Source organism: Eubalaena glacialis, chromosome 17, assembly GCF_028564815.1.
Source record: "Eubalaena glacialis isolate mEubGla1 chromosome 17, mEubGla1.1.hap2.+ XY, whole genome shotgun sequence".
Classification (NCBI taxonomy): Eukaryota; Metazoa; Chordata; class Mammalia; order Artiodactyla; family Balaenidae; genus Eubalaena; species Eubalaena glacialis.
This window is the reverse complement of record NC_083732.1, coordinates 37,108,532-37,180,105: the sequence shown is the minus strand read 5'-3', so window position 1 is coordinate 37,180,105 and position 71,574 is coordinate 37,108,532.

The window sequence follows — 71,574 nt, the reverse complement described above, 5'->3', positions numbered from 1 at the left end:
TGCTTTATTTTAAACTTAGTAGGCTTTTCAGAACACATACGACCCTCGCGTGGCCACCCTATTCCCTGTAAGAACACTGAGTACCGGCAGGCTCCACTGGCCTGCTAAGAAACTTTCAGTCCTGGAAGCCATTCCCAGTCACTCTGTGTATGCTGAGTGTAGGGCAACACACCTCACACTGCCTTGGGAAAGCTAGATTTCCTCAGCACTCCAACAGCTCCAGGAAATGTGTTCTTCTCACGTCCTACATGCCATGCAAATATGCCTCATTGCCCTAGACTGAGCTGCACTGAGAAAACAAATCTGCTTCGCATTCTTTCTACGAACTCATACCGGAAGACCCCATACCTACAGGAGAAAGTCAACTTGCGTTCCTGCTGTAACCAAAGCACAGTTCTTCCTCTTACGCTGCAGCGTGTTAGAAGAGGCTAAGGCCTGAGAGCGTACCTACAGCGTTCCTTGGGAGAGGCAGATCGCTACGTGCAGAACTCCAGGCAAAGAAAAATTTATTGAGGGAAGGTTGCAGTGGGTAGCTAGAGTGTATATTTACTTGTTAGAAATCACAGGAGGTAGCCTGTGTGTTCACTGGAAACGGCGGCCTGATGGCACACGCCTTGCCTTGCCATTTGGAAAGCTCCATTCGTGCTGCCTTGAAGTTACCTAAATAACACTCATGTTGATGGGCCTCTAGTCACTGTACGCAGGGCTTTGGGAAGAGAAGGTCTTTCCTCTAAATGAGCAGGGTGCTTCCATAGCCTGGGAGGGAGCTCCTCCTGACATGTTCTAGAGCTAAAGGGAAACTCGACGTGAGTACTATCCTCAAGCGAAGGCCTTGAATAACCTTGCTGAATCGGAAGCGTGGAGGAGTTTCCTTGAGGTATTAGTGGCGGTTCTGCTTTCTTTTAAAGTTAGTACGCTTTTCAAAACACATCGGACCCTCGCGTTGGCACCCTATTCCCTGCAAGAACACTGAGTACCGGCAGGCTCCACTGGCCTGCTAAGAAACTTCCGGCCCAGAAACCTTTCCCAGTCACTCTGTGTATGCTGAGCGTAGGGCAACACACTGCACTCTGCCTTGGCAGAGCTACATTTCCTCAGCACTCCAACAGCTCAAGGAAATGTGTTCTCTCACGTCCTATATGTCATGCATATATGCCTCATTGCCCTAGACTGAGCTGCAATTTGAAACCAAATCTGCTTCGCATTCTTTCTACAAACTGACACCTGAAGACGCCATACCGACAGGAGAAAGTCGGCTTGGGTTAATGCTGCAACTAAAGCACACTTCTTCCTCTTTCACTGCAGGATTATAAAAGAGGCTAAGGCCCGAGAGCGTACCTAGAGCTTTCCTTGGGAAAGGCAGATCGCTACATGCAGAACTCTGTGCGAAGAAAAACTTATCAAGGGGAGGGACCAGTGTGTCGCTAGAGTTTGTATGTATTTGTTAGAAATCACAAGGAGGTAGGCTACCGTTCACTGGAAACGGAAGTCTGATGGCAAAAGCCTTGCTTTCCCGTTTTGAAATCTCCATTCATACTGCCTTGAAGCTACCTAAATAACACTGCTGTTGAGGGGTCTCTAGTCACTGTAGGCAGGGCTCTGGGAGGAGATGGGGTTTTCTCTAAATACACAGGGTGCTTTCATAAGCTGGGTGGGAGCTCCTCCTGACATGCTCTAGAGCTAAAGGGCAACTTAACGTGAGTACTTTCCTCAAGGTAAGGCCTTGAATAGCCCTCCTGAAGTGGAATCGTGGAGCACCTTCCCTGAGACCTTAGTCGCCGTTTTGTTTATTTAACGTTAGTACGCTTTTCAGGACACCTAGGGCCCTCGCGTGTGCACCCTATTCCCTGCAAGAACACTGAGTACCGGCAGGCTCCATTGGCCTGCTAAGAAACATCCAGGCCCGGAAAACTTTCTCAGTCACTCTGTGTATGCTGAGTGTAGGGCAACACACTGCAGTCTTCCTTGGGAGAGCTAGATTTCCTCTGCACTCCAACAGCTCCAGAAAATCTGTTCTCTCACGTACTACATGTCATGCAAATCTGCCTCACTACCCTAGGCAGAGCTACACTGAGCAACCAAATCTGCCTTGCATTCCTTCTACAAACTCAGAGCTAAAGACCCCATACGTACAGGAGAAAGTCGGCTTGCGTTCCTGCTGTAACCAAAGCACAGTTCTTCCTCTTACCCTGCAGGGTTTTAGAAGCGGCTAAGTCCCGATTGCGTACCTAGAGCGTTCATTGGGAGAGGCATATCGCTACATGCAGAACACCTTACCAAGAGAAGTGGATTCAGGGAAGGGACCCGTGTGCAGCTAGCGTCTCTTTTTACTTGTTGGAAATCACAAGGAGGTAGGCTGTGTGTTCACTGGAACCGCGGGCCTGATGGCACAAGCCTTGCTTTCTCATTTTGAAAGATCCATTCATGCTGCCTTGAAGTTTCCTAAATAACACTCTTTTCGACGGGCCTCTAGTCACTGCAGGCAGGACTCTGGGAAGAGAAGGAGTTTTCTCTAAATAAGCAGGGTGCTTTCATAAGCTTGGTGGGAGCTCCTTATGACATGCTCTAGGGCTAAATGGAAACTCGACGTGAGTACTTTCCTCAAGTGAAGTCCTTGAATAGCCCTCCTGAAGTGGAAGTGTGGAGCAGTTTCCATGAAACCTTAGTCGCCGTTCTGTTTATTTTAACGTTAGTACGCGTTTCAGGACAACTAGGCCCCTCGCGTGGGCACCCTATTCCCTGCAAGAACACTGAGTACCGGCAGGCTCCACTTGCCTGCTAAGAAACATCCAGTTCCGGAAGCCATTCCCAGTCATTCTGTGTATGCCGAGTGTAAGGCAACACACTGAACTCTTCCTTGGGAGAGCGAGATTTCCTCAGCACTCCAACAGCTCCAGGAACTCTTTTCTTTCACGTCCTACATGCCATGCAAATCTTCCTCATTGCCCTTGACGGAGCTGCACTAAGAAACCAAATCTGCTTCGCATTCCTTCTACAAACTCAAACCTGAAGACGCCATACCGACAGGAGAAAGTCGGCTTGCGTTAATGCTGCAACGAAAGCACACTTCTTCCTTTTTCACTGCAGGATTTAAAAGAGGCTAAGGCCCGAGAGCGTACCTAGAGCTTTCCTTGGGAGAGGCAGATGGCTACATGCAGAACTCTGTGCGAAGAAAAATTTATTAAGGGGAGGGACCAGTGTGTAGCTAGAGGGTATATGTACTGGTTAGAAATCACAAGGAGGTAGGCTACGTGTTCACTGCAAACGGCGGTCTGATGGCACAAGCCTTGTTTTCCCATATTTAAATCTCCATTCATACTGCCTTGAAGCTACCTCAATAACACTGTTTTTGAGGGGTCTCTAGTCACTGTAGGCAGGGCTCTGGGAAGAGATGGAGTTTTCTCTAAATAAAGAGGGTTCTTTCATAAGCTGGGTGTGAGTTCCTCCTGACATGCTCTAGAGCTAAAGGGCAACTTGACGTGAGTACTTTCCTCAAGGTAAGGCCTTGAATAGCCCTCCTGAAGTGGAAGCGTGGAGCAGTTTCCATGAGACCTTAGTCGCCGTTCTCTTTATTTTAACGTTAGTACGTACGCTTTTCAGGACACCTAGGACCCCCGCATGGGCACCCTATTCCCTGCAAGAACACTGAGTACCGGCAGGCTCCATTGGCCTGCTAAGAAACATCCAGGCCCGGAAAACTTTCTCAGTCACTCTGTATGCTGAGTGTAGGGCAACACACTGCAGTCTTCCTTGGGAGAGCTAGATTTCCTCTGCACTCCAAGAGCTCCAGAAAATCTGTTCTCTCACGTACTACATGTCATGCAAATCTGCCTCATTGCCCTAGGCAGAGCTGCACTGAGAAACCAAATCTGCTTTGCATTCCTTCTACAAACTCATAGCTAAAAACCCCATACCTACAGAGAAAGTCGGCCTGCGTTCCTGCTGTAACCAAAGCACAGTTCTTCCTCTTACCCTGCAGGGCTTTAGAAGCGGCTAAGACCCGAGAGCGTACCTAGAACGTTCCTTGGGAGAGGCCTATCGCGACATGCAGAACACCTTACCAAGAAAAGTGGATTCAGGGAAGGGACCGTGTGAAGCTAGAGTCTCTTTTTACTTGTTAGAAATCACAAGGAGGTACGCTGTGTGTTCACTGGAAACGGGGGCCTGATGGCCCAAGCCTTGCTTTCTCATTTTGAAAGATCCATTCATGCTGCCTTGAAGTTCCCTAAATAACACTCTTTTCGACGGGCCTCTAGTCACTGCAGGCAGGACTCTGGGAAGAGAACGAGTTTTCTCTAAATAAGCAGGGTGCTTCCATAGGATGGGAGGGAGCTCTTCCTGACATGCTCTAGAGCTCAAGGGAAACTCGATGTGAGTAGTATTCTCAAGCTAAGGCCTTTAATATCCTTGCTGACGCCGGAGGGTGGAGGAGTTTTCTTGAGGCATTAGTTGCCGTTCTGCTTTATTTTAAACTTAGTAGGCTTTTCAGAACACATACGACCCTCGCGTGGCCACCCTATTCCCTGTAAGAACACTGAGTACCGGCAGGCTCCACTGGCCTGCTAAGAAACTTTCAGTCCTGGAAGCCATTCCCAGTCACTCTGTGTATGCTGAGTGTAGGGCAACACACCTCACACTGCCTTGGGAAAGCTAGATTTCCTCAGCACTCCAACAGCTCCAGGAAATGTGTTCTTCTCACGTCCTACATGCCATGCAAATATGCCTCATTGCCCTAGACTGAGCTGCACTGAGAAAACAAATCTGCTTCGCATTCTTTCTACGAACTCATACCTGAAGACCCCATACCTACAGGAGAAAGTCAACTTGCGTTCCTGCTGTAACCAAAGCACAGTTCTTCCTCTTACGCTGCAGCGTGTTAGAAGAGGCTAAGGCCTGAGAGCGTACCTACAGCGTTCCTTGGGAGAGGCAGATCGCTACGTGCAGAACTCCGGGCAAAGAAAAATTTATTGAGGGAAGGTTGCAGTGGGTAGCTAGAGTGTATATTTACTTGTTAGAAATCACAGGAGGTAGCCTGTGTGTTCACTGGAAACGGCGGCCTGATGGCACACGCCTTGCCTTGCCATTTGGAAAGCTCCATTCGTGCTGCCTTGAAGTTACCTAAATAACACTCATGTTGATGGGCCTCTAGTCACTGTACGCAGGGCTTTGGGAAGAGAAGGTCTTTCCTCTAAATGAGCAGGGTGCTTCCATAGCCTGGGAGGGAGCTCCTCCTGACATGTTCTAGAGCTAAAGGGAAACTCGACGTGAGTACTATCCTCAAGCGAAGGCCTTGAATAACCTTGCTGAATCGGAAGCGTGGAGGAGTTTCCTTGAGGTATTAGTGGCGGTTCTGCTTTCTTTTAAAGTTAGTACGCTTTTCAAAACACATCGGACCCTCGCGTTGGCACCCTATTCCCTGCAAGAACACTGAGTACCGGCAGGCTCCACTGGCCTGCTAAGAAACTTCCGGCCCAGAAACCTTTCCCAGTCACTCTGTGTATGCTGAGCGTAGGGCAACACACTGCACTCTGCCTTGGCAGAGCTACATTTCCTCAGCACTCCAACAGCTCAAGGAAATATGTTCTCTCACGTCCTATATGTCATGCATATATGCCTCATTGCCCTAGACTGAGCTGCAATTTGAAACCAAATCTGCTTCACATTCTTTCTACAAACTGACACCTGAAGACGCCATACCGACAGGAGAAAGTCGGCTTGGGTTAATGCTGCAACAAAAGCACACTTCTTCCTCTTTCACTGCAGGATTATAAAAGAGGCTAAGGCCCGAGAGCGTACCTAGAGCTTTCCTTGGGAAAGGCAGATCGCTACATGCAGAACTCTGTGCGAAGAAAAACTTATCAAGGGGAGGGACCAGTGTGTCGCTAGAGTGTGTATGTATTTGTTAGAAATCACAAGGAGGTAGGCTACAGTTCACTGGAAACGGAAGTCTGATGGCAAAAGCCTTGCTTTCCCGTTTTGAAATCTCCATTCATACTGCCTTGAAGCTACCTAAATAACACTGCTGTTGAGGGGTCTCTAGTCACTGTAGGCAGGGCTCTGGGAGGAGATGGGGTTTTCTCTAAATACACAGGGTGCTTTCATAAGCTGGGTGGGAGCTCCTCCTGACATGCTCTAGAGCTAAAGGGCAACCTAACGTGAGTACTTTCCTCAAGGTAAGGCCTTGAATAGCCCTCCTGAAGTGGAATCGTGGAGCACCTTCCCTGAGACCTTAGTCGCCGTTTTGTTTATTTAACGTTAGTACGCTTTTCAGGACACCTAGGGCCCTCGCGTGTGCACCCTATTCCCTGCAAGAACACTGAGTACCGGCAGGCTCCATTGGCCTGCTAAGAAACATCCAGGCCCGGAAAACTTTCTCAGTCACTCTGTGTATGCTGAGTGTAGGGCAACACACTGCAGTCTTCCTTGGGAGAGCTAGATTTCCTCTGCACTCCAACAGCTCCAGAAAATCTGTTCTCTCACGTACTACATGTCATGCAAATCTGCCTCACTACCCTAGACAGAGCTACACTGAGCAACCAAATCTGCCTTGCATTCCTTCTACAAACTCAGAGCTAAAGACCCCATACCTACAGGAGAAAGTCGGCTTGCGTTCCTGCTGTAACCAAAGCACAGTTCTTCCTCTTACCCTGCAGGGTTTTAGAAGCGGCTAAGTCCCGATTGCGTACCTAGAGCGTTCATTGGGAGAGGCATATCGCTACATGCAGAACACCTTACCAAGAGAAGTGGATTCAGGGAAGGGACCCGTGTGCAGCTAGCGTCTCTTTTTACTTGTTGGAAATCACAAGGAGGTAGGCTGTGTGTTCATTGGAACCGCGGGCCTGATGGCACAAGCCTTGCTTTCTCATTTTGAAAGATCCATTCATGCTGCCTTGAAGTTTCCTAAATAACACTCTTTTCGACGGGCCTCTAGTCACTGCAGGCAGGACTCTGGGAAGAGAAGGAGTTTTCTCTAAATAAGCAGGGTGCTTTCATAAGCTTGGTGGGAGCTCCTTATGACATGCTGTAGGGCTAAATGGAAACTCGACGTGAGTACTTTCCTCAAGTGAAGTCCTTGAATAGCCCTCCTGAAGTGGAAGTGTGGAGCAGTTTCCATGAAACCTTAGTCGCCGTTCTGTTTATTTTAACGTTAGTACGCGTTTCAGGACAACTAGGCCCCTCGCGTGGGCACCCTATTCCCTGCAAGAACACTGAGTACCGGCAGGCTCCACTGGCCTGCTAAGAAACATCCAGTTCCGGAAGCCATTCCCAGTCATTCTCTGTATGCCGAGTGTAAGGCAACACACTGAACTCTTCCTTGGGAGAGCGAGATTTCCTCAGCACTCCAACAGCTCCAGGAACTCTTTTCTTTCACGTCCTACATGCCATGCAAATCTTCCTCATTGCCCTTGATGGAGCTGCACTAAGAAACCAAATCTGCTTCGCATTCCTTCTACAATCTCAAACCTGAAGACGCCATACCGACAGGAGAAAGTCGGCTTGCGTTAATGCTGCAACGAAAGCACACTTCTTCCTTTTTCACTGAAGGATTTAAAAGAGGCTAAGGCCCGAGAGCGTACCTAGAGCTTTCCTTGGGAGAGGCAGATGGCTACATGCAGAACTCTGTGCGAAGAAAAATTTATTAAGGGGAGGGACCAGTGTGTAGCTAGAGGGTATATGTACTGGTTAGAAATCACAAGGAGGTAGGCTACGTGTTCACTGCAAACGGCGGTCTGATGGCACAAGCCTTGTTTTCCCATATTTAAATCTCCATTCATACTGCCTTGAAGCTACCTCAATAACACTGTTTTTGAGGGGTCTCTAGTCACTGTAGGCAGGGCTCTGGGAAGAGATGGAGTTTTCTCTAAATAAAGAGGGTTCTTTCATAAGCTGGGTGTGAGTTCCTCCTGACATGCTCTAGAGCTAAAGGGCAACTTGACGTGAGTACTTTCCTCAAGGTAAGGCCTTGAATAGCCCTCCTGAAGTGGAAGCGTGGAGCAGTTTCCATGAGACCTTAGTCGCCGTTCTCTTTATTTTAACGTTAGTACGTACGCTTTTCAGGACACCTAGGACCCCCGCATGGGCACCCTATTCCCTGCAAGAACACTGAGTACCGGCAGGCTCCATTGGCCTGCTAAGAAACATCCAGGCCCGGAAAACTTTCTCAGTCACTCTGTGTATGCTGAGTGTAGGGCAACACACTGCAGTCTTCCTTGGGAGAGCTAGATTTCCTCTGCACTCCAAGAGCTCCAGAAAATCTGTTCTCTCACGTACTACATGTCATGCAAATCTGCCTCATTGCCCTAGGCAGAGCTGCACTGAGAAACCAAATCTGCTTTGCATTCCTTCTACAAACTCATAGCTAAAAACCCCATACCTACAGAGAAAGTCGGCCTGCGTTCCTGCTGTAACCAAAGCACAGTTCTTCCTCTTACCCTGCAGGGCTTTAGAAGCGGCTAAGACCCGAGAGCGTACCTAGAACGTTCCTTGGGAGAGGCCTATCGCGACATGCAGAACACCTTACCAAGAAAAGTGGATTCAGGGAAGGGACCGTGTGAAGCTAGAGTCTCTTTTTACTTGTTAGAAATCACAAGGAGGTACGCTGTGTGTTCACTGGAAACGGGGGCCTGATGGCCCAAGCCTTGCTTTCTCATTTTGAAAGATCCATTCATGCTGCCTTGAAGTTCCCTAAATAACACTCTTTTCGACGGGCCTCTAGTCACTGCAGGCAGGACTCTGGGAAGAGAACGAGTTTTCTCTAAATAAGCAGGGTGCTTCCATAGGATGGGAGGGAGCTCTTCCTGACATGCTCTAGAGCTCAAGGGAAACTCGATGTGAGTAGTATTCTCAAGCTAAGGCCTTTAATATCCTTGCTGACGCCGGAGGGTGGAGGAGTTTTCTTGAGGCATTAGTTGCCGTTCTGCTTTATTTTAAACTTAGTAGGCTTTTCAGAACACATACGACCCTCGCGTGGCCACCCTATTCCCTGTAAGAACACTGAGTACCGGCAGGCTCCACTGGCCTGCTAAGAAACTTTCAGTCCTGGAAGCCATTCCCAGTCACTCTGTGTATGCTGAGTGTAGGGCAACACACCTCACACTGCCTTGGGAAAGCTAGATTTCCTCAGCACTCCAACAGCTCCAGGAAATGTGTTCTTCTCACGTCCTACATGCCATGCAAATATGCCTCATTGCCCTAGACTGAGCTGCACTGAGAAAACAAATCTGCTTCGCATTCTTTCTACGAACTCATACCTGAAGACCCCATACCTACAGGAGAAAGTCAACTTGCGTTCCTGCTGTAACCAAAGCACAGTTCTTCCTCTTACGCTGCAGCGTGTTAGAAGAGGCTAAGCCCCGAGAGCGTACCTACAGCGTTCCTTGGGAGAGGCAGATCGCTACGTGCAGAACTCCGGGCAAAGAAAAATTTATTGAGGGAAGGTTGCAGTGGGTAGCTAGAGTGTATATTTACTTTTTAGAAATCACAGGAGGTAGCCTGTGTGTTCACTGGAAACGGCGGCCTGATGGCACACGCCTTGCCTTGCCATTTGGAAAGCTCCATTCGTGCTGCCTTGAAGTTACCTAAATAACACTCATGTTGATGGGCCTCTAGTCACTGTACGCAGGGCTTTGGGAAGAGAAGGTCTCTCCTCTAAATGAGCAGGGTGCTTCCATAGCCTGGGAGGGAGCTCCTCCTGACATGTTCTAGAGCTAAAGGGAAACTCGACGTGAGTACTATCCTCAAGCGAAGGCCTTGAATAACCTTGCTGAATCGGAAGCGTGGAGGAGTTTCCTTGAGGTATTAGTGGCGGTTCTGCTTTCTTTTAAAGTTAGTACGCTTTTCAAAACACATCGGACCCTCGCGTTGGCACCCTATTCCCTGCAAGAACACTGAGTACCGGCAGGCTCCACTGGCCTGCTAAGAAACTTCCGGCCCAGAAACCTTTCCCAGTCACTCTGTGTATGCTGAGCGTAGGGCAACACACTGCACTCTGCCTTGGCAGAGCTACATTTCCTCAGCACTCCAACAGCTCAAGGAAATGTGTTCTCTCACGTCCTATATGTCATGCATATATGCCTCATTGCCCTAGACTGAGCTGCAATTTGAAACCAAATCTGCTTCACATTCTTTCTACAAACTGACACCTGAAGACGCCATACCGACAGGAGAAAGTCGGCTTGGGTTAATGCTGCAACTAAAGCACACTTCTTCCTCTTTCACTGCAGGATTATAAAAGAGGCTAAGGCCCGAGAGCGTACCTAGAGCTTTCCTTGGGAAAGGCAGATCGCTACATGCAGAACTCTGTGCGAAGAAAAACTTATCAAGGGGAGGGACCAGTGTGTCGCTAGAGTGTGTATGTATTTGTTAGAAATCACAAGGAGGTAGGCTACCGTTCACTGGAAACGGAAGTCTGATGGCAAAAGCCTTGCTTTCCCGTTTTGAAATCTCCATTCATACTGCCTTGAAGCTACCTAAATAACACTGCTGTTGAGGGGTCTCTAGTCACTGTAGGCAGGGCTCTGGGAGGAGATGGGGTTTTCTCTAAATACACAGGGTGCTTTCATAAGCTGGGTGGGAGCTCCTCCTGACATGCTCTAGAGCTAAAGGGCAACTTAACGTGAGTACTTTCCTCAAGGTAAGGCCTTGAATAGCCCTCCTGAAGTGGAATCGTGGAGCACCTTCCCTGAGACCTTAGTCGCCATTTTGTTTATTTAACGTTAGTACGCTTTTCAGGACACCTAGGACCCTCGCGTGTGCACCCTATTCCCTGCAAGAACACTGAGTACCGGCAGGCTCCATTGGCCTGCTAAGAAACATCCAGGCCCGGAAAACTTTCTCAGTCACTCTGTGTATGCTGAGTGTAGGGCAACACACTGCAGTCTTCCTTGGGAGAGCTAGATTTCCTCTGCACTCCAACAGCTCCAGAAAATCTGTTCTCTCACGTACTACATGTCATGCAAATCTGCCTCACTACCCTAGGCAGAGCTACACTGAGCAACCAAATCTGCCTTGCATTCCTTCTACAAACTCAGAGCTAAAGACCCCATACCTACAGGAGAAAGTCGGCTTGCGTTCCTGCTGTAACCAAAGCACAGTTCTTCCTCTTACCCTGCAGGGTTTTAGAAGCGGCTAAGTCCCGATTGCGTACCTAGAGCGTTCATTGGGAGAGGCATATCGCTACATGCAGAACACCTTACCAAGAGAAGTGGATTCAGGGAAGGGACCCGTGTGCAGCTAGCGTCTCTTTTTACTTGTTGGAAATCACAAGGAGGTAGGCTGTGTGTTCACTGGAACCGCGGGCCTGATGGCACAAGCCTTGCTTTCTCATTTTGAAAGATCCATTCATGCTGCCTTGAAGTTTCCTAAATAACACTCTTTTCGACGGGCCTCTAGTCACTGCAGGCAGGACTCTGGGAAGAGAAGGAGTTTTCTCTAAATAAGCAGGGTGCTTTCATAAGCTTGGTGGGAGCTCCTTATGACATGCTGTAGGGCTAAATGGAAACTCGACGTGAGTACTTTCCTCAAGTGAAGTCCTTGAATAGCCCTCCTGAAGTGGAAGTGTGGAGCAGTTTCCATGAAACCTTAGTCGCCGTTCTGTTTATTTTAACGTTAGTACGCGTTTCAGGACAACTAGGCCCCTCGCGTGGGCACCCTATTCCCTGCAAGAACACTGAGTACCGGCAGGCTCCACTGGCCTGCTAAGAAACATCCAGTTCCGGAAGCCATTCCCAGTCATTCTGTGTATGCCGAGTGTAAGGCAACACACTGAACTCTTCCTTGGGAGAGCGAGATTTCCTCAGCACTCCAACAGCTCCAGGAACTCTTTTCTTTCACGTCCTACATGCCATGCAAATCTTCCTCATTGCCCTTGACGGAGCTGCACTAAGAAACCAAATCTGCTTCGCATTCCTTCTACAAACTCAAACCTGAAGACGCCATACCGACAGGAGAAAGTCGGCTTGCGTTAATGCTGCAACGAAAGCACACTTCTTCCTTTTTCACTGCAGGATTTAAAAGAGGCTAAGGCCCGAGAGCGTACCTAGAGCTTTCCTTGGGAGAGGCAGATGGCTACATGCAGAACTCTGTGCGAAGAAAAATTTATTAAGGGGAGGGACCAGTGTGTAGCTAGAGGGTATATGTACTGGTTAGAAATCACAAGGAGGTAGGCTACGTGTTCACTGCAAACGGCGGTCTGATGGCACAAGCCTTGTTTTCCCATATTTAAATCTCCATTCATACTGCCTTGAAGCTACCTCAATAACACTGTTTTTGAGGGGTCTCTAGTCACTGTAGGCAGGGCTCTGGGAAGAGATGGAGTTTTCTCTAAATAAAGAGGGTTCTTTCATAAGCTGGCTGTGAGTTCCTCCTGACATGCTCTAGAGCTAAAGGGCAACTTGACGTGAGTACTTTCCTCAAGGTAAGGCCTTGAATAGCCCTCCTGAAGTGGAAGCGTGGAGCAGTTTCCATGAGACCTTAGTCGCCGTTCTCTTTATTTTAACGTTAGTACGTACGCTTTTCAGGACACCTAGGACCCCCGCATGGGCACCCTATTCCCTGCAAGAACACTGAGTACCGGCAGGCTCCATTGGCCTGCTAAGAAACATCCAGGCCCGGAAAACTTTCTCAGTCACTCTGTGTATGCTGAGTGTAGGGCAACACACTGCAGTCTTCCTTGGGAGAGCTAGATTTCCTCTGCACTCCAAGAGCTCCAGAAAATCTGTTCTCTCACGTACTACATGTCATGCAAATCTGCCTCATTGCCCTAGGCAGAGCTGCACTGAGAAACCAAATCTGCTTTGCATTCCTTCTACAAACTCATAGCTAAAAACCCCATACCTACAGAGAAAGTCGGCCTGCGTTCCTGCTGTAACCAAAGCACAGTTCTTCCTCTTACCCTGCAGGGCTTTAGAAGCGGCTAAGACCCGAGAGCGTACCTAGAACGTTCCTTGGGAGAGGCCTATCGCGACATGCAGAACACCTTACCAAGAAAAGTGGATTCAGGGAAGGGACCGTGTGAAGCTAGAGTCTCTTTTTACTTGTTAGAAATCACAAGGAGGTACGCTGTGTGTTCACTGGAAATGGGGGCCTGATGGCCCAAGCCTTGCTTTCTCATTTTGAAAGATCCATTCATGCTGCCTTGAAGTTCCCTAAATAACACTCTTTTCGACGGGCCTCTAGTCACTGCAGGCAGGACTCTGGGAAGAGAACGAGTTTTCTCTAAATAAGCAGGGTGCTTCCATAGGATGGGAGGGAGCTCTTCCTGACATGCTCTAGAGCTCAAGGGAAACTCGATGTGAGTAGTATTCTCAAGCTAAGGCCTTTAATATCCTTGCTGACGCCGGAGGGTGGAGGAGTTTTCTTGAGGCATTAGTTGCCGTTCTGCTTTATTTTAAACTTAGTAGGCTTTTCAGAACACATACGACCCTCGCGTGGCCACCCTATTCCCTGTAAGAACACTGAGTACCGGCAGGCTCCACTGGCCTGCTAAGAAACTTTCAGTTCTGGAAGCCATTCCCAGTCACTCTGTGTATGCTGAGTGTAGGGCAACACACCTCACACTGCCTTGGGAAAGCTAGATTTCCTCAGCACTCCAACAGCTCCAGGAAATGTGTTCTTCTCACGTCCTACATGCCATGCAAATATGCCTCATTGCCCTAGACTGAGCTGCACTGAGAAAACAAATCTGCTTCGCATTCTTTCTACGAATTCATACCGGAAGACCCCATATCTACAGGAGAAAGTCAACTTGCGTTCCTGCTGTAACCAAAGCACAGTTCTTCCTCTTACGCTGCAGCGTGTTAGAAGAGGCTAAGGCCCGAGAGCGTACCTACAGCGTTCCTTGGGAGAGGCAGATCGCTACGTGCAGAACTCCGGGCAAAGAAAAATTTATTGAGGGAAGGTTGCAGTGGGTAGCTAGAGTGTATATTTACTTGTTAGAAATCACAGGAGGTAGCCTGTGTGTTCACTGGAAACGGCGGCCTGATGGCACATGCCTTGCCTTGCCATTTGGAAAGCTCCATTCGTGCTGCCTTGAAGTTACCTAACTAACACTCATGTTGATGGGCCTCTACTCACTGTACGCAGGGCTTTGGGAAGAGAAGGTCTTTCCTCTAAATGAGCAGGGTGCTTCCATAGCCTGGGAGGGAGCTCCTCCTGACATGTTCTAGAGCTAAAGGGAAACTCGACGTGAGTACTATCCTCAAGCGAAGGCCTTGAATAACCTTGCTGAATCGGAAGCGTGGAGGAGTTTCCTTGAGGTATTAGTGGCGGTTCTGCTTTCTTTTAAAGTTAGTACGCTTTTCAAAACACATCAGACCCTCGCGTTGGCACCCTATTCCCTGCAAGAACACTGAGTACCGGCAGGCTCCACTGGCCTGCTAAGAAACTTCCGGCCCAGAAACCTTTCCCAGTCACTCTGTGTATGCTGAGCGTAGGGCAACACACTGCACTCTGCCTTGGCAGATCTACATTTCCTCAGCACTCCAACGGCTCAAGGAAATGTGTTCTCTCACGTCCTATATGTCATGCATATATGCCTCATTGCCCTAGACTGAGCTGCAATTTGAAACCAAATCTGCTTCGCATTCTTTCTACAAACTGACACCTGAAGACGCCATACCGACAGGAGAAAGTCGGCTTGGGTTAATGCTGCAACTAAAGCACACTTCTTCCTCTTTCACTGCAGGATTATAAAAGAGGCTAAGGCCCGAGAGCGTACCTAGAGCTTTCCTTGGGAAAGGCAGATCGCTACATGCAGAACTCTGTGCGAAGAAAAACTTATCAAGGGGAGGGACCAGTGTGTCGCTAGAGTGTGTATGTATTTATTAGAAATCACAAGGAGGTAGGCTACCGTTCACTGGAAACGGAAGTCTGATGGCAAAAGCCTTGCTTTCCCGTTTTGAAATCTCCATTCATACTGCCTTGAAGCTACCTAAATAACACTGCTGTTGAGGGGTCTCTAGTCACTGTAGGCAGGGCTCTGGGAGGAGATGGGGTTTTCTCTAAATACACAGGGTGCTTTCATAAGCTGGGTGGGAGCTCCTCCTGACATGCTCTAGAGCTAAAGGGCAACTTAACGTGAGTACTTTCCTCAAGGTAAGGCCTTGAATAGCCCTCCTGAAGTGGAATCGTGGAGCACCTTCCCTGAGACCTTAGTCGCCGTTTTGTTTATTTAACGTTAGTACGCTTTTCAGGACACCTAGGACCCTCGCGTGTGCACCCTATTCCCTGCAAGAACACTGAGTACCGGCAGGCCCCATTGGCCTGCTAAGAAACATCCAGGCCCGGAAAACTTTCTCAGTCACTCTGTGTATGCTGAGTGTAGGGCAACACACTGCAGTCTTCCTTGGGAGAGCTAGATTTCCTCTGCACTCCAACAGCTCCAGAAAATCTGTTCTCTCACGTACTACATGTCATGCAAATCTGCCTCACTACCCTAGGCAGAGCTACACTGAGCAACCAAATCTGCCTTGCATTCCTTCTACAAACTCAGAGCTAAAGACCCCATACCTACAGGAGAAAGTCGGCTTGCGTTCCTGCTGTAACCAAAGCACAGTTCTTCCTCTTACCCTGCAGGGTTTTAGAAGCGGCTAAGTCCCGATTGCGTACCTAGAGCGTTCATTGGGAGTGCATATCGCTACATGCAGAACACCTTACCAAGAGAAGTGGATTCAGGGAGGGACCCGTGTGCAGCTAGCGTCTCTTTTTACTTGTTGGAAATCACAAGGAGGTAGGCTGTGTGTTCACTGGAACCGCGAGCCTGATGGCACAAGCCTTGCTTTCTCATTTTGAAAGATCCATTCATGCTGCCTTGAAGTTCCCTAAATAACACTCTTTTCGACGGGCCTCTAGTCACTGCAGGCAGGACTCTGGGAAGAGAAGGAGTTTTCTCTAAATAAGCAGGGTGCTTTCATAAGCTTGGTGGGAGCTCCTTATGACATGCTCTAGGGCTAAATGGAAACTCGACGTGAGTACTTTCCTCAAGTGAAGTCCTTGAATAGCCCTCCTGAAGTGGAAGTGTGGAGCAGTTTCCATGAAACCTTAGTCGCCGTTCTGTTTATTTTAACGTTAGTACGCGTTTCAGGACAACTAGGCCCCTCGCGTGGGCACCCTATTCCCTGCAAGAACACTGAGTACCGGCAGGCTCCACTGGCCTGCTAAGAAACATCCAGTTCCGGAAGCCATTCCCAGTCATTCTGTGTATGCCGAGTGTAAGGCAACACACTGAACTCTTCCTTGGGAGAGCGAGATTTCCTCAGCACTCCAACAGCTCCAGGAACTCTTTTCTTTCACGTCCTACATGCCATGCAAATCTTCCTCATTGCCCTTGACGGAGCTGCACTAAGAAACCAAATCTGCTTCGCATTCCTTCTACAAACTCAAACCTGAAGACGCCATACCGACAGGAGAAAGTCGGCTTGCGTTAATGCTGCAACGAAAGCACACTTCTTCCTTTTTCACTGCAGGATTTAAAAGAGGCTAAGGCCCGAGAGCGTACCTAGAGCTTTCCTTGGGAGAGGCAGATGGCTACATGCAGAACTCTGTGCGAAGAAAAATTTATTAAGGGGAGGGACCAGTGTGTAGCTAGAGTGTATATGTACTGGTTAGAAATCACAAGGAGGTAGGCTACGTGTTCACTGCAAAGGGCGGTCTGATGGCACAAGCCTTGTTTTCCCATATTTAAATCTCCATTCATACTGCCTTGAAGCTACCTCAATAACACTGTTTTTGAGGGGTCTCTAGTCACTGTAGGCAGGGCTCTGGGAAGAGATGGAGTTTTCTCTAAATAAAGAGGGTTCTTTCATAAGCTGGGTGTGAGTTCCTCCTGACATGCTCTAGAGCTAAAGGGCAACTTGACGTGAGTACTTTCCTCAAGGTAAGGCCTTGAATAGCCCTCCTGAAGTGGAAGCGTGGAGCAGTTTCCATGAGACCTTAGTCGCCGTTCTCTTTATTTTAACGTTAGTACGTACGCTTTTCAGGACACCTAGGACCCCCGCAAGGGCACCCTATTCCCTGCAAGAACACTGAGTACCGGCAGGCTCCATTGGCCTGCTAAGAAACATCCAGGCCCGGAAAACTTTCTCAGTCACTCTGTGTATGCTGAGTGTAGGGCAACACACTGCAGTCTTCCTTGGGAGAGCTAGATTTCCTCTGCACTCCAAGAGCTCCAGAAAATCTGTTCTCTCACGTACTACATGTCATGCAAATCTGCCTCATTGCCCTAGGCAGAGCTGCACTGAGAAACCAAATCTGCTTTGCATTCCTTCTACAAACTCATAGCTAAAAACCCCATACCTACAGAGAAAGTCGGCCTGCGTTCCTGCTGTAACCAAAGCACAGTTCTTCCTCTTACCCTGCAGGGCTTTAGAAGCGGCTAAGACCCGAGAGCGTACCTAGAACGTTCCTTGGGAGAGGCCTATCGCGACATGCAGAACACCTTACCAAGAAAAGTGGATTCAGGGAAGGGACCGTGTGAAGCTAGAGTCTCTTTTTACTTGTTAGAAATCACAAGGAGGTACGCTGTGTGTTCACTGGAAACGGGGGCCTGATGGCCCAAGCCTTGCTTTCTCATTTTGAAAGATCCATTCATGCTGCCTTGAAGTTCCCTAAATAACACTCTTTTCGACGGGCCTCTAGTCACTGCAGGCAGGACTCTGGGAAGAGAACGAGTTTTCTCTAAATAAGCAGGGTGCTTCCATAGGATGGGAGGGAGCTCTTCCTGACATGCTCTAGAGCTCAAGGGAAACTCGATGTGAGTAGTATTCTCAAGCTAAGGCCTTTAATATCCTTGCTGACGCCGGAGGGTGGAGGAGTTTTCTTGAGGCATTAGTTGCCGTTCTGCTTTATTTTAAACTTAGTAGGCTTTTCAGAACACATACGACCCTCGCGTGGCCACCCTATTCCCTGTAAGAACACTGAGTACCGGCAGGCTCCACTGGCCTGCTAAGAAACTTTCAGTTCTGGAAGCCATTCCCAGTCACTCTGTGTATGCTGAGTGTAGGGCAACACACCTCACACTGCCTTGGGAAAGCTAGATTTCCTCAGCACTCCAACAGCTCCAGGAAATGTGTTCTTCTCACGTCCTACATGCCATGCAAATATGCCTCATTGCCCTAGACTGAGCTGCACTGAGAAAACAAATCTGCTTCGCATTCTTTCTACGAACTCATACCGGAAGACCCCATACCTACAGGAGAAAGTCAACTTGCGTTCCTGCTGTAACCAAAGCACAGTTCTTCCTCTTACGCTGCAGCGTGTTAGAAGAGGCTAAGGCCCGAGAGCGTACCTACAGCGTTCCTTGGGAGAGGCAGATCGCTACGTGCAGAACTCCGGGCAAAGAAAAATTTATTGAGGGAAGGTTGCAGTGGGTAGCTAGAGTGTATATTTACTTGTTAGAAATCACAGGAGGTAGCCTGTGTGTTCACTGGAAACGGCGGCCTGATGGCACACGCCTTGCCTTGCCATTTGGAAAGCTCCATTCGTGCTGCCTTGAAGTTACCTAAATAACACTCATGTTGATGGGCCTCTAGTCACTGTACGCAGGGCTTTGGGAAGAGAAGGTCTTTCCTCTAAATGAGCAGGGTGCTTCCATAGCCTGGGAGGGAGCTCCTCCTGACATGTTCTAGAGCTAAAGGGAAACTCGACGTGAGTACTATCCTCAAGCGAAGGCCTTGAATAACCTTGCTGAATCGGAAGCGTGGAGGAGTTTCCTTGAGGTATTAGTGGCGGTTCTGCTTTCTTTTAAAGTTAGTACGCTTTTCAAAACACATCGGACCCTCGCGTTGGCACCCTATTCCCTGCAAGAACACTGAGTACCGGCAGGCTCCACTGGCCTGCTAAGAAACTTCCGGCCCAGAAACCTTTCCCAGTCACTCTGTGTATGCTGAGCGTAGGGCAACACACTGCACTCTGCCTTGGCAGAGCTACATTTCCTCAGCACTCCAACAGCTCAAGGAAATGTGTTCTCTCACGTCCTATATGTCATGCATATATGCCTCATTGCCCTAGACTGAGCTGCAATTTGAAACCAAATCTGCTTCGCATTCTTTCTACAAACTGACACCTGAAGACGCCATACCGACAGGAGAAAGTCGGCTTGGGTTAATGCTGCAACTAAAGCACACTTCTTCCTCTTTCACTGCAGGATTATAAAAGAGGCTAAGGCCCGAGAGCGTACCTAGAGCTTTCCTTGGGAAAGGCAGATCGCTACATGCAGAACTCTGTGCGAAGAAAAACTTATCAAGGGGAGGGACCAGTGTGTCGCTAGAGTGTGTATGTATTTGTTAGAAATCACAAGGAGGTAGGCTACCGTTCACTGGAAACGGAAGTCTGATGGCAAAAGCCTTGCTTTCCCGTTTTGAAATCTCCATTCATACTGCCTTGAAGCTACCTAAATAACACTGCTGTTGAGGGGTCTCTAGTCACTGTAGGCAGGGCTCTGGGAGGAGATGGGGTTTTCTCTAAATACACAGGGTGCTTTCATAAGCTGGGTGGGAGCTCCTCCTGACATGCTCTAGAGCTAAAGGGCAACTTAACGTGAGTACTTTCCTCAAGGTAAGGCCTTGAATAGCCCTCCTGAAGTGGAATCGTGGAGCACCTTCCCTGAGACCTTAGTCGCCGTTTTGTTTATTTAACGTTAGTACGCTTTTCAGGACACCTAGGGCCCTCGCGTGTGCACCCTATTCCCTGCAAGAACACTGAGTACCGGCAGGCTCCATTGGCCTGCTAAGAAACATCCAGGCCCGGAAAACTTTCTCAGTCACTCTGTGTATGCTGAGTGTAGGGCAACACACTGCAGTCTTCCTTGGGAGAGCTAGATTTCCTCTGCACTCCAACAGCTCCAGAAAATCTGTTCTCTCACGTACTACATGTCATGCAAATCTGCCTCACTACCCTAGGCAGAGCTACACTGAGCAACCAAATCTGCCTTGCATTCCTTCTACAAACTCAGAGCTAAAAACCCCATACCTACAGAGAAAGTCGGCCTGCGTTCCTGCTGTAACCAAAGCACAGTTCTTCCTCTTACCCTGCAGGGCTTTAGAAGCGGCTAAGACCCGAGAGCGTACCTAGAACGTTCCTTGGGAGAGGCCTATCGCGACATGCAGAACACCTTACCAAGAAAAGTGGATTCAGGGAAGGGACCGTGTGAAGCTAGAGTCTCTTTTTACTTGTTAGAAATCACAAGGAGGTACGCTGTGTGTTCACTGGAAACGGGGGCCTGATGGCCCAAGCCTTGCTTTCTCATTTGGAAAGATCCATTCATGCTGCCTTGAAGTTCCCTAAATAACACTCTTTTCGACGGGCCTCTAGTCACTGCAGGCAGGACTCTGGGAAGAGAACGAGTTTTCTCTAAATAAGCAGGGTGCTTCCATAGGATGGGAGGGAGCTCTTCCTGACATGCTCTAGAGCTCAAGGGAAACTCGATGTGAGTAGTATTCTCAAGCTAAGGCCTTTAATATCCTTGCTGACGCCGGAGGGTGGAGGAGTTTTCTTGAGGCATTAGTTGCCGTTCTGCTTTATTTTAAACTTAGTAGGCTTTTCAGAACACATACGACCCTCGGGTGGCCACCCTATTCCCTGTAAGAACACTGAGTACCGGCAGGCTCCACTGGCCTGCTAAGAAACTTTCAGTTCTGGAAGCCATTCCCAGTCACTCTGTGTATGCTGAGTGTAGGGCAACACACCTCACACTGCCTTGGGAAAGCTAGATTTCCTCAGCACTCCAACAGCTCCAGGAAATGTGTTCTTCTCACGTCCTACATGCCATGCAAATATGCCTCATTGCCCTAGACTGAGCTGCACTGAGAAAACAAATCTGCTTCGCATTCTTTCTACGAACTCATACCGGAAGACCCCATACCTACAGGAGAAAGTCAACTTGCGTTCCTGCTGTAACCAAAGCACAGTTCTTCCTCTTACGCTGCAGCGTGTTAGAAGAGGCTAAGGCCCGAGAGCGTACCTACAGCGTTCCTTGGGAGAGGCAGATCGCTACGTGCAGAACTCCGGGCAAAGAAAAATTTATTGAGGGAAGGTTGCAGTGGGTAGCTAGAGTGTATATTTACTTGTTAGAAATCACAGGAGGTAGCCTGTGTGTTCACTGGAAACGGCGGCCTGATGGCACACGCCTTGCCTTGCCATTTGGAAAGCTCCATTCGTGCTGCCTTGAAGTTACCTAAATAACACTCATGTTGATGGGCCTCTAGTCACTGTACGCAGGGCTTTGGGAAGAGAAGGTCTTTCCTCTAAATGAGCAGGGTGCTTCCATAGCCTGGGAGGGAGCTCCTCCTGACATGTTCTAGAGCTAAAGGGAAACTCGACGTGAGTACTATCCTCAAGCGAAGGCCTTGAATAACCTTGCTGAATCGGAAGCGTGGAGGAGTTTCCTTGAGGTATTAGTGGCGGTTCTGCTTTCTTTTAAAGTTAGTACGCTTTTCAAAACACATCGGACCCTCGCGTTGGCACCCTATTCCCTGCAAGAACACTGAGTACCGGCAGGCTCCACTGGCCTGCTAAGAAACTTCCGGCCCAGAAACCTTTCCCAGTCACTCTGTGTATGCTGAGCGTAGGGCAACACACTGCACTCTGCCTTGGCAGAGCTACATTTCCTCAGCACTCCAACAGCTCAAGGAAATGTGTTCTCTCACGTCCTATATGTCATGCATATATGCCTCATTGCCCTAGACTGAGCTGCAATTTGAAACCAAATCTGCTTCGCATTCTTTCTACAAACTGACACCTGAAGACGCCATACCGACAGGAGAAAGTCGGCTTGGGTTAATGTTGCAACTAAAGCACACTTCTTCCTCTTTCACTGCAGGATTATAAAAGAGGCTAAGGCCCGAGAGCGTACCTAGAGCTTTCCTTGGGAAAGGCAGATCGCTCCATGCAGAACTCTGTGCGAAGAAAAACTTATCAAGGGGAGGGACCAGTGTGTCGCTAGAGTGTGTATGTATTTGTTAGAAATCACAAGGAGGTAGGCTACCGTTCACTGGAAACGGAAGTCTGATGGCAAAAGCCTTGCTTTCCCGTTTTGAAATCTCCATTCATACTGCCTTGAAGCTACCTAAATAACACTGCTGTTGAGGGGTCTCTAGTCACTGTAGGCAGGGCTCTGGGAGGAGATGGGGTTTTCTCTAAATACACAGGGTGCTTTCATAAGCTGGGTGGGAGCTCCTCCTGACATGCTCTAGAGCTAAAGGGCAACTTAACGTGAGTACTTTCCTCAAGGTAAGGCCTTGAATAGCCCTCCTGAAGTGGAATCGTGGAGCACCTTCCCTGAGACCTTAGTCGCCGTTTTGTTTATTTAACGTTAGTACGCTTTTCAGGACACCTAGGGCCCTCGCGTGTGCACCCTATTCCCTGCAAGAACACTGAGTACCGGCAGGCTCCATTGGCCTGCTAAGAAACATCCAGGCCCGGAAAACTTTCTCAGTCACTCTGTGTATGCTGAGTGTAGGGCAACACACTGCAGTCTTCCTTGGGAGAGCTAGATTTCCTCTGCACTCCAACAGCTCCAGAAAATCTGTTCTCTCACGTACTACATGTCATGCAAATCTGCCTCACTACCCTAGGCAGAGCTACACTGAGCAACCAAATCTGCCTTGCATTCCTTCTACAAACTCAGAGCTAAAGACCCCATACGTACAGGAGAAAGTCGGCTTGCGTTCCTGCTGTAACCAAAGCACAGTTCTTCCTCTTACCCTGCAGGGTTTTAGAAGCGGCTAAGTCCCGATTGCGTACCTAGAGCGTTCATTGGGAGAGGCATATCGCTACATGCAGAACACCTTACCAAGAGAAGTGGATTCAGGGAAGGGACCCGTGTGCAGCTAGCGTCTCTTTTTACTTGTTGGAAATCACAAGGAGGTAGGCTGTGTGTTCACTGGAACCGCGGGCCTGATGGCACAAGCCTTGCTTTCTCATTTTGAAAGATCCATTCATGCTGCCTTGAAGTTTCCTAAATAACACTCTTTTCGACGGGCCTCTAGTCACTGCAGGCAGGACTCTGGGAAGAGAAGGAGTTTTCTCTAAATAAGCAGGGTGCTTTCATAAGCTTGGTGGGAGCTCCTTATGACATGCTCTAGGGCTAAATGGAAACTCGACGTGAGTACTTTCCTCAAGTGAAGTCCTTGAATAGCCCTCCTGAAGTGGAAGTGTGGAGCAGTTTCCATGAAACCTTAGTCGCCGTTCTGTTTATTTTAACGTTACTACGCGTTTCAGGACAACTAGGCCCCTCGCGTGGGCACCCTATTCCCTGCAAGAACACTGAGTACCGGCAGGCTCCACTGGCCTGCTAAGAAACATCCAGTTCCGGAAGCCATTCCCAGTCATTCTGTGTATGCCGAGTGTAAGGCAACACACTGAACTCTTCCTTGGGAGAGCGAGATTTCCTCAGCACTCCAACAGCTCCAGGAACTCTTTTCTTTCACGTCCTACATGCCATGCAAATCTTCCTCATTGCCCTTGACGGAGCTGCACTAAGAAACCAAATCTGCTTCGCATTCCTTCTACAAACTCAAACCTGAAGACGCCATACCGACAGGAGAAAGTCGGCTTGCGTTAATGCTGCAACGAAAGCACACTTCTTCCTTTTTCACTGCAGGATTTAAAAGAGGCTAAGGCCCGAGAGCGTGCCTAGAGCTTTCCTTGGGAGAGGCAGATGGCTACATGCAGAACTCTGTGCGAAGAAAAATTTATTAAGGGGAGGGACCAGTGTGTAGCTAGAGTGTATATGTACTGGTTAGAAATCACAAGGAGGTAGGCTACGTGTTCACTGCAAACGGCGGTCTGATGGCACAAGCCTTGTTTTCCCATATTTAAATCTCCATTCATACTGCCTTGAAGCTACCTCAATAACACTGTTTTTGAGGGGTCTCTAGTCACTGTAGGCAGGGCTCTGGGAAGAGATGGAGTTTTCTCTAAATAAAGAGGGTTCTTTCATAAGCTGGGTGTGAGTTCCTCCTGACATGCTCTAGAGCTAAAGGGCAACTTGACGTGAGTACTTTCCTCAAGGTAAGGCCTTGAATAGCCCTCCTGAAGTGGAAGCGTGGAGCAGTTTCCATGAGACCTTAGTCGCCGTTCTCTTTATTTTAACGTTAGTACGTGCGCTTTTCAGGACACCTAGGACCCCCGCATGGGCACCCTATTCCCTGCAAGAACACTGAGTACCGGCAGGCTCCATTGGCCTGCTAAGAAACATCCAGGCCCGGAAAACTTTCTCAGTCACTCTGTGTATGCTGAGTGTAGGGCAACACACTGCAGTCTTCCTTGGGAGAGCTAGATTTCCTCTGCACTCCAAGAGCTCCAGAAAATCTGTTCTCTCACGTACTACATGTCATGCAAATCTGCCTCATTGCCCTAGGCAGAGCTGCACTGAGAAACCAAATCTGCTTTGCATTCCTTCTACAAACTCATAGCTAAAAACCCCATACCTACAGAGAAAGTCGGCCTGCGTTCCTGCTGTAACCAAAGCACAGTTCTTCCTCTTACCCTGCAGGGCTTTAGAAGCGGCTAAGACCCGAGAGCGTACCTAGAACGTTCCTTGGGAGAGGCCTATCGCGACATGCAGAACACCTTACCAAGAAAAGTGGATTCAGGGAAGGGACCGTGTGAAGCTAGAGTCTCTTTTTACTTGTTAGAAATCACAAGGAGGTACGCTGTGTGTTCACTGGAAACGGGGGCCTGATGGCCCAAGCCTTGCTTTCTCATTTGGAAAGATCCATTCATGCTGCCTTGAAGTTCCCTAAATAACACTCTTTTCGACGGGCCTCTAGTCACTGCAGGCAGGACTCTGGGAAGAGAACGAGTTTTCTCTAAATAAGCAGGGTGCTTCCATAGGATGGGAGGGAGCTCTTCCTGACATGCTCTAGAGCTCAAGGGAAACTCGATGTGAGTAGTATTCTCAAGCTAAGGCCTTTAATATCCTTGCTGACGCCGGAGGGTGGAGGAGTTTTCTTGAGGCATTAGTTGCCGTTCTGCTTTATTTTAAACTTAGTAGGCTTTTCAGAACACATACGACCCTCGGGTGGCCACCCTATTCCCTGTAAGAACACTGAGTACCGGCAGGCTCCACTGGCCTGCTAAGAAACTTTCAGTTCTGGAAGCCATTCCCAGTCACTCTGTGTATGCTGAGTGTAGGGCAACACACCTCACACTGCCTTGGGAAAGCTAGATTTCCTCAGCACTCCAACAGCTCCAGGAAATGTGTTCTTCTCACGTCCTACATGCCATGCAAATATGCCTCATTGCCCTAGACTGAGCTGCACTGAGAAAACAAATCTGCTTCGCATTCTTTCTACGAACTCATACCGGAAGACCCCATACCTACAGGAGAAAGTCAACTTGCGTTCCTGCTGTAACCAAAGCACAGTTCTTCCTCTTACGCTGCAGCGTGTTAGAAGAGGCTAAGGCCCGAGAGCGTACCTACAGCGTTCCTTGGGAGAGGCAGATCGCTACGTGCAGAACTCCGGGCAAAGAAAAATTTATTGAGGGAAGGTTGCAGTGGGTAGCTAGAGTGTATATTTACTTGTTAGAAATCACAGGAGGTAGCCTGTGTGTTCACTGGAAACGGCGGCCTGATGGCACACGCCTTGCCTTGCCATTTGGAAAGCTCCATTCGTGCTGCCTTGAAGTTACCTAAATAACACTCATGTTGATGGGCCTCTACTCACTGTACGCAGGGCTTTGGGAAGAGAAGGTCTTTCCTCTAAATGAGCAGGGTGCTTCCATAGCCTGGGAGGGAGCTCCTCCTGACATGTTCTAGAGCTAAAGGGAAACTCGACGTGAGTACTATCCTCAAGCGAAGGCCTTGAATAACCTTGCTGAATCGGAAGCGTGGAGGAGTTTCCTTGAGGTATTAGTGGCGGTTCTGCTTTCTTTTAAAGTTAGTACGCTTTTCAAAACACATCGGACCCTCGCGTTGGCACCCTATTCCCTGCAAGAACACTGAGTACCGGCAGGCTCCACTGGCCTGCTAAGAAACTTCCGGCCCAGAAACCTTTCCCAGTCACTCTGTGTATGCTGAGCGTAGGGCAACACACTGCACTCTGCCTTGGCAGAGCTACATTTCCTCAGCACTCCAACAGCTCAAGGAAATGTGTTCTCTCACGTCCTATATGTCATGCATATATGCCTCATTGCCCTAGACTGAGCTGCAATTTGAAACCAAATCTGCTTCGCATTCTTTCTACAAACTGACACCTGAAGACGCCATACCGACAGGAGAAAGTCGGCTTGGGTTAATGCTGCAACTAAAGCACACTTCTTCCTCTTTCACTGCAGGATTATAAAAGAGGCTAAGGCCCGAGAGCGTACCTAGAGCTTTCCTTGGGAAAGGCAGATCGCTCCATGCAGAACTCTGTGCGAAGAAAAACTTATCAAGGGGAGGGACCAGTGTGTCGCTAGAGTGTGTATGTATTTGTTAGAAATCACAAGGAGGTAGGCTACCGTTCACTGGAAACGGAAGTCTGATGGCAAAAGCCTTGCTTTCCCGTTTTGAAATCTCCATTCATACTGCCTTGAAGCTACCTAAATAACACTGCTGTTGAGGGGTCTCTAGTCACTGTAGGCAGGGCTCTGGGAGGAGATGGGGTTTTCTCTAAATACACAGGGTGCTTTCATAAGCTGGGTGGGAGCTCCTCCTGACATGCTCTAGAGCTAAAGGGCAACTTAACGTGAGTACTTTCCTCAAGGTAAGGCCTTGAATAGCCCTCCTGAAGTGGAATCGTGGAGCACCTTCCCTGAGACCTTAGTCGCCGTTTTGTTTATTTAACGTTAGTACGCTTTTCAGGACACCTAGGGCCCTCGCGTGTGCACCCTATTCCCTGCAAGAACACTGAGTACCGGCAGGCTCCATTGGCCTGCTAAGAAACATCCAGGCCCGGAAAACTTTCTCAGTCACTCTGTGTATGCTGAGTGTAGGGCAACACACTGCAGTCTTCCTTGGGAGAGCTAGATTTCCTCTGCACTCCAACAGCTCCAGAAAATCTGTTCTCTCACGTACTACATGTCATGCAAATCTGCCTCACTACCCTAGGCAGAGCTACACTGAGCAACCAAATCTGCCTTGCATTCCTTCTACAAACTCAGAGCTAAAGACCCCATACCTACAGGAGAAAGTCGGCTTGCGTTCCTGCTGTAACCAAAGCACAGTTCTTCCTCTTACCCTGCAGGGTTTTAGAAGCGGCTAAGTCCCGATTGCGTACCTAGAGCGTTCATTGGGAGAGGCATATCGCTACATGCAGAACACCTTACCAAGAGAAGTGGATTCAGGGAAGGGACCCGTGTGCAGCTAGCGTCTCTTTTTACTTGTTGGAAATCACAAGGAGGTAGGCTGTGTGTTCACTGGAACCGCGGGCCTGATGGCACAAGCCTTGCTTTCTCATTTTGAAAGATCCATTCATGCTGCCTTGAAGTTTCCTAAATAACACTCTTTTCGACGGGCCTCTAGTCACTGCAGGCAGGACTCTGGGAAGAGAAGGAGTTTTCTCTAAATAAGCAGGGTGCTTTCATAAGCTTGGTGGGAGCTCCTTATGACATGCTCTAGGGCTAAATGGAAACTCGACGTGAGTACTTTCCTCAAGTGAAGTCCTTGAATAGCCCTCCTGAAGTGGAAGTGTGGAGCAGTTTCCATGAAACCTTAGTCGCCGTTCTGTTTATTTTAACGTTACTACGCGTTTCAGGACAACTAGGCCCCTCGCGTGGGCACCCTATTCCCTGCAAGAACACTGAGTACCGGCAGGCTCCACTGGCCTGCTAAGAAACATCCAGTTCCGGAAGCCATTCCCAGTCATTCTGTGTATGCCGAGTGTAAGGCAACACACTGAACTCTTCCTTGGGAGAGCGAGATTTCCTCAGCACTCCAACGGCTCCAGGAACTCTTTCCTTTCACGTCCTACATGCCATGCAAATCTTCCTCATTGCCCTTGACGGAGCTGCACTAAGAAACCAAATCTGCTTCGCATTCCTTCTACAAACTCAAACCTGAAGACGCCATACCGACAGGAGAAAGTCGGCTTGCGTTAATGCTGCAACGAAAGCACACTTCTTCCTTTTTCACTGCAGGATTTAAAAGAGGCTAAGGCCCGAGAGCGTACCTAGAGCTTTCCTTGGGAGAGGCAGATGGCTACATGCAGAACTCTGTGCGAAGAAAAATTTATTAAGGGGAGGGACCAGTGTGTAGCTAGAGTGTATATGTACTGGTTAGAAATCACAAGGAGGTAGGCTACGTGTTCACTGCAAAGGGCGGTCTGATGGCACAAGCCTTGTTTTCCCATATTTAAATCTCCATTCATACTGCCTTGAAGCTACCTCAATAACACTGTTTTTGAGGGGTCTCTAGTCACTGTAGGCAGGGCTCTGGGAAGAGATGGAGTTTTCTCTAAATAAAGAGGGTTCTTTCATAAGCTGGGTGTGAGTTCCTCCTGACATGCTCTAGAGCTAAAGGGCAACTTGACGTGAGTACTTTCCTCAAGGTAAGGCCTTGAATAGCCCTCCTGAAGTGGAAGCGTGGAGCAGTTTCCATGAGACCTTAGTCGCCGTTCTCTTTATTTTAACGTTAGTACGTACGCTTTTCAGGACACCTAGGACCCCCGCAAGGGCACCCTATTCCCTGCAAGAACACTGAGTACCGGCAGGCTCCATTGGCCTGCTAAGAAACATCCAGGCCCGGAAAACTTTCTCAGTCACTCTGTGTATGCTGAGTGTAGGGCAACACACTGCAGTCTTCCTTGGGAGAGCTAGATTTCCTCTGCACTCCAAGAGCTCCAGAAAATCTGTTCTCTCACGTACTACATGTCATGCAAATCTGCCTCATTGCCCTAGGCAGAGCTGCACTGAGAAACCAAATCTGCTTTGCATTCCTTCTACAAACTCATAGCTAAAAACCCCATACCTACAGAGAAAGTCGGCCTGCGTTCCTGCTGTAACCAAAGCACAGTTCTTCCTCTTACCCTGCAGGGCTTTAGAAGCGGCTAAGACCCGAGAGCGTACCTAGAACGTTCCTTGGGAGAGGCCTATCGCGACATGCAGAACACCTTACTAAGAAAAGTGGATTCAGGGAAGGGACCGTGTGAAGCTAGAGTCTCTTTTTACTTGTTAGAAATCACAAGGAGGTACGCTGTGTGTTCACTGGAAACGGGGGCCTGATGGCCCAAGCCTTGCTTTCTCATTTGGAAAGATCCATTCATGCTGCCTTGAAGTTCCCTAAATAACACTCTTTTCGACGGGCCTCTAGTCACTGCAGGCAGGACTCTGGGAAGAGAACGAGTTTTCTCTAAATAAGCAGGGTGCTTCCATAGGATGGGAGGGAGCTCTTCCTGACATGCTCTAGAGCTCAAGGGAAACTCGATGTGAGTAGTATTCTCAAGCTAAGGCCTTTAATATCCTTGCTGACGCCGGAGGGTGGAGGAGTTTTCTTGAGGCATTAGTTGCCGTTCTGCTTTATTTTAAACTTAGTAGGCTTTTCAGAACACATACGACCCTCGCGTGGCCACCCTATTCCCTGTAAGAACACTGAGTACCGGCAGGCTCCACTGGCCTGCTAAGAAACTTTCAGTTCTGGAAGCCATTCCCAGTCACTCTGTGTATGCTGAGTGTAGGGCAACACACCTCACACTGCCTTGGGAAAGCTAGATTTCCTCAGCACTCCAACAGCTCCAGGAAATGTGTTCTTCTCACGTCCTACATGCCATGCAAATATGCCTCATTGCCCTAGACTGAGCTGCACTGAGAAAACAAATCTGCTTCGCATTCTTTCTACGAACTCATACCGGAAGACCCCATACCTACAGGAGAAAGTCAACTTGCGTTCCTGCTGTAACCAAAGCACAGTTCTTCCTCTTACGCTGCAGCGTGTTAGAAGAGGCTAAGGCCCGAGAGCGTACCTACAGCGTTCCTTGGGAGAGGCAGATCGCTACGTGCAGAACTCCGGGCAAAGAAAAATTTATTGAGGGAAGGTTGCAGTGGGTAGCTAGAGTGTATATTTACTTGTTAGAAATCACAGGAGGTAGCCTGTGTGTTCACTGGAAACGGCGGCCTGATGGCACACGCCTTGCCTTGCCATTTGGAAAGCTCCATTCGTGCTGCCTTGAAGTTACCTAAATAACACTCATGTTGATGGGCCTCTAGTCACTGTACGCAGGGCTTTGGGAAGAGAAGGTCTTTCCTCTAAATGAGCAGGGTGCTTCCATAGCCTGGGAGGGAGCTCCTCCTGACATGTTCTAGAGCTAAAGGGAAACTCGACGTGAGTACTATCCTCAAGCGAAGGCCTTGAATAACCTTGCTGAATCGGAAGCGTGGAGGAGTTTCCTTGAGGTATTAGTGGCGGTTCTGCTTTCTTTTAAAGTTAGTACGCTTTTCAAAACACATCGGACCCTCGCGTTGGCACCCTATTCCCTGCAAGAACACTGAGTACCGGCAGGCTCCACTGGCCTGCTAAGAAACTTCCGGCCCAGAAACCTTTCCCAGTCACTCTGTGTATGCTGAGCGTAGGGCAACACACTGCACTCTGCCTTGGCAGAGCTACATTTCCTCAGCACTCCAACAGCTCAAGGAAATGTGTTCTCTCACGTCCTATATGTCATGCATATATGCCTCATTGCCCTAGACTGAGCTGCAATTTGAAACCAAATCTGCTTCGCATTCTTTCTACAAACTGACACCTGAAGACGCCATACCGACAGGAGAAAGTCGGCTTGGGTTAATGCTGCAACTAAAGCACACTTCTTCCTCTTTCACTGCAGGATTATAAAAGAGGCTAAGGCCCGAGAGCGTACCTAGAGCTTTCCTTGGGAAAGGCAGATCGCTACATGCAGAACTCTGTGCGAAGAAAAACTTATCAAGGGGAGGGACCAGTGTGTCGCTAGAGTGTGTATGTATTTGTTAGAAATCACAAGGAGGTAGGCTACCGTTCACTGGAAACGGAAGTCTGATGGCAAAAGCCTTGCTTTCCCGTTTTGAAATCTCCATTCATACTGCCTTGAAGCTACCTAAATAACACTGCTGTTGAGGGGTCTCTAGTCACTGTAGGCAGGGCTCTGGGAGGAGATGGGGTTTTCTCTAAATACACAGGGTGCTTTCATAAGCTGGGTGGGAGCTCCTCCTGACATGCTCTAGAGCTAAAGGGCAACTTAACGTGAGTACTTTCCTCAAGGTAAGGCCTTGAATAGCCCTCCTGAAGTGGAATCGTGGAGCACCTTCCCTGAGACCTTAGTCGCCGTTTTGTTTATTTAACGTTAGTACGCTTTTCAGGACACCTAGGGCCCTCGCGTGTGCACCCTATTCCCTGCAAGAACACTGAGTACCGGCAGGCTCCATTGGCCTGCTAAGAAACATCCAGGCCCGGAAAACTTTCTCAGTCACTCTGTGTATGCTGAGTGTAGGGCAACACACTGCAGTCTTCCTTGGGAGAGCTAGATTTCCTCTGCACTCCAACAGCTCCAGAAAATCTGTTCTCTCACGTACTACATGTCATGCAAATCTGCCTCACTACCCTAGGCAGAGCTACACTGAGCAACCAAATCTGCCTTGCATTCCTTCTACAAACTCAGAGCTAAAAACCCCATACCTACAGAGAAAGTCGGCCTGCGTTCCTGCTGTAACCAAAGCACAGTTCTTCCTCTTACCCTGCAGGGCTTTAGAAGCGGCTAAGACCCGAGAGCGTACCTAGAACGTTCCTTGGGAGAGGCCTATCGCGACATGCAGAACACCTTACCAAGAAAAGTGGATTCAGGGAAGGGACCGTGTGAAGCTAGAGTCTCTTTTTACTTGTTAGAAATCACAAGGAGGTACGCTGTGTGTTCACTGGAAACGGGGGCCTGATGGCCCAAGCCTTGCTTTCTCATTTGGAAAGATCCATTCATGCTGCCTTGAAGTTCCCTAAATAACACTCTTTTCGACGGGCCTCTAGTCACTGCAGGCAGGACTCTGGGAAGAGAACGAGTTTTCTCTAAATAAGCAGGGTGCTTCCATAGGATGGGAGGGAGCTCTTCCTGACATGCTCTAGAGCTCAAGGGAAACTCGATGTGAGTAGTATTCTCAAGCTAAGGCCTTTAATATCCTTGCTGACGCCGGAGGGTGGAGGAGTTTTCTTGAGGCATTAGTTGCCGTTCTGCTTTATTTTAAACTTAGTAGGCTTTTCAGAACACATACGACCCTCGGGTGGCCACCCTATTCCCTGTAAGAACACTGAGTACCGGCAGGCTCCACTGGCCTGCTAAGAAACTTTCAGTTCTGGAAGCCATTCCCAGTCACTCTGTGTATGCTGAGTGTAGGGCAACACACCTCACACTGCCTTGGGAAAGCTAGATTTCCTCAGCACTCCAACAGCTCCAGGAAATGTGTTCTTCTCACGTCCTACATGCCATGCAAATATGCCTCATTGCCCTAGACTGAGCTGCACTGAGAAAACAAATCTGCTTCGCATTCTTTCTACGAACTCATACCGGAAGACCCCATACCTACAGGAGAAAGTCAACTTGCGTTCCTGCTGTAACCAAAGCACAGTTCTTCCTCTTACGCTGCAGCGTGTTAGAAGAGGCTAAGGCCCGAGAGCGTACCTACAGCGTTCCTTGGGAGAGGCAGATCGCTACGTGCAGAACTCCGGGCAAAGAAAAATTTATTGAGGGAAGGTTGCAGTGGGTAGCTAGAGTGTATATTTACTTGTTAGAAATCACAGGAGGTAGCCTGTGTGTTCACTGGAAACGGCGGCCTGATGGCACACGCCTTGCCTTGCCATTTGGAAAGCTCCATTCGTGCTGCCTTGAAGTTACCTAAATAACACTCATGTTGATGGGCCTCTAGTCACTGTACGCAGGGCTTTGGGAAGAGAAGGTCTTTCCTCTAAATGAGCAGGGTGCTTCCATAGCCTGGGAGGGAGCTCCTCCTGACATGTTCTAGAGCTAAAGGGAAACTCGACGTGAGTACTATCCTCAAGCGAAGGCCTTGAATAACCTTGCTGAATCGGAAGCGTGGAGGAGTTTCCTTGAGGTATTAGTGGCGGTTCTGCTTTCTTTTAAAGTTAGTACGCTTTTCAAAACACATCGGACCCTCGCGTTGGCACCCTATTCCCTGCAAGAACACTGAGTACCGGCAGGCTCCACTGGCCTGCTAAGAAACTTCCGGCCCAGAAACCTTTCCCAGTCACTCTGTGTATGCTGAGCGTAGGGCAACACACTGCACTCTGCCTTGGCAGAGCTACATTTCCTCAGCACTCCAACAGCTCAAGGAAATGTGTTCTCTCACGTCCTATATGTCATGCATATATGCCTCATTGCCCTAGACTGAGCTGCAATTTGAAACCAAATCTGCTTCGCATTCTTTCTACAAACTGACACCTGAAGACGCCATACCGACAGGAGAAAGTCGGCTTGGGTTAATGCTGCAACTAAAGCACACTTCTTCCTCTTTCACTGCAGGATTATAAAAGAGGCTAAGGCCCGAGAGCGTACCTAGAGCTTTCCTTGGGAAAGGCAGATCGCTACATGCAGAACTCTGTGCGAAGAAAAACTTATCAAGGGGAGGGACCAGTGTGTCGCTAGAGTGTGTATGTATTTGTTAGAAATCACAAGGAGGTAGGCTACCGTTCACTGGAAACGGAAGTCTGATGGCAAAAGCCTTGCTTTCCCGTTTTGAAATCTCCATTCATACTGCCTTGAAGCTACCTAAATAACACTGCTGTTGAGGGGTCTCTAGTCACTGTAGGCAGGGCTCTGGGAGGAGATGGGGTTTTCTCTAAATACACAGGGTGCTTTCATAAGCTGGGTGGGAGCTCCTCCTGACATGCTCTAGAGCTAAAGGGCAACTTAACGTGAGTACTTTCCTCAAGGTAAGGCCTTGAATAGCCCTCCTGAAGTGGAATCGTGGAGCACCTTCCCTGAGACCTTAGTCGCCGTTTTGTTTATTTAACGTTAGTACGCTTTTCAGGACACCTAGGGCCCTCGCGTGTGCACCCTATTCCCTGCAAGAACACTGAGTACCGGCAGGCTCCATTGGCCTGCTAAGAAACATCCAGGCCCGGAAAACTTTCTCAGTCACTCTGTGTATGCTGAGTGTAGGGCAACACACTGCAGTCTTCCTTGGGAGAGCTAGATTTCCTCTGCACTCCAACAGCTCCAGAAAATCTGTTCTCTCACGTACTACATGTCATGCAAATCTGCCTCACTACCCTAGGCAGAGCTACACTGAGCAACCAAATCTGCCTTGCATTCCTTCTACAAACTCAGAGCTAAAGACCCCATACCTACAGGAGAAAGTCGGCTTGCGTTCCTGCTGTAACCAAAGCACAGTTCTTCCTCTTACCCTGCAGGGTTTTAGAAGCGGCTAAGTCCCGATTGCGTACCTAGAGCGTTCATTGGGAGAGGCATATCGCTACATGCAGAACACCTTACCAAGAGAAGTGGATTCAGGGAAGGGACCCGTGTGCAGCTAGCGTCTCTTTTTACTTGTTGGAAATCACAAGGAGGTAGGCTGTGTGTTCACTGGAACCGCGGGCCTGATGGCACAAGCCTTGCTTTCTCATTTTGAAAGATCCATTCATGCTGCCTTGAAGTTTCCTAAATAACACTCTTTTCGACGGGCCTCTAGTCACTGCAGGCAGGACTCTGGGAAGAGAAGGAGTTTTCTCTAAATAAGCAGGGTGCTTTCATAAGCTTGGTGGGAGCTCCTTATGACATGCTCTAGGGCTAAATGGAAACTCGACGTGAGTACTTTCCTCAAGTGAAGTCCTTGAATAGCCCTCCTGAAGTGGAAGTGTGGAGCAGTTTCCATGAAACCTTAGTCGCCGTTCTGTTTATTTTAACGTTACTACGCGTTTCAGGACAACTAGGCCCCTCGCGTGGGCACCCTATTCCCTGCAAGAACACTGAGTACCGGCAGGCTCCACTGGCCTGCTAAGAAACATCCAGTTCCGGAAGCCATTCCCAGTCATTCTGTGTATGCCGAGTGTAAGGCAACACACTGAACTCTTCCTTGGGAGAGCGAGATTTCCTCAGCACTCCAACAGCTCCAGGAACTCTTTTCTTTCACGTCCTACATGCCATGCAAATCTTCCTCATTGCCCTTGACGGAGCTGCACTAAGAAACCAAATCTGCTTCGCATTCCTTCTACAAACTCAAACCTGAAGACGCCATACCGACAGGAGAAAGTCGGCTTGCGTTAATGCTGCAACGAAAGCACACTTCTTCCTTTTTCACTGCAGGATTTAAAAGAGGCTAAGGCCCGAGAGCGTGCCTAGAGCTTTCCTTGGGAGAGGCAGATGGCTACATGCAGAACTCTGTGCGAAGAAAAATTTATTAAGGGGAGGGACCAGTGTGTAGCTAGAGTGTATATGTACTGGTTAGAAATCACAAGGAGGTAGGCTACGTGTTCACTGCAAACGGCGGTCTGATGGCACAAGCCTTGTTTTCCCATATTTAAATCTCCATTCATACTGCCTTGAAGCTACCTCAATAACACTGTTTTTGAGGGGTCTCTAGTCACTGTAGGCAGGGCTCTGGGAAGAGATGGAGTTTTCTCTAAATAAAGAGGGTTCTTTCATAAGCTGGGTGTGAGTTCCTCCTGACATGCTCTAGAGCTAAAGGGCAACTTGACGTGAGTACTTTCCTCAAGGTAAGGCCTTGAATAGCCCTCCTGAAGTGGAAGCGTGGAGCAGTTTCCATGAGACCTTAGTCGCCGTTCTCTTTATTTTAACGTTAGTACGTGCGCTTTTCAGGACACCTAGGACCCCCGCATGGGCACCCTATTCCCTGCAAGAACACTGAGTACCGGCAGGCTCCATTGGCCTGCTAAGAAACATCCAGGCCCGGAAAACTTTCTCAGTCACTCTGTGTATGCTGAGTGTAGGGCAACACACTGCAGTCTTCCTTGGGAGAGCTAGATTTCCTCTGCACTCCAAGAGCTCCAGAAAATCTGTTCTCTCACGTACTACATGTCATGCAAATCTGCCTCATTGCCCTAGGCAGAGCTGCACTGAGAAACCAAATCTGCTTTGCATTCCTTCTACAAACTCATAGCTAAAAACCCCATACCTACAGAGAAAGTCGGCCTGCGTTCCTGCTGTAACCAAAGCACAGTTCTTCCTCTTACCCTGCAGGGCTTTAGAAGCGGCTAAGACCCGAGAGCGTACCTAGAACGTTCCTTGGGAGAGGCCTATCGCGACATGCAGAACACCTTACCAAGAAAAGTGGATTCAGGGAAGGGACCGTGTGAAGCTAGAGTCTCTTTTTACTTGTTAGAAATCACAAGGAGGTACGCTGTGTGTTCACTGGAAACGGGGGCCTGATGGCCCAAGCCTTGCTTTCTCATTTGGAAAGATCCATTCATGCTGCCTTGAAGTTCCCTAAATAACACTCTTTTCGACGGGCCTCTAGTCACTGCAGGCAGGACTCTGGGAAGAGAACGAGTTTTCTCTAAATAAGCAGGGTGCTTCCATAGGATGGGAGGGAGCTCTTCCTGACATGCTCTAGAGCTCAAGGGAAACTCGATGTGAGTAGTATTCTCAAGCTAAGGCCTTTAATATCCTTGCTGACGCCGGAGGGTGGAGGAGTTTTCTTGAGGCATTAGTTGCCGTTCTGCTTTATTTTAAACTTAGTAGGCTTTTCAGAACACATACGACCCTCGGGTGGCCACCCTATTCCCTGTAAGAACACTGAGTACCGGCAGGCTCCACTGGCCTGCTAAGAAACTTTCAGTTCTGGAAGCCATTCCCAGTCACTCTGTGTATGCTGAGTGTAGGGCAACACACCTCACACTGCCTTGGGAAAGCTAGATTTCCTCAGCACTCCAACAGCTCCAGGAAATGTGTTCTTCTCACGTCCTACATGCCATGCAAATATGCCTCATTGCCCTAGACTGAGCTGCACTGAGAAAACAAATCTGCTTCGCATTCTTTCTACGAACTCATACCGGAAGACCCCATACCTACAGGAGAAAGTCAACTTGCGTTCCTGCTGTAACCAAAGCACAGTTCTTCCTCTTACGCTGCAGCGTGTTAGAAGAGGCTAAGGCCCGAGAGCGTACCTACAGCGTTCCTTGGGAGAGGCAGATCGCTACGTGCAGAACTCCGGGCAAAGAAAAATTTATTGAGGGAAGGTTGCAGTGGGTAGCTAGAGTGTATATTTACTTGTTAGAAATCACAGGAGGTAGCCTGTGTGTTCACTGGAAACGGCGGCCTGATGGCACACGCCTTGCCTTGCCATTTGGAAAGCTCCATTCGTGCTGCCTTGAAGTTACCTAAATAACACTCATGTTGATGGGCCTCTACTCACTGTACGCAGGGCTTTGGGAAGAGAAGGTCTTTCCTCTAAATGAGCAGGGTGCTTCCATAGCCTGGGAGGGAGCTCCTCCTGACATGTTCTAGAGCTAAAGGGAAACTCGACGTGAGTACTATCCTCAAGCGAAGGCCTTGAATAACCTTGCTGAATCGGAAGCGTGGAGGAGTTTCCTTGAGGTATTAGTGGCGGTTCTGCTTTCTTTTAAAGTTAGTACGCTTTTCAAAACACATCGGACCCTCGCGTTGGCACCCTATTCCCTGCAAGAACACTGAGTACCGGCAGGCTCCACTGGCCTGCTAAGAAACTTCCGGCCCAGAAACCTTTCCCAGTCACTCTGTGTATGCTGAGCGTAGGGCAACACACTGCACTCTGCCTTGGCAGAGCTACATTTCCTCAGCACTCCAACAGCTCAAGGAAATGTGTTCTCTCACGTCCTATATGTCATGCATATATGCCTCATTGCCCTAGACTGAGCTGCAATTTGAAACCAAATCTGCTTCGCATTCTTTCTACAAACTGACACCTGAAGACGCCATACCGACAGGAGAAAGTCGGCTTGGGTTAATGCTGCAACTAAAGCACACTTCTTCCTCTTTCACTGCAGGATTATAAAAGAGGCTAAGGCCCGAGAGCGTACCTAGAGCTTTCCTTGGGAAAGGCAGATCGCTACATGCAGAACTCTGTGCGAAGAAAAACTTATCAAGGGGAGGGACCAGTGTGTCGCTAGAGTGTGTATGTATTTGTTAGAAATCACAAGGAGGTAGGCTACCGTTCACTGGAAACGGAAGTCTGATGGCAAAAGCCTTGCTTTCCCGTTTTGAAATCTCCATTCATACTGCCTTGAAGCTACCTAAATAACACTGCTGTTGAGGGGTCTCTAGTCACTGTAGGCAGGGCTCTGGGAGGAGATGGGGTTTTCTCTAAATACACAGGGTGCTTTCATAAGCTGGGTGGGAGCTCCTCCTGACATGCTCTAGAGCTAAAGGGCAACTTAACGTGAGTACTTTCCTCAAGGTAAGGCCTTGAATAGCCCTCCTGAAGTGGAATCGTGGAGCACCTTCCCTGAGACCTTAGTCGCCGTTTTGTTTATTTAACGTTAGTACGCTTTTCAGGACACCTAGGGCCCTCGCGTGTGCACCCTATTCCCTGCAAGAACACTGAGTACCGGCAGGCTCCATTGGCCTGCTAAGAAACATCCAGGCCCGGAAAACTTTCTCAGTCACTCTGTGTATGCTGAGTGTAGGGCAACACACTGCAGTCTTCCTTGGGAGAGCTAGATTTCCTCTGCACTCCAACAGCTCCAGAAAATCTGTTCTCTCACGTACTACATGTCATGCAAATCTGCCTCACTACCCTAGGCAGAGCTACACTGAGCAACCAAATCTGCCTTGCATTCCTTCTACAAACTCAGAGCTAAAGACCCCATACCTACAGGAGAAAGTCGGCTTGCGTTCCTGCTGTAACCAAAGCACAGTTCTTCCTCTTACCCTGCAGGGTTTTAGAAGCGGCTAAGTCCCGATTGCGTACCTAGAGCGTTCATTGGGAGAGGCATATCGCTACATGCAGAACACCTTACCAAGAGAAGTGGATTCAGGGAAGGGACCCGTGTGCAGCTAGCGTCTCTTTTTACTTGTTGGAAATCACAAGGAGGTAGGCTGTGTGTTCACTGGAACCGCGGGCCTGATGGCACAAGCCTTGCTTTCTCATTTTGAAAGATCCATTCATGCTGCCTTGAAGTTTCCTAAATAACACTCTTTTCGACGGGCCTCTAGTCACTGCAGGCAGGACTCTGGGAAGAGAAGGAGTTTTCTCTAAATAAGCAGGGTGCTTTCATAAGCTTGGTGGGAGCTCCTTATGACATGCTCTAGGGCTAAATGGAAACTCGACGTGAGTACTTTCCTCAAGTGAAGTCCTTGAATAGCCCTCCTGAAGTGGAAGTGTGGAGCAGTTTCCATGAAACCTTAGTCGCCGTTCTGTTTATTTTAACGTTACTACGCGTTTCAGGACAACTAGGCCCCTCGCGTGGGCACCCTATTCCCTGCAAGAACACTGAGTACCGGCAGGCTCCACTGGCCTGCTAAGAAACATCCAGTTCCGGAAGCCATTCCCAGTCATTCTGTGTATGCCGAGTGTAAGGCAACACACTGAACTCTTCCTTGGGAGAGCGAGATTTCCTCAGCACTCCAACGGCTCCAGGAACTCTTTCCTTTCACGTCCTACATGCCATGCAAATCTTCCTCATTGCCCTTGACGGAGCTGCACTAAGAAACCAAATCTGCTTCGCATTCCTTCTACAAACTCAAACCTGAAGACGCCATACCGACAGGAGAAAGTCGGCTTGCGTTAATGCTGCAACGAAAGCACACTTCTTCCTTTTTCACTGCAGGATTTAAAAGAGGCTAAGGCCCGAGAGCGTGCCTAGAGCTTTCCTTGGGAGAGGCAGATGGCTACATGCAGAACTCTGTGCGAAGAAAAATTTATTAAGGGGAGGGACCAGTGTGTAGCTAGAGTGTATATGTACTGGTTAGAAATCACAAGGAGGTAGGCTACGTGTTCACTGCAAAGGGCGGTCTGATGGCACAAGCCTTGTTTTCCCATATTTAAATCTCCATTCATACTGCCTTGAAGCTACCTCAATAACACTGTTTTTGAGGGGTCTCTAGTCACTGTAGGCAGGGCTCTGGGAAGAGATGGAGTTTTCTCTAAATAAAGAGGGTTCTTTCATAAGCTGGGTGTGAGTTCCTCCTGACATGCTCTAGAGCTAAAGGGCAACTTGACGTGAGTACTTTCCTCAAGGTAAGGCCTTGAATAGCCCTCCTGAAGTGGAAGCGTGGAGCAGTTTCCATGAGACCTTAGTCGCCGTTCTCTTTATTTTAACGTTAGTACGTACGCTTTTCAGGACACCTAGGACCCCCGCAAGGGCACCCTATTCCCTGCAAGAACACTGAGTACCGGCAGGCTCCATTGGCCTGCTAAGAAACATCCAGGCCCGGAAAACTTTCTCAGTCACTCTGTGTATGCTGAGTGTAGGGCAACACACTGCAGTCTTCCTTGGGAGAGCTAGATTTCCTCTGCACTCCAAGAGCTCCAGAAAATCTGTTCTCTCACGTACTACATGTCATGCAAATCTGCCTCATTGCCCTAGGCAGAGCTGCACTGAGAAAGCAAATCTGCTTTGCATTCCTTCTACAAACTCATAGCTAAAAACCCCATACCTACAGAGAAAGTCGGCCTGCGTTCCTGCTGTAACCAAAGCACAGTTCTTCCTCTTACCCTGCAGGGCTTTAGAAGCGGCTAAGACCCGAGAGCGTACCTAGAACGTTCCTTGGGAGAGGCCTATCGCGACATGCAGAACACCTTACCAAGAAAAGTGGATTCAGGGAAGGGACCGTGTGAAGCTAGAGTCTCTTTTTACTTGTTAGAAATCACAAGGAGGTACGCTGTGTGTTCACTGGAAACGGGGGCCTGATGGCCCAAGCCTTGCTTTCTCATTTTGAAAGATCCATTCATGCTGCCTTGAAGTTCCCTAAATAACACTCTTTTCGACGGGCCTCTAGTCACTGCAGGCAGGACTCTGGGAAGAGAACGAGTTTTCTCTAAATAAGCAGGGTGCTTCCATAGGATGGGAGGGAGCTCTTCCTGACATGCTCTAGAGCTCAAGGGAAACTCGATGTGAGTAGTATTCTCAAGCTAAGGCCTTTAATATCCTTGCTGACGCCGGAGGGTGGAGGAGTTTTCTTGAGGCATTAGTTGCCGTTCTGCTTTATTTTAAACTTAGTAGGCTTTTCAGAACACATACGACCCTCGGGTGGCCACCCTATTCCCTGTAAGAACACTGAGTACCGGCAGGCTCCACTGGCCTGCTAAGAAACTTTCAGTTCTGGAAGCCATTCCCAGTCACTCTGTGTATGCTGAGTGTAGGGCAACACACCTCACACTGCCTTGGGAAAGCTAGATTTCCTCAGCACTCCAACAGCTCCAGGAAATGTGTTCTTCTCACGTCCTACATGCCATGCAAATATGCCTCATTGCCCTAGACTGAGCTGCACTGAGAAAACAAATCTGCTTCGCATTCTTTCTACGAACTCATACCGGAAGACCCCATACCTACAGGAGAAAGTCAACTTGCGTTCCTGCTGTAACCAAAGCACAGTTCTTCCTCTTACGCTGCAGCGTGTTAGAAGAGGCTAAGGCCCGAGAGCGTACCTACAGCGTTCCTTGGGAGAGGCAGATCGCTACGTGCAGAACTCCGGGCAAAGAAAAATTTATTGAGGGAAGGTTGCAGTGGGTAGCTAGAGTGTATATTTACTTGTTAGAAATCACAGGAGGTAGCCTGTGTGTTCACTGGAAACGGCGGCCTGATGGCACACGCCTTGCCTTGCCATTTGGAAAGCTCCATTCGTGCTGCCTTGAAGTTACCTAAATAACACTCATGTTGATGGGCCTCTAGTCACTGTACGCAGGGCTTTGGGAAGAGAAGGTCTTTCCTCTAAATGAGCAGGGTGCTTCCATAGCCTGGGAGGGAGCTCCTCCTGACATGTTCTAGAGCTAAAGGGAAACTCGACGTGAGTACTATCCTCAAGCGAAGGCCTTGAATAACCTTGCTGAATCGGAAGCGTGGAGGAGTTTCCTTGAGGTATTAGTGGCGGTTCTGCTTTCTTTTAAAGTTAGTACGCTTTTCAAAACACATCGGACCCTCGCGTTGGCACCCTATTCCCTGCAAGAACACTGAGTACCGGCAGGCTCCACTGGCCTGCTAAGAAACTTCCGGCCCAGAAACCTTTCCCAGTCACTCTGTGTATGCTGAGCGTAGGGCAACACACTGCACTCTGCCTTGGCAGAGCTACATTTCCTCAGCACTCCAACAGCTCAAGGAAATGTGTTCTCTCACGTCCTATATGTCATGCATATATGCCTCATTGCCCTAGACTGAGCTGCAATTTGAAACCAAATCTGCTTCGCATTCTTTCTACAAACTGACACCTGAAGACGCCATACCGACAGGAGAAAGTCGGCTTGGGTTAATGCTGCAACTAAAGCACACTTCTTCCTCTTTCACTGCAGGATTATAAAAGAGGCTAAGGCCCGAGAGCGTACCTAGAGCTTTCCTTGGGAAAGGCAGATCGCTACATGCAGAACTCTGTGCGAAGAAAAACTTATCAAGGGGAGGGACCAGTGTGTCGCTAGAGTGTGTATGTATTTGTTAGAAATCACAAGGAGGTAGGCTACCGTTCACTGGAAACGGAAGTCTGATGGCAAAAGCCTTGCTTTCCCGTTTTGAAATCTCCATTCATACTGCCTTGAAGCTACCTAAATAACACTGCTGTTGAGGGGTCTCTAGTCACTGTAGGCAGGGCTCTGGGAGGAGATGGGGTTTTCTCTAAATACACAGGGTGCTTTCATAAGCTGGGTGGGAGCTCCTCCTGACATGCTCTAGAGCTAAAGGGCAACTTAACGTGAGTACTTTCCTCAAGGTAAGGCCTTGAATAGCCCTCCTGAAGTGGAATCGTGGAGCACCTTCCCTGAGACCTTAGTCGCCGTTTTGTTTATTTAACGTTAGTACGCTTTTCAGGACACCTAGGGCCCTCGCGTGTGCACCCTATTCCCTGCAAGAACACTGAGTACCGGCAGGCTCCATTGGCCTGCTAAGAAACATCCAGGCCCGGAAAACTTTCTCAGTCACTCTGTGTATGCTGAGTGTAGGGCAACACACTGCAGTCTTCCTTGGGAGAGCTAGATTTCCTCTGCACTCCAACAGCTCCAGAAAATCTGTTCTCTCACGTACTACATGTCATGCAAATCTGCCTCACTACCCTAGGCAGAGCTACACTGAGCAACCAAATCTGCCTTGCATTCCTTCTACAAACTCAGAGCTAAAAACCCCATACCTACAGAGAAAGTCGGCCTGCGTTCCTGCTGTAACCAAAGCACAGTTCTTCCTCTTACCCTGCAGGGCTTTAGAAGCGGCTAAGACCCGAGAGCGTACCTAGAACGTTCCTTGGGAGAGGCCTATCGCGACATGCAGAACACCTTACCAAGAAAAGTGGATTCAGGGAAGGGACCGTGTGAAGCTAGAGTCTCTTTTTACTTGTTAGAAATCACAAGGAGGTACGCTGTGTGTTCACTGGAAACGGGGGCCTGATGGCCCAAGCCTTGCTTTCTCATTTGGAAAGATCCATTCATGCTGCCTTGAAGTTCCCTAAATAACACTCTTTTCGACGGGCCTCTAGTCACTGCAGGCAGGACTCTGGGAAGAGAACGAGTTTTCTCTAAATAAGCAGGGTGCTTCCATAGGATGGGAGGGAGCTCTTCCTGACATGCTCTAGAGCTCAAGGGAAACTCGATGTGAGTAGTATTCTCAAGCTAAGGCCTTTAATATCCTTGCTGACGCCGGAGGGTGGAGGAGTTTTCTTGAGGCATTAGTTGCCGTTCTGCTTTATTTTAAACTTAGTAGGCTTTTCAGAACACATACGACCCTCGGGTGGCCACCCTATTCCCTGTAAGAACACTGAGTACCGGCAGGCTCCACTGGCCTGCTAAGAAACTTTCAGTTCTGGAAGCCATTCCCAGTCACTCTGTGTATGCTGAGTGTAGGGCAACACACCTCACACTGCCTTGGGAAAGCTAGATTTCCTCAGCACTCCAACAGCTCCAGGAAATGTGTTCTTCTCACGTCCTACATGCCATGCAAATATGCCTCATTGCCCTAGACTGAGCTGCACTGAGAAAACAAATCTGCTTCGCATTCTTTCTACGAACTCATACCGGAAGACCCCATACCTACAGGAGAAAGTCAACTTGCGTTCCTGCTGTAACCAAAGCACAGTTCTTCCTCTTACGCTGCAGCGTGTTAGAAGAGGCTAAGGCCCGAGAGCGTACCTACAGCGTTCCTTGGGAGAGGCAGATCGCTACGTGCAGAACTCCGGGCAAAGAAAAATTTATTGAGGGAAGGTTGCAGTGGGTAGCTAGAGTGTATATTTACTTGTTAGAAATCACAGGAGGTAGCCTGTGTGTTCACTGGAAACGGCGGCCTGATGGCACACGCCTTGCCTTGCCATTTGGAAAGCTCCATTCGTGCTGCCTTGAAGTTACCTAAATAACACTCATGTTGATGGGCCTCTAGTCACTGTACGCAGGGCTTTGGGAAGAGAAGGTCTTTCCTCTAAATGAGCAGGGTGCTTCCATAGCCTGGGAGGGAGCTCCTCCTGACATGTTCTAGAGCTAAAGGGAAACTCGACGTGAGTACTATCCTCAAGCGAAGGCCTTGAATAACCTTGCTGAATCGGAAGCGTGGAGGAGTTTCCTTGAGGTATTAGTGGCGGTTCTGCTTTCTTTTAAAGTTAGTACGCTTTTCAAAACACATCGGACCCTCGCGTTGGCACCCTATTCCCTGCAAGAACACTGAGTACCGGCAGGCTCCACTGGCCTGCTAAGAAACTTCCGGCCCAGAAACCTTTCCCAGTCACTCTGTGTATGCTGAGCGTAGGGCAACACACTGCACTCTGCCTTGGCAGAGCTACATTTCCTCAGCACTCCAACAGCTCAAGGAAATGTGTTCTCTCACGTCCTATATGTCATGCATATATGCCTCATTGCCCTAGACTGAGCTGCAATTTGAAACCAAATCTGCTTCGCATTCTTTCTACAAACTGACACCTGAAGACGCCATACCGACAGGAGAAAGTCGGCTTGGGTTAATGCTGCAACTAAAGCACACTTCTTCCTCTTTCACTGCAGGATTATAAAAGAGGCTAAGGCCCGAGAGCGTACCTAGAGCTTTCCTTGGGAAAGGCAGATCGCTACATGCAGAACTCTGTGCGAAGAAAAACTTATCAAGGGGAGGGACCAGTGTGTCGCTAGAGTGTGTATGTATTTGTTAGAAATCACAAGGAGGTAGGCTACCGTTCACTGGAAACGGAAGTCTGATGGCAAAAGCCTTGCTTTCCCGTTTTGAAATCTCCATTCATACTGCCTTGAAGCTACCTAAATAACACTGCTGTTGAGGGGTCTCTAGTCACTGTAGGCAGGGCTCTGGGAGGAGATGGGGTTTTCTCTAAATACACAGGGTGCTTTCATAAGCTGGGTGGGAGCTCCTCCTGACATGCTCTAGAGCTAAAGGGCAACTTAACGTGAGTACTTTCCTCAAGGTAAGGCCTTGAATAGCCCTCCTGAAGTGGAATCGTGGAGCACCTTCCCTGAGACCTTAGTCGCCGTTTTGTTTATTTAACGTTAGTACGCTTTTCAGGACACCTAGGGCCCTCGCGTGTGCACCCTATTCCCTGCAAGAACACTGAGTACCGGCAGGCTCCATTGGCCTGCTAAGAAACATCCAGGCCCGGAAAACTTTCTCAGTCACTCTGTGTATGCTGAGTGTAGGGCAACACACTGCAGTCTTCCTTGGGAGAGCTAGATTTCCTCTGCACTCCAACAGCTCCAGAAAATCTGTTCTCTCACGTACTACATGTCATGCAAATCTGCCTCACTACCCTAGGCAGAGCTACACTGAGCAACCAAATCTGCCTTGCATTCCTTCTACAAACTCAGAGCTAAAGACCCCATACCTACAGGAGAAAGTCGGCTTGCGTTCCTGCTGTAACCAAAGCACAGTTCTTCCTCTTACCCTGCAGGGTTTTAGAAGCGGCTAAGTCCCGATTGCGTACCTAGAGCGTTCATTGGGAGAGGCATATCGCTACATGCAGAACACCTTACCAAGAGAAGTGGATTCAGGGAAGGGACCCGTGTGCAGCTAGCGTCTCTTTTTACTTGTTGGAAATCACAAGGAGGTAGGCTGTGTGTTCACTGGAACCGCGGGCCTGATGGCACAAGCCTTGCTTTCTCATTTTGAAAGATCCATTCATGCTGCCTTGAAGTTTCCTAAATAACACTCTTTTCGACGGGCCTCTAGTCACTGCAGGCAGGACTCTGGGAAGAGAAGGAGTTTTCTCTAAATAAGCAGGGTGCTTTCATAAGCTTGGTGGGAGCTCCTTATGACATGCTCTAGGGCTAAATGGAAACTCGACGTGAGTACTTTCCTCAAGTGAAGTCCTTGAATAGCCCTCCTGAAGTGGAAGTGTGGAGCAGTTTCCATGAAACCTTAGTCGCCGTTCTGTTTATTTTAACGTTACTACGCGTTTCAGGACAACTAGGCCCCTCGCGTGGGCACCCTATTCCCTGCAAGAACACTGAGTACCGGCAGGCTCCACTGGCCTGCTAAGAAACATCCAGTTCCGGAAGCCATTCCCAGTCATTCTGTGTATGCCGAGTGTAAGGCAACACACTGAACTCTTCCTTGGGAGAGCGAGATTTCCTCAGCACTCCAACAGCTCCAGGAACTCTTTTCTTTCACGTCCTACATGCCATGCAAATCTTCCTCATTGCCCTTGACGGAGCTGCACTAAGAAACCAAATCTGCTTCGCATTCCTTCTACAAACTCAAACCTGAAGACGCCATACCGACAGGAGAAAGTCGGCTTGCGTTAATGCTGCAACGAAAGCACACTTCTTCCTTTTTCACTGCAGGATTTAAAAGAGGCTAAGGCCCGAGAGCGTGCCTAGAGCTTTCCTTGGGAGAGGCAGATGGCTACATGCAGAACTCTGTGCGAAGAAAAATTTATTAAGGGGAGGGACCAGTGTGTAGCTAGAGTGTATATGTACTGGTTAGAAATCACAAGGAGGTAGGCTACGTGTTCACTGCAAACGGCGGTCTGATGGCACAAGCCTTGTTTTCCCATATTTAAATCTCCATTCATACTGCCTTGAAGCTACCTCAATAACACTGTTTTTGAGGGGTCTCTAGTCACTGTAGGCAGGGCTCTGGGAAGAGATGGAGTTTTCTCTAAATAAAGAGGGTTCTTTCATAAGCTGGGTGTGAGTTCCTCCTGACATGCTCTAGAGCTAAAGGGCAACTTGACGTGAGTACTTTCCTCAAGGTAAGGCCTTGAATAGCCCTCCTGAAGTGGAAGCGTGGAGCAGTTTCCATGAGACCTTAGTCGCCGTTCTCTTTATTTTAACGTTAGTACGTGCGCTTTTCAGGACACCTAGGACCCCCGCATGGGCACCCTATTCCCTGCAAGAACACTGAGTACCGGCAGGCTCCATTGGCCTGCTAAGAAACATCCAGGCCCGGAAAACTTTCTCAGTCACTCTGTGTATGCTGAGTGTAGGGCAACACACTGCAGTCTTCCTTGGGAGAGCTAGATTTCCTCTGCACTCCAAGAGCTCCAGAAAATCTGTTCTCTCACGTACTACATGTCATGCAAATCTGCCTCATTGCCCTAGGCAGAGCTGCACTGAGAAACCAAATCTGCTTTGCATTCCTTCTACAAACTCATAGCTAAAAACCCCATACCTACAGAGAAAGTCGGCCTGCGTTCCTGCTGTAACCAAAGCACAGTTCTTCCTCTTACCCTGCAGGGCTTTAGAAGCGGCTAAGACCCGAGAGCGTACCTAGAACGTTCCTTGGGAGAGGCCTATCGCGACATGCAGAACACCTTACCAAGAAAAGTGGATTCAGGGAAGGGACCGTGTGAAGCTAGAGTCTCTTTTTACTTGTTAGAAATCACAAGGAGGTACGCTGTGTGTTCACTGGAAACGGGGGCCTGATGGCCCAAGCCTTGCTTTCTCATTTGGAAAGATCCATTCATGCTGCCTTGAAGTTCCCTAAATAACACTCTTTTCGACGGGCCTCTAGTCACTGCAGGCAGGACTCTGGGAAGAGAACGAGTTTTCTCTAAATAAGCAGGGTGCTTCCATAGGATGGGAGGGAGCTCTTCCTGACATGCTCTAGAGCTCAAGGGAAACTCGATGTGAGTAGTATTCTCAAGCTAAGGCCTTTAATATCCTTGCTGACGCCGGAGGGTGGAGGAGTTTTCTTGAGGCATTAGTTGCCGTTCTGCTTTATTTTAAACTTAGTAGGCTTTTCAGAACACATACGACCCTCGGGTGGCCACCCTATTCCCTGTAAGAACACTGAGTACCGGCAGGCTCCACTGGCCTGCTAAGAAACTTTCAGTTCTGGAAGCCATTCCCAGTCACTCTGTGTATGCTGAGTGTAGGGCAACACACCTCACACTGCCTTGGGAAAGCTAGATTTCCTCAGCACTCCAACAGCTCCAGGAAATGTGTTCTTCTCACGTCCTACATGCCATGCAAATATGCCTCATTGCCCTAGACTGAGCTGCACTGAGAAAACAAATCTGCTTCGCATTCTTTCTACGAACTCATACCGGAAGACCCCATACCTACAGGAGAAAGTCAACTTGCGTTCCTGCTGTAACCAAAGCACAGTTCTTCCTCTTACGCTGCAGCGTGTTAGAAGAGGCTAAGGCCCGAGAGCGTACCTACAGCGTTCCTTGGGAGAGGCAGATCGCTACGTGCAGAACTCCGGGCAAAGAAAAATTTATTGAGGGAAGGTTGCAGTGGGTAGCTAGAGTGTATATTTACTTGTTAGAAATCACAGGAGGTAGCCTGTGTGTTCACTGGAAACGGCGGCCTGATGGCACACGCCTTGCCTTGCCATTTGGAAAGCTCCATTCGTGCTGCCTTGAAGTTACCTAAATAACACTCATGTTGATGGGCCTCTACTCACTGTACGCAGGGCTTTGGGAAGAGAAGGTCTTTCCTCTAAATGAGCAGGGTGCTTCCATAGCCTGGGAGGGAGCTCCTCCTGACATGTTCTAGAGCTAAAGGGAAACTCGACGTGAGTACTATCCTCAAGCGAAGGCCTTGAATAACCTTGCTGAATCGGAAGCGTGGAGGAGTTTCCTTGAGGTATTAGTGGCGGTTCTGCTTTCTTTTAAAGTTAGTACGCTTTTCAAAACACATCGGACCCTCGCGTTGGCACCCTATTCCCTGCAAGAACACTGAGTACCGGCAGGCTCCACTGGCCTGCTAAGAAACTTCCGGCCCAGAAACCTTTCCCAGTCACTCTGTGTATGCTGAGCGTAGGGCAACACACTGCACTCTGCCTTGGCAGAGCTACATTTCCTCAGCACTCCAACAGCTCAAGGAAATGTGTTCTCTCACGTCCTATATGTCATGCATATATGCCTCATTGCCCTAGACTGAGCTGCAATTTGAAACCAAATCTGCTTCGCATTCTTTCTACAAACTGACACCTGAAGACGCCATACCGACAGGAGAAAGTCGGCTTGGGTTAATGCTGCAACTAAAGCACACTTCTTCCTCTTTCACTGCAGGATTATAAAAGAGGCTAAGGCCCGAGAGCGTACCTAGAGCTTTCCTTGGGAAAGGCAGATCGCTACATGCAGAACTCTGTGCGAAGAAAAACTTATCAAGGGGAGGGACCAGTGTGTCGCTAGAGTGTGTATGTATTTGTTAGAAATCACAAGGAGGTAGGCTACCGTTCACTGGAAACGGAAGTCTGATGGCAAAAGCCTTGCTTTCCCGTTTTGAAATCTCCATTCATACTGCCTTGAAGCTACCTAAATAACACTGCTGTTGAGGGGTCTCTAGTCACTGTAGGCAGGGCTCTGGGAGGAGATGGGGTTTTCTCTAAATACACAGGGTGCTTTCATAAGCTGGGTGGGAGCTCCTCCTGACATGCTCTAGAGCTAAAGGGCAACTTAACGTGAGTACTTTCCTCAAGGTAAGGCCTTGAATAGCCCTCCTGAAGTGGAATCGTGGAGCACCTTCCCTGAGACCTTAGTCGCCGTTTTGTTTATTTAACGTTAGTACGCTTTTCAGGACACCTAGGGCCCTCGCGTGTGCACCCTATTCCCTGCAAGAACACTGAGTACCGGCAGGCTCCATTGGCCTGCTAAGAAACATCCAGGCCCGGAAAACTTTCTCAGTCACTCTGTGTATGCTGAGTGTAGGGCAACACACTGCAGTCTTCCTTGGGAGAGCTAGATTTCCTCTGCACTCCAACAGCTCCAGAAAATCTGTTCTCTCACGTACTACATGTCATGCAAATCTGCCTCACTACCCTAGGCAGAGCTACACTGAGCAACCAAATCTGCCTTGCATTCCTTCTACAAACTCAGAGCTAAAGACCCCATACCTACAGGAGAAAGTCGGCTTGCGTTCCTGCTGTAACCAAAGCACAGTTCTTCCTCTTACCCTGCAGGGTTTTAGAAGCGGCTAAGTCCCGATTGCGTACCTAGAGCGTTCATTGGGAGAGGCATATCGCTACATGCAGAACACCTTACCAAGAGAAGTGGATTCAGGGAAGGGACCCGTGTGCAGCTAGCGTCTCTTTTTACTTGTTGGAAATCACAAGGAGGTAGGCTGTGTGTTCACTGGAACCGCGGGCCTGATGGCACAAGCCTTGCTTTCTCATTTTGAAAGATCCATTCATGCTGCCTTGAAGTTTCCTAAATAACACTCTTTTCGACGGGCCTCTAGTCACTGCAGGCAGGACTCTGGGAAGAGAAGGAGTTTTCTCTAAATAAGCAGGGTGCTTTCATAAGCTTGGTGGGAGCTCCTTATGACATGCTCTAGGGCTAAATGGAAACTCGACGTGAGTACTTTCCTCAAGTGAAGTCCTTGAATAGCCCTCCTGAAGTGGAAGTGTGGAGCAGTTTCCATGAAACCTTAGTCGCCGTTCTGTTTATTTTAACGTTACTACGCGTTTCAGGACAACTAGGCCCCTCGCGTGGGCACCCTATTCCCTGCAAGAACACTGAGTACCGGCAGGCTCCACTGGCCTGCTAAGAAACATCCAGTTCCGGAAGCCATTCCCAGTCATTCTGTGTATGCCGAGTGTAAGGCAACACACTGAACTCTTCCTTGGGAGAGCGAGATTTCCTCAGCACTCCAACAGCTCCAGGAACTCTTTTCTTTCACGTCCTACATGCCATGCAAATCTTCCTCATTGCCCTTGACGGAGCTGCACTAAGAAACCAAATCTGCTTCGCATTCCTTCTACAAACTCAAACCTGAAGACGCCATACCGACAGGAGAAAGTCGGCTTGCGTTAATGCTGCAACGAAAGCACACTTCTTCCTTTTTCACTGCAGGATTTAAAAGAGGCTAAGGCCCGAGAGCGTGCCTAGAGCTTTCCTTGGGAGAGGCAGATGGCTACATGCAGAACTCTGTGCGAAGAAAAATTTATTAAGGGGAGGGACCAGTGTGTAGCTAGAGTGTATATGTACTGGTTAGAAATCACAAGGAGGTAGGCTACGTGTTCACTGCAAACGGCGGTCTGATGGCACAAGCCTTGTTTTCCCATATTTAAATCTCCATTCATACTGCCTTGAAGCTACCTCAATAACACTGTTTTTGAGGGGTCTCTAGTCACTGTAGGCAGGGCTCTGGGAAGAGATGGAGTTTTCTCTAAATAAAGAGGGTTCTTTCATAAGCTGGGTGTGAGTTCCTCCTGACATGCTCTAGAGCTAAAGGGCAACTTGACGTGAGTACTTTCCTCAAGGTAAGGCCTTGAATAGCCCTCCTGAAGTGGAAGCGTGGAGCAGTTTCCATGAGACCTTAGTCGCCGTTCTCTTTATTTTAACGTTAGTACGTGCGCTTTTCAGGACACCTAGGACCCCCGCATGGGCACCCTATTCCCTGCAAGAACACTGAGTACCGGCAGGCTCCATTGGCCTGCTAAGAAACATCCAGGCCCGGAAAACTTTCTCAGTCACTCTGTGTATGCTGAGTGTAGGGCAACACACTGCAGTCTTCCTTGGGAGAGCTAGATTTCCTCTGCACTCCAAGAGCTCCAGAAAATCTGTTCTCTCACGTACTACATGTCATGCAAATCTGCCTCATTGCCCTAGGCAGAGCTGCACTGAGAAACCAAATCTGCTTTGCATTCCTTCTACAAACTCATAGCTAAAAACCCCATACCTACAGAGAAAGTCGGCCTGCGTTCCTGCTGTAACCAAAGCACAGTTCTTCCTCTTACCCTGCAGGGCTTTAGAAGCGGCTAAGACCCGAGAGCGTACCTAGAACGTTCCTTGGGAGAGGCCTATCGCGACATGCAGAACACCTTACCAAGAAAAGTGGATTCAGGGAAGGGACCGTGTGAAGCTAGAGTCTCTTTTTACTTGTTAGAAATCACAAGGAGGTACGCTGTGTGTTCACTGGAAACGGGGGCCTGATGGCCCAAGCCTTGCTTTCTCTTTTGGAAAGATCCATTCATGCTGCCTTGAAGTTCCCTAAATAACACTCTTTTCGACGGGCCTCTAGTCACTGCAGGCAGGACTCTGGGAAGAGAACGAGTTTTCTCTAAATAAGCAGGGTGCTTCCATAGGATGGGAGGGAGCTCTTCCTGACATGCTCTAGAGCTCAAGGGAAACTCGATGTGAGTAGTATTCTCAAGCTAAGGCCTTTAATATCCTTGCTGACGCCGGAGGGTGGAGGAGTTTTCTTGAGGCATTAGTTGCCGTTCTGCTTTATTTTAAACTTAGTAGGCTTTTCAGAACACATACGACCCTCGGGTGGCCACCCTATTCCCTGTAAGAACACTGAGTACCGGCAGGCTCCACTGGCCTGCTAAGAAACTTTCAGTTCTGGAAGCCATTCCCAGTCACTCTGTGTATGCTGAGTGTAGGGCAACACACCTCACACTGCCTTGGGAAAGCTAGATTTCCTCAGCACTCCAACAGCTCCAGGAAATGTGTTCTTCTCACGTCCTACATGCCATGCAAATATGCCTCATTGCCCTAGACTGAGCTGCACTGAGAAAACAAATCTGCTTCGCATTCTTTCTACGAACTCATACCGGAAGACCCCATACCTACAGGAGAAAGTCAACTTGCGTTCCTGCTGTAACCAAAGCACAGTTCTTCCTCTTACGCTGCAGCGTGTTAGAAGAGGCTAAGGCCCGAGAGCGTACCTACAGCGTTCCTTGGGAGAGGCAGATCGCTACGTGCAGAACTCCGGGCAAAGAAAAATTTATTGAGGGAAGGTTGCAGTGGGTAGCTAGAGTGTATATTTACTTGTTAGAAATCACAGGAGGTAGCCTGTGTGTTCACTGGAAACGGCGGCCTGATGGCACACGCCTTGCCTTGCCATTTGGAAAGCTCCATTCGTGCTGCCTTGAAGTTACCTAAATAACACTCATGTTGATGGGCCTCTACTCACTGTACGCAGGGCTTTGGGAAGAGAAGGTCTTTCCTCTAAATGAGCAGGGTGCTTCCATAGCCTGGGAGGGAGCTCCTCCTGACATGTTCTAGAGCTAAAGGGAAACTCGACGTGAGTACTATCCTCAAGCGAAGGCCTTGAATAACCTTGCTGAATCGGAAGCGTGGAGGAGTTTCCTTGAGGTATTAGTGGCGGTTCTGCTTTCTTTTAAAGTTAGTACGCTTTTCAAAACACATCGGACCCTCGCGTTGGCACCCTATTCCCTGCAAGAACACTGAGTACCGGCAGGCTCCACTGGCCTGCTAAGAAACTTCCGGCCCAGAAACCTTTCCCAGTCACTCTGTGTATGCTGAGCGTAGGGCAACACACTGCACTCTGCCTTGGCAGAGCTACATTTCCTCAGCACTCCAACAGCTCAAGGAAATGTGTTCTCTCACGTCCTATATGTCATGCATATATGCCTCATTGCCCTAGACTGAGCTGCAATTTGAAACCAAATCTGCTTCGCATTCTTTCTACAAACTGACACCTGAAGACGCCATACCGACAGGAGAAAGTCGGCTTGGGTTAATGCTGCAACTAAAGCACACTTCTTCCTCTTTCACTGCAGGATTATAAAAGAGGCTAAGGCCCGAGAGCGTACCTAGAGCTTTCCTTGGGAAAGGCAGATCGCTACATGCAGAACTCTGTGCGAAGAAAAACTTATCAAGGGGAGGGACCAGTGTGTCGCTAGAGTGTGTATGTATTTGTTAGAAATCACAAGGAGGTAGGCTACCGTTCACTGGAAACGGAAGTCTGATGGCAAAAGCCTTGCTTTCCCGTTTTGAAATCTCCATTCATACTGCCTTGAAGCTACCTAAATAACACTGCTGTTGAGGGGTCTCTAGTCACTGTAGGCAGGGCTCTGGGAGGAGATGGGGTTTTCTCTAAATACACAGGGTGCTTTCATAAGCTGGGTGGGAGCTCCTCCTGACATGCTCTAGAGCTAAAGGGCAACTTAACGTGAGTACTTTCCTCAAGGTAAGGCCTTGAATAGCCCTCCTGAAGTGGAATCGTGGAGCACCTTCCCTGAGACCTTAGTCGCCGTTTTGTTTATTTAACGTTAGTACGCTTTTCAGGACACCTAGGGCCCTCGCGTGAGCACCCTATTCCCTGCAAGAACACTGAGTACCGGCAGGCTCCATTGGCCTGCTAAGAAACATCCAGGCCCGGAAAACTTTCTCAGTCACTCTGTGTATGCTGAGTGTAGGGCAACACACTGCAGTCTTCCTTGGGAGAGCTAGATTTCCTCTGCACTCCAACAGCTCCAGAAAATCTGTTCTCTCACGTACTACATGTCATGCAAATCTGCCTCACTACCCTAGGCAGAGCTACACTGAGCAACCAAATCTGCCTTGCATTCCTTCTACAAACTCAGAGCTAAAGACCCCATACCTACAGGAGAAAGTCGGCTTGCGTTCCTGCTGTAACCAAAGCACAGTTCTTCCTCTTACCCTGCAGGGTTTTAGAAGCGGCTAAGTCCCGATTGCGTACCTAGAGCGTTCATTGGGAGAGGCATATCGCTACATGCAGAACACCTTACCAAGAGAAGTGGATTCAGGGAAGGGACCCGTGTGCAGCTAGCGTCTCTTTTTACTTGTTGGAAATCACAAGGAGGTAGGCTGTGTGTTCACTGGAACCGCGGGCCTGATGGCACAAGCCTTGCTTTCTCATTTTGAAAGATCCATTCATGCTGCCTTGAAGTTTCCTAAATAACACTCTTTTCGACGGGCCTCTAGTCACTGCAGGCAGGACTCTGGGAAGAGAAGGAGTTTTCTCTAAATAAGCAGGGTGCTTTCATAAGCTTGGTGGGAGCTCCTTATGACATGCTCTAGGGCTAAATGGAAACTCGACGTGAGTACTTTCCTCAAGTGAAGTCCTTGAATAGCCCTCCTGAAGTGGAAGTGTGGAGCAGTTTCCATGAAACCTTAGTCGCCGTTCTGTTTATTTTAACGTTACTACGCGTTTCAGGACAACTAGGCCCCTCGCGTGGGCACCCTATTCCCTGCAAGAACACTGAGTACCGGCAGGCTCCACTGGCCTGCTAAGAAACATCCAGTTCCGGAAGCCATTCCCAGTCATTCTGTGTATGCCGAGTGTAAGGCAACACACTGAACTCTTCCTTGGGAGAGCGAGATTTCCTCAGCACTCCAACAGCTCCAGGAACTCTTTTCTTTCACGTCCTACATGCCATGCAAATCTTCCTCATTGCCCTTGACGGAGCTGCACTAAGAAACCAAATCTGCTTCGCATTCCTTCTACAAACTCAAACCTGAAGACGCCATACCGACAGGAGAAAGTCGGCTTGCGTTAATGCTGCAACGAAAGCACACTTCTTCCTTTTTCACTGCAGGATTTAAAAGAGGCTAAGGCCCGAGAGCGTGCCTAGAGCTTTCCTTGGGAGAGGCAGATGGCTACATGCAGAACTCTGTGCGAAGAAAAATTTATTAAGGGGAGGGACCAGTGTGTAGCTAGAGTGTATATGTACTGGTTAGAAATCACAAGGAGGTAGGCTACGTGTTCACTGCAAACGGCGGTCTGATGGCACAAGCCTTGTTTTCCCATATTTAAATCTCCATTCATACTGCCTTGAAGCTACCTCAATAACACTGTTTTTGAGGGGTCTCTAGTCACTGTAGGCAGGGCTCTGGGAAGAGATGGAGTTTTCTCTAAATAAAGAGGGTTCTTTCATAAGCTGGGTGTGAGTTCCTCCTGACATGCTCTAGAGCTAAAGGGCAACTTGACGTGAGTACTTTCCTCAAGGTAAGGCCTTGAATAGCCCTCCTGAAGTGGAAGCGTGGAGCAGTTTCCATGAGACCTTAGTCGCCGTTCTCTTTATTTTAACGTTAGTACGTGCGCTTTTCAGGACACCTAGGACCCCCGCATGGGCACCCTATTCCCTGCAAGAACACTGAGTACCGGCAGGCTCCATTGGCCTGCTAAGAAACATCCAGGCCCGGAAAACTTTCTCAGTCACTCTGTGTATGCTGAGTGTAGGGCAACACACTGCAGTCTTCCTTGGGAGAGCTAGATTTCCTCTGCACTCCAAGAGCTCCAGAAAATCTGTTCTCTCACGTACTACATGTCATGCAAATCTGCCTCATTGCCCTAGGCAGAGCTGCACTGAGAAACCAAATCTGCTTTGCATTCCTTCTACAAACTCATAGCTAAAAACCCCATACCTACAGAGAAAGTCGGCCTGCGTTCCTGCTGTAACCAAAGCACAGTTCTTCCTCTTACCCTGCAGGGCTTTAGAAGCGGCTAAGACCCGAGAGCGTACCTAGAACGTTCCTTGGGAGAGGCCTATCGCGACATGCAGAACACCTTACCAAGAAAAGTGGATTCAGGGAAGGGACCGTGTGAAGCTAGAGTCTCTTTTTACTTGTTAGAAATCACAAGGAGGTACGCTGTGTGTTCACTGGAAACGGGGGCCTGATGGCCCAAGCCTTGCTTTCTCATTTGGAAAGATCCATTCATGCTGCCTTGAAGTTCCCTAAATAACACTCTTTTCGACGGGCCTCTAGTCACTGCAGGCAGGACTCTGGGAAGAGAACGAGTTTTCTCTAAATAAGCAGGGTGCTTCCATAGGATGGGAGGGAGCTCTTCCTGACATGCTCTAGAGCTCAAGGGAAACTCGATGTGAGTAGTATTCTCAAGCTAAGGCCTTTAATATCCTTGCTGACGCCGGAGGGTGGAGGAGTTTTCTTGAGGCATTAGTTGCCGTTCTGCTTTATTTTAAACTTAGTAGGCTTTTCAGAACACATACGACCCTCGCGTGGCCACCCTATTCCCTGTAAGAACACTGAGTACCGGCAGGCTCCACTGGCCTGCTAAGAAACTTTCAGTCCTGGAAGCCATTCCCAGTCACTCTGTGTATGCTGAGTGTAGGGCAACACACCTCACACTGCCTTGGGAAAGCTAGATTTCCTCAGCACTCCAACAGCTCCAGGAAATGTGTTCTTCTCACGTCCTACATGCCATGCAAATATGCCTCATTGCCCTAGACTGAGCTGCACTGAGAAAACAAATCTGCTTCGCATTCTTTCTACGAACTCATACCTGAAGACCCCATACCTACAGGAGAAAGTCAACTTGCGTTCCTGCTGTAACCAAAGCACAGTTCTTCCTCTTACGCTGCAGCGTGTTAGAAGAGGCTAAGGCCTGAGAGCGTACCTACAGCGTTCCTTGGGAGAGGCAGATCGCTACGTGCAGAACTCCGGGCAAAGAAAAATTTATTGAGGGAAGGTTGCAGTGGGTAGCTAGAGTGTATATTTACTTGTTAGAAATCACAGGAGGTAGCCTGTGTGTTCACTGGAAACGGCGGCCTGATGGCACACGCCTTGCCTTGCCATTTGGAAAGCTCCATTCGTGCTGCCTTGAAGTTACCTAAATAACACTCATGTTGATGGGCCTCTAGTCACTGTACGCAGGGCTTTGGGAAGAGAAGGTCTTTCCTCTAAATGAGCAGGGTGCTTCCATAGCCTGGGAGGGAGCTCCTCCTGACATGTTCTAGAGCTAAAGGGAAACTCGACGTGAGTACTATCCTCAAGCGAAGGCCTTGAATAACCTTGCTGAATCGGAAGCGTGGAGGAGTTTCCTTGAGGTATTAGTGGCGGTTCTGCTTTCTTTTAAAGTTAGTACGCTTTTCAAAACACATCGGACCCTCGCGTTGGCACCCTATTCCCTGCAAGAACACTGAGTACCGGCAGGCTCCACTGGCCTGCTAAGAAACTTCCGGCCCAGAAACCTTTCCCAGTCACTCTGTGTATGCTGAGCGTAGGGCAACACACTGCACTCTGCCTTGGCAGAGCTACATTTCCTCAGCACTCCAACAGCTCAAGGAAATGTGTTCTCTCACGTCCTATATGTCATGCATATATGCCTCATTGCCCTAGACTGAGCTGCAATTTGAAACCAAATCTGCTTCGCATTCTTTCTACAAACTGACACCTGAAGACGCCATACCGACAGGAGAAAGTCGGCTTGGGTTAATGCTGCAACTAAAGCACACTTCTTCCTCTTTCACTGCAGGATTATAAAAGAGGCTAAGGCCCGAGAGCGTACCTAGAGCTTTCCTTGGGAAAGGCAGATCGCTACATGCAGAACTCTGTGCGAAGAAAAACTTATCAAGGGGAGGGACCAGTGTGTCGCTAGAGTGTGTATGTATTTGTTAGAAATCACAAGGAGGTAGGCTACCGTTCACTGGAAACGGAAGTCTGATGGCAAAAGCCTTGCTTTCCCGTTTTGAAATCTCCATTCATACTGCCTTGAAGCTACCTAAATAACACTGCTGTTGAGGGGTCTCTAGTCACTGTAGGCAGGGCTCTGGGAGGAGATGGGGTTTTCTCTAAATACACAGGGTGCTTTCATAAGCTGGGTGGGAGCTCCTCCTGACATGCTCTAGAGCTAAAGGGCAACTTAACGTGAGTACTTTCCTCAAGGTAAGGCCTTGAATAGCCCTCCTGAAGTGGAATCGTGGAGCACCTTCCCTGAGACCTTAGTCGCCGTTTTGTTTATTTAACGTTAGTACGCTTTTCAGGACACCTAGGGCCCTCGCGTGTGCACCCTATTCCCTGCAAGAACACTGAGTACCGGCAGGCTCCATTGGCCTGCTAAGAAACATCCAGGCCCGGAAAACTTTCTCAGTCACTCTGTGTATGCTGAGTGTAGGGCAACACACTGCAGTCTTCCTTGGGAGAGCTAGATTTCCTCTGCACTCCAAGAGCTCCAGAAAATCTGTTCTCTCACGTACTACATGTCATGCAAATCTGCCTCACTACCCTAGGCAGAGCTACACTGAGCAACCAAATCTGCCTTGCATTCCTTCTACAAACTCAGAGCTAAAGACCCCATACCTACAGGAGAAAGTCGGCTTGCGTTCCTGCTGTAACCAAAGCACAGTTCTTCCTCTTACCCTGCAGGGTTTTAGAAGCGGCTAAGTCCCGATTGCGTACCTAGAGCGTTCATTGGGAGAGGCATATCGCTACATGCAGAACACCTTACCAAGAGAAGTGGATTCAGGGAAGGGACCCGTGTGCAGCTAGCGTCTCTTTTTACTTGTTGGAAATCACAAGGAGGTAGGCTGTGTGTTCACTGGAACCGCGGGCCTGATGGCACAAGCCTTGCTTTCTCATTTTGAAAGATCCATTCATGCTGCCTTGAAGTTTCCTAAATAACACTCTTTTCGACGGGCCTCTAGTCACTGCAGGCAGGACTCTGGGAAGAGAAGGAGTTTTCTCTAAATAAGCAGGGTGCTTTCATAAGCTTGGTGGGAGCTCCTTATGACATGCTCTAGGGCTAAATGGAAACTCGACGTGAGTACTTTCCTCAAGTGAAGTCCTTGAATAGCCCTCCTGAAGTGGAAGTGTGGAGCAGTTTCCATGAAACCTTAGTCGCCGTTCTGTTTATTTTAACGTTACTACGCGTTTCAGGACAACTAGGCCCCTCGCGTGGGCACCCTATTCCCTGCAAGAACACTGAGTACCGGCAGGCTCCACTGGCCTGCTAAGAAACATCCAGTTCCGGAAGCCATTCCCAGTCATTCTGTGTATGCCGAGTGTAAGGCAACACACTGAACTCTTCCTTGGGAGAGCGAGATTTCCTCAGCACTCCAACAGCTCCAGGAACTCTTTTCTTTCACGTCCTACATGCCATGCAAATCTTCCTCATTGCCCTTGACGGAGCTGCACTAAGAAACCAAATCTGCTTCGCATTCCTTCTACAAACTCAAACCTGAAGACGCCATACCGACAGGAGAAAGTCGGCTTGTGTTAATGCTGCAACGAAAGCACACTTCTTCCTTTTTCACTGCAGGATTTAAAAGAGGCTAAGGCCCGAGAGCGTACCTAGAGCTTTCCTTGGGAGAGGCAGATGGCTACATGCAGAACTCTGTGCGAAGAAAAATTTATTAAGGGGAGGGACCAGTGTGTAGCTAGAGTGTATATGTACTGGTTAGAAATCACAAGGAGGTAGGCTACGTGTTCACTGCAAACGGCGGTCTGATGGCACAAGCCTTGTTTTCCCATATTTAAATCTCCATTCATACTGCCTTGAAGCTACCTCAATAACACTGTTTTTGAGGGGTCTCTAGTCACTGTAGGCAGGGCTCTGGGAAGAGATGGAGTTTTCTCTAAATAAAGAGGGTTCTTTCATAAGCTGGGTGTGAGTTCCTCCTGACATGCTCTAGAGCTAAAGGGCAACTTGACGTGAGTACTTTCCTCAAGGTAAGGCCTTGAATAGCCCTCCTGAAGTGGAAGCGTGGAGCAGTTTCCATGAGACCTTAGTCGCCGTTCTCTTTATTTTAACGTTAGTACGTACGCTTTTCAGGACACCTAGGACCCCCGCATGGGCACCCTATTCCCTGCAAGAACACTGAGTACCGGCAGGCTCCATTGGCCTGCTAAGAAACATCCAGGCCTGGAAAACTTTCTCAGTCACTCTGTGTATGCTGAGTGTAGGGCAACACACTGCAGTCTTCCTTGGGAGAGCTAGATTTCCTCTGCACTCCAAGAGCTCCAGAAAATCTGTTCTCTCACGTACTACATGTCATGCAAATCTGCCTCATTGCCCTAGGCAGAGCTGCACTGAGAAACCAAATCTGCTTTGCATTCCTTCTACAAACTCATAGCTAAAAACCCCATACCTACAGAGAAAGTCGGCCTGCGTTCCTGCTGTAACCAAAGCACAGTTCTTCCTCTTACCCTGCAGGGCTTTAGAAGCGGCTAAGACCCGAGAGCGTACCTAGAACGTTCCTTGGGAGAGGCCTATCGCTACATGCAGAACACCTTACCAAGAAAAGTGGATTCAGGGAAGGGACCGTGTGAAGCTAGAGTCTCTTTTTACTTGTTAGAAATCACAAGGAGGTACGCTGTGTGTTCACTGGAAATGGGGGCCTGATGGCCCAAGCCTTGCTTTCTCATTTTGAAAGATCCATTCATGCTGCCTTGAAGTTCCCTAAATAACACTCTTTTCGACGGGCCTCTAGTCACTGCAGGCAGGACTCTGGGAAGAGAACGAGTTTTCTCTAAATAAGCAGGGTGCTTCCATAGGATGGGAGGGAGCTCTTCCTGACATGCTCTAGAGCTCAAGGGAAACTCGATGTGAGTAGTATTCTCAAGCTAAGGCCTTTAATATCCTTGCTGACGCCGGAGGGTGGAGGAGTTTTCTTGAGGCATTAGTTGCCGTTCTGCTTTATTTTAAACTTAGTAGGCTTTTCAGAACACATACGACCCTCGCGTGGCCACCCTATTCCCTGTAAGAACACTGAGTACCGGCAGGCTCCACTGGCCTGCTAAGAAACTTTCAGTCCTGGAAGCCATTCCCAGTCACTCTGTGTATGCTGAGTGTAGGGCAACACACCTCACACTGCCTTGGGAAAGCTAGATTTCCTCAGCACTCCAACAGCTCCAGGAAATGTGTTCTTCTCACGTCCTACATGCCATGCAAATATGCCTCATTGCCCTAGACTGAGCTGCACTGAGAAAACAAATCTGCTTCGCATTCTTTCTACGAACTCATACCTGAAGACCCCATACCTACAGGAGAAAGTCAACTTGCGTTCCTGCTGTAACCAAAGCACAGTTCTTCCTCTTACGCTGCAGCGTGTTAGAAGAGGCTAAGGCCTGAGAGCGTACCTACAGCGTTCCTTGGGAGAGGCAGATCGCTACGTGCAGAACTCCGGGCAAAGAAAAATTTATTGAGGGAAGGTTGCAGTGGGTAGCTAGAGTGTATATTTACTTGTTAGAAATCACAGGAGGTAGCCTGTGTGTTCACTGGAAACGGCGGCCTGATGGCACACGCCTTGCCTTGCCATTTGGAAAGCTCCATTCGTGCTGCCTTGAAGTTACCTAAATAACACTCATGTTGATGGGCCTCTAGTCACTGTACGCAGGGCTTTGGGAAGAGAAGGTCTTTCCTCTAAATGAGCAGGGTGCTTCCATAGCCTGGGAGGGAGCTCCTCCTGACATGTTCTAGAGCTAAAGGGAAACTCGACGTGAGTACTATCCTCAAGCGAAGGCCTTGAATAACCTTGCTGAATCGGAAGCGTGGAGGAGTTTCCTTGAGGTATTAGTGGCGGTTCTGCTTTCTTTTAAAGTTAGTACGCTTTTCAAAACACATCGGACCCTCGCGTTGGCACCCTATTCCCTGCAAGAACACTGAGTACCGGCAGGCTCCACTGGCCTGCTAAGAAACTTCCGGCCCAGAAACCTTTCCCAGTCACTCTGTGTATGCTGAGCGTAGGGCAACACACTGCACTCTGCCTTGGCAGAGCTACATTTCCTCAGCACTCCAACAGCTCAAGGAAATGTGTTCTCTCACGTCCTATATGTCATGCATATATGCCTCATTGCCCTAGACTGAGCTGCAATTTGAAACCAAATCTGCTTCGCATTCTTTCTACAAACTGACACCTGAAGACGCCATACCGACAGGAGAAAGTCGGCTTGGGTTAATGCTGCAACTAAAGCACACTTCTTCCTCTTTCACTGCAGGATTATAAAAGAGGCTAAGGCCCGAGAGCGTACCTAGAGCTTTCCTTGGGAAAGGCAGATCGCTACATGCAGAACTCTGTGCGAAGAAAAACTTATCAAGGGGAGGGACCAGTGTGTCGCTAGAGTGTGTATGTATTTGTTAGAAATCACAAGGAGGTAGGCTACCGTTCACTGGAAACGGAAGTCTGATGGCAAAAGCCTTGCTTTCCCGTTTTGAAATCTCCATTCATACTGCCTTGAAGCTACCTAAATAACACTGCTGTTGAGGGGTCTCTAGTCACTGTAGGCAGGGCTCTGGGAGGAGATGGGGTTTTCTCTAAATACACAGGGTGCTTTCATAAGCTGGGTGGGAGCTCCTCCTGACATGCTCTAGAGCTAAAGGGCAACTTAACGTGAGTACTTTCCTCAAGGTAAGGCCTTGAATAGCCCTCCTGAAGTGGAATCGTGGAGCACCTTCCCTGAGACCTTAGTCGCCGTTTTGTTTATTTAACGTTAGTACGCTTTTCAGGACACCTAGGGCCCTCGCGTGTGCACCCTATTCCCTGCAAGAACACTGAGTACCGGCAGGCTCCATTGGCCTGCTAAGAAACATCCAGGCCCGGAAAACTTTCTCAGTCACTCTGTGTATGCTGAGTGTAGGGCAACACACTGCAGTCTTCCTTGGGAGAGCTAGATTTCCTCTGCACTCCAACAGCTCCAGAAAATCTGTTCTCTCACGTACTACATGTCATGCAAATCTGCCTCACTACCCTAGGCAGAGCTACACTGAGCAACCAAATCTGCCTTGCATTCCTTCTACAAACTCAGAGCTAAAGACCCCATACCTACAGGAGAAAGTCGGCTTGCGTTCCTGCTGTAACCAAAGCACAGTTCTTCCTCTTACCCTGCAGGGTTTTAGAAGCGGCTAAGTCCCGATTGCGTACCTAGAGCGTTCATTGGGAGAGGCATATCGCTACATGCAGAACACCTTACCAAGAGAAGTGGATTCAGGGAAGGGACCCGTGTGCAGCTAGCGTCTCTTTTTACTTGTTGGAAATCACAAGGAGGTAGGCTGTGTGTTCACTGGAACCGCGGGCCTGATGGCACAAGCCTTGCTTTCTCATTTTGAAAGATCCATTCATGCTGCCTTGAAGTTTCCTAAATAACACTCTTTTCGACGGGCCTCTAGTCACTGCAGGCAGGACTCTGGGAAGAGAAGGAGTTTTCTCTAAATAAGCAGGGTGCTTTCATAAGCTTGGTGGGAGCTCCTTATGACATGCTCTAGGGCTAAATGGAAACTCGACGTGAGTACTTTCCTCAAGTGAAGTCCTTGAATAGCCCTCCTGAAGTGGAAGTGTGGAGCAGTTTCCATGAAACCTTAGTCGCCGTTCTGTTTATTTTAACGTTACTACGCGTTTCAGGACAACTAGGCCCCTCGCGTGGGCACCCTATTCCCTGCAAGAACACTGAGTACCGGCAGGCTCCACTGGCCTGCTAAGAAACATCCAGTTCCGGAAGCCATTCCCAGTCATTCTGTGTATGCCGAGTGTAAGGCAACACACTGAACTCTTCCTTGGGAGAGCGAGATTTCCTCAGCACTCCAACAGCTCCAGGAACTCTTTTCTTTCACGTCCTACATGCCATGCAAATCTTCCTCATTGCCCTTGACGGAGCTGCACTAAGAAACCAAATCTGCTTCGCATTCCTTCTACAAACTCAAACCTGAAGACGCCATACCGACAGGAGAAAGTCGGCTTGCGTTAATGCTGCAACGAAAGCACACTTCTTCCTTTTTCACTGCAGGATTTAAAAGAGGCTAAGGCCCGAGAGCGTACCTAGAGCTTTCCTTGGGAGAGGCAGATGGCTACATGCAGAACTCTGTGCGAAGAAAAATTTATTAAGGGGAGGGACCAGTGTGTAGCTAGAGTGTATATGTACTGGTTAGAAATCACAAGGAGGTAGGCTACGTGTTCACTGCAAACGGCGGTCTGATGGCACAAGCCTTGTTTTCCCATATTTAAATCTCCATTCATACTGCCTTGAAGCTACCTCAATAACACTGTTTTTGAGGGGTCTCTAGTCACTGTAGGCAGGGCTCTGGGAAGAGATGGAGTTTTCTCTAAATAAAGAGGGTTCTTTCATAAGCTGGGTGTGAGTTCCTCCTGACATGCTCTAGAGCTAAAGGGCAACTTGACGTGAGTACTTTCCTCAAGGTAAGGCCTTGAATAGCCCTCCTGAAGTGGAAGCGTGGAGCAGTTTCCATGAGACCTTAGTCGCCGTTCTCTTTATTTTAACGTTAGTACGTACGCTTTTCAGGACACCTAGGACCCCCGCATGGGCACCCTATTCCCTGCAAGAACACTGAGTACCGGCAGGCTCCATTGGCCTGCTAAGAAACATCCAGGCCTGGAAAACTTTCTCAGTCACTCTGTGTATGCTGAGTGTAGGGCAACACACTGCAGTCTTCCTTGGGAGAGCTAGATTTCCTCTGCACTCCAAGAGCTCCAGAAAATCTGTTCTCTCACGTACTACATGTCATGCAAATCTGCCTCATTGCCCTAGGCAGAGCTGCACTGAGAAACCAAATCTGCTTTGCATTCCTTCTACAAACTCATAGCTAAAAACCCCATACCTACAGAGAAAGTCGGCCTGCGTTCCTGCTGTAACCAAAGCACAGTTCTTCCTCTTACCCTGCAGGGCTTTAGAAGCGGCTAAGACCCGAGAGCGTACCTAGAACGTTCCTTGGGAGAGGCCTATCGCGACATGCAGAACACCTTACCAAGAAAAGTGGATTCAGGGAAGGGACCGTGTGAAGCTAGAGTCTCTTTTTACTTGTTAGAAATCACAAGGAGGTACGCTGTGTGTTCACTGGAAACGGGGGCCTGATGGCCCAAGCCTTGCTTTCTCATTTTGAAAGATCCATTCATGCTGCCTTGAAGTTCCCTAAATAACACTCTTTTCGACGGGCCTCTAGTCACTGCAGGCAGGACTCTGGGAAGAGAACGAGTTTTCTCTAAATAAGCAGGGTGCTTCCATAGGATGGGAGGGAGCTCTTCCTGACATGCTCTAGAGCTCAAGGGAAACTCGATGTGAGTAGTATTCTCAAGCTAAGGCCTTTAATATCCTTGCTGACGCCGGAGGGTGGAGGAGTTTTCTTGAGGCATTAGTTGCCGTTCTGCTTTATTTTAAACTTAGTAGGCTTTTCAGAACACATACGACCCTCGCGTGGCCACCCTATTCCCTGTAAGAACACTGAGTACCGGCAGGCTCCACTGGCCTGCTAAGAAACTTTCAGTCCTGGAAGCCATTCCCAGTCACTCTGTGTATGCTGAGTGTAGGGCAACACACCTCACACTGCCTTGGGAAAGCTAGATTTCCTCAGCACTCCAACAGCTCCAGGAAATGTGTTCTTCTCACGTCCTACATGCCATGCAAATATGCCTCATTGCCCTAGACTGAGCTGCACTGAGAAAACAAATCTGCTTCGCATTCTTTCTACGAACTCATACCTGAAGACCCCATACCTACAGGAGAAAGTCAACTTGCGTTCCTGCTGTAACCAAAGCACAGTTCTTCCTCTTACGCTGCAGCGTGTTAGAAGAGGCTAAGGCCTGAGAGCGTACCTACAGCGTTCCTTGGGAGAGGCAGATCGCTACGTGCAGAACTCCGGGCAAAGAAAAATTTATTGAGGGAAGGTTGCAGTGGGTAGCTAGAGTGTATATTTACTTGTTAGAAATCACAGGAGGTAGCCTGTGTGTTCACTGGAAACGGCGGCCTGATGGCACACGCCTTGCCTTGCCATTTGGAAAGCTCCATTCGTGCTGCCTTGAAGTTACCTAAATAACACTCATGTTGATGGGCCTCTAGTCACTGTACGCAGGGCTTTGGGAAGAGAAGGTCTTTCCTCTAAATGAGCAGGGTGCTTCCATAGCCTGGGAGGGAGCTCCTCCTGACATGTTCTAGAGCTAAAGGGAAACTCGACGTGAGTACTATCCTCAAGCGAAGGCCTTGAATAACCTTGCTGAATCGGAAGCGTGGAGGAGTTTCCTTGAGGTATTAGTGGCGGTTCTGCTTTCTTTTAAAGTTAGTACGCTTTTCAAAACACATCGGACCCTCGCGTTGGCACCCTATTCCCTGCAAGAACACTGAGTACCGGCAGGCTCCACTGGCCTGCTAAGAAACTTCCGGCCCAGAAACCTTTCCCAGTCACTCTGTGTATGCTGAGCGTAGGGCAACACACTGCACTCTGCCTTGGCAGAGCTACATTTCCTCAGCACTCCAACAGCTCAAGGAAATGTGTTCTCTCACGTCCTATATGTCATGCATATATGCCTCATTGCCCTAGACTGAGCTGCAATTTGAAACCAAATCTGCTTCGCATTCTTTCTACAAACTGACACCTGAAGACGCCATACCGACAGGAGAAAGTCGGCTTGGGTTAATGCTGCAACTAAAGCACACTTCTTCCTCTTTCACTGCAGGATTATAAAAGAGGCTAAGGCCCGAGAGCGTACCTAGAGCTTTCCTTGGGAAAGGCAGATCGCTACATGCAGAACTCTGTGCGAAGAAAAACTTATCAAGGGGAGGGACCAGTGTGTCGCTAGAGTGTGTATGTATTTGTTAGAAATCACAAGGAGGTAGGCTACCGTTCACTGGAAACGGAAGTCTGATGGCAAAAGCCTTGCTTTCCCGTTTTGAAATCTCCATTCATACTGCCTTGAAGCTACCTAAATAACACTGCTGTTGAGGGGTCTCTAGTCACTGTAGGCAGGGCTCTGGGAGGAGATGGGGTTTTCTCTAAATACACAGGGTGCTTTCATAAGCTGGGTGGGAGCTCCTCCTGACATGCTCTAGAGCTAAAGGGCAACTTAACGTGAGTACTTTCCTCAAGGTAAGGCCTTGAATAGCCCTCCTGAAGTGGAATCGTGGAGCACCTTCCCTGAGACCTTAGTCGCCGTTTTGTTTATTTAACGTTAGTACGCTTTTCAGGACACCTAGGGCCCTCGCGTGTGCACCCTATTCCCTGCAAGAACACTGAGTACTGGCAGGCTCCATTGGCCTGCTAAGAAACATCCAGGCCCGGAAAACTTTCTCAGTCACTCTGTGTATGCTGAGTGTAGGGCAACACACTGCAGTCTTCCTTGGGAGAGCTAGATTTCCTCTGCACTCCAACAGCTCCAGAAAATCTGTTCTCTCACGTACTACATGTCATGCAAATCTGCCTCACTACCCTAGGCAGAGCTACACTGAGCAACCAAATCTGCCTTGCATTCCTTCTACAAACTCAGAGCTAAAGACCCCATACCTACAGGAGAAAGTCGGCTTGCGTTCCTGCTGTAACCAAAGCACAGTTCTTCCTCTTACCCTGCAGGGTTTTAGAAGCGGCTAAGTCCCGATTGCGTACCTAGAGCGTTCATTGGGAGAGGCATATCGCTACATGCAGAACACCTTACCAAGAGAAGTGGATTCAGGGAAGGGACCCGTGTGCAGCTAGCGTCTCTTTTTACTTGTTGGAAAACACAAGGAGGTAGGCTGTGTGTTCACTGGAACCACGGGCCTGATGGCACAAGCCTTGCTTTCTCATTTTGAAAGATCCATTCATGCTGCCTTGAAGTTTCCTAAATAACACTCTTTTCGACGGGCCTCTAGTCACTGCAGGCAGGACTCTGGGAAGAGAAGGAGTTTTCTCTAAATAAGCAGGGTGCTTTCATAAGCTTGGTGGGAGCTCCTTATGACATGCTCTAGGGCTAAATGGAAACTCGACGTGAGTACTTTCCTCAAGTGAAGTCCTTGAATAGCCCTCCTGAAGTGGAAGTGTGGAGCAGTTTCCATGAAACCTTAGTCGCCGTTCTGTTTATTTTAACGTTAGTACGCGTTTCAGGACAACTAGGCCCCTCGCGTGGGCACCCTATTCCCTGCAAGAACACTGAGTACCGGCAGGCTCCACTGGCCTGCTAAGAAACATCCAGTTCCGGAAGCCATTCCCAGTCATTCTGTGTATGCCGAGTGTAAGGCAACACACTGAACTCTTCCTTGGGAGAGCGAGATTTCCTCAGCACTCCAACAGCTCCAGGAACTCTTTTCTTTCACGTCCTACATGCCATGCAAATCTTCCTCATTGCCCTTGACGGAGCTGCACTAAGAAACCAAATCTGCTTCGCATTCCTTCTACAAACTCAAACCTGAAGACGCCATACCGACAGGAGAAAGTCGGCTTGCGTTAATGCTGCAACGAAAGCACACTTCTTCCTTTTTCACTGCAGGATTTAAAAGAGGCTAAGGCCCGAGAGCGTACCTAGAGCTTTCCTTGGGAGAGGCAGATGGCTACATGCAGAACTCTGTGCGAAGAAAAATTTATTAAGGGGAGGGACCAGTGTGTAGCTAGAGTGTATATGTACTGGTTAGAAATCACAAGGAGGTAGGCTACGTGTTCACTGCAAAGGGCGGTCTGATGGCACAAGCCTTGTTTTCCCATATTTAAATCTCCATTCATACTGCCTTGAAGCTACCTCAATAACACTGTTTTTGAGGGGTCTCTAGTCACTGTAGGCAGGGCTCTGGGAAGAGATGGAGTTTTCTCTAAATAAAGAGGGTTCTTTCATAAGCTGGCTGTGAGTTCCTCCTGACATGCTCTAGAGCTAAAGGGCAACTTGACTTGAGTACTTTCCTCAAGGTAAGGCCTTGAATAGCCCTCCTGAAGTGGAAGCGTGGAGCAGTTTCCATGAGACCTTAGTCGCCGTTCTCTTTATTTTAACGTTAGTACGTACGCTTTTCAGGACACCTAGGACCCCCGCATGGGCACCCTATTCCCTGCAAGAACACTGAGTACCGGCAGGCTCCATTGGCCTGCTAAGAAACATCCAGGCCCGGAAAACTTTCTCAGTCACTCTGTGTATGCTGAGTGTAGGGCAACACACTGCAGTCTTCCTTGGGAGAGCTAGATTTCCTCTGCACTCCAAGAGCTCCAGAAAATCTGTTCTCTCACGTACTACATGTCATGCAAATCTGCCTCATTGCCCTAGGCAGAGCTGCACTGAGAAACCAAATCTGCTTTGCATTCCTTCTACAAACTCATAGCTAAAAACCCCATACCTACAGAGAAAGTCGGCCTGCGTTCCTGCTGTAACCAAAGCACAGTTCTTCCTCTTACCCTGCAGGGCTTTAGAAGCGGCTAAGACCCGAGAGCGTACCTAGAACGTTCCTTGGGAGAGGCCTATCGCGACATGCAGAACACCTTACCAAGAAAAGTGGATTCAGGGAAGGGACCGTGTGAAGCTAGAGTCTCTTTTTACTTGTTAGAAATCACAAGGAGGTACGCTGTGTGTTCACTGGAAACGGGGGCCTGATGGCCCAAGCCTTGCTTTCTCATTTGGAAAGATCCATTCATGCTGCCTTGAAGTTCCCTAAATAACACTCTTTTCGACGGGCCTCTAGTCACTGCAGGCAGGACTCTGGGAAGAGAACGAGTTTTCTCTAAATAAGCAGGGTGCTTCCATAGGATGGGAGGGAGCTCTTCCTGACATGCTCTAGAGCTCAAGGGAAACTCGATGTGAGTAGTATTCTCAAGCTAAGGCCTTTAATATCCTTGCTGACGCCGGAGGGTGGAGGAGTTTTCTTGAGGCATTAGTTGCCGTTCTGCTTTATTTTAAACTTAGTAGGCTTTTCAGAACACATACGACCCTCGCGTGGCCACCCTATTCCCTGTAAGAACACTGAGTACCGGCAGGCTCCACTGGCCTGCTAAGAAACTTTCAGTTCTGGAAGCCATTCCCAGTCACTCTGTGTATGCTGAGTGTAGGGCAACACACCTCACACTGCCTTGGGAAAGCTAGATTTCCTCAGCACTCCAACAGCTCCAGGAAATGTGTTCTTCTCACGTCCTACATGCCATGCAAATATGCCTCATTGCCCTAGACTGAGCTGCACTGAGAAAACAAATCTGCTTCGCATTCTTTCTACGAACTCATACCTGAAGACCCCATACCTACAGGAGAAAGTCAACTTGCGTTCCTGCTGTAACCAAAGCACAGTTCTTCCTCTTACGCTGCAGCGTGTTAGAAGAGGCTAAGGCCCGAGAGCGTACCTACAGCGTTCCTTGGGAGAGGCAGATCGCTACGTGCAGAACTCCGGGCAAAGAAAAATTTATTGAGGGAAGGTTGCAGTGGGTAGCTAGAGTGTATATTTACTTGTTAGAAATCACAGGAGGTAGCCTGTGTGTTCACTGGAAACGGCGGCCTGATGGCACACGCCTTGCCTTGCCATTTGGAAAGCTCCATTCGTGCTTCCTAGAAGTTACCTAAATAACACTCATGTTGATGGGCCTCTAGTCACTGTACGCAGGGCTTTGGGAAGAGAAGGTCTTTCCTCTAAATGAGCAGGGTGCTTCCATAGCCTGGGAGGGAGCTCCTCCTGACATGTTCTAGAGCTAAAGGGAAACTCGACGTGAGTACTATCCTCAAGCGAAGGCCTTGAATAACCTTGCTGAATCGGAAGCGTGGAGGAGTTTCCTTGAGGTATTAGTGGCGGTTCTGCTTTCTTTTAAAGTTAGTACGCTTTTCAAAACACATCGGACCCTCGCGTTGGCACCCTATTCCCTGCAAGAACACTGAGTACCGGCAGGCTCCACTGGCCTGCTAAGAAACTTCCGGCCCAGAAACCTTTCCCAGTCACTCTGTGTATGCTGAGCGTAGGGCAACACACTGCACTCTGCCTTGGCAGAGCTACATTTCCTCAGCACTCCAACAGCTCAAGGAAA